General features: G+C 46.9%; 1 long non-coding RNA gene across 1 annotated transcript; it reads right to left on the reverse strand.

Annotated features, from left to right (window-relative positions):
- Positions 1-42,137: 42,137 nt before the first annotated feature.
- Positions 42,138-46,766, reverse strand: LOC116095552. The gene is made up of 2 exons (XR_004120629.1): positions 45,592-46,766; positions 42,138-42,872 (listed from the first exon to the last, which is right to left on the reverse strand). It is a non-coding gene; the product is annotated as an uncharacterized LOC116095552 (long non-coding RNA).
- Between the last annotated feature and the right edge of the window lie 25,323 nt (positions 46,767-72,089).

Consider the following 72,089-nt stretch of genomic DNA (forward strand, 5'->3'; position numbering starts at 1 on the left):
CCCAAATGAAAGGTCTGGGAGGCTGCATAATAAGGCTTGGTGCACACAGAGCCTCAGAGCTGTGCAGGAATTTATTCAGGCGCTGAGCCAGAGGTGGCCAGCATAGGATCCAGGGCACTCTGGAGGTCTCTGGGGTGTTTTGCCAGCTTGCTCTGCTGGCCCTTCCTGTGCCGAAAGATGTCAGCCATCAGATGCTGTTAAATGCTACCTGGACAAAACCTTGCTGGACAGGGGAGCAGGGTACGACTTGACCGGAAGCAAAGGTGTTCAAAAGGGTTCAGCTTTTTTTTTTTCCCTCTTGACACCAGCTTGGCAGAGCATGTGCCTTCAGGGAGCTGTCCTGCTATCCTAGAACTATCTCCCCCAACCCCCAGGGCTTCCTGGCCACAAATACTCCCCCCTCCCCATAAAATAGCTTCCTTGTTTTCTACAGATCTCTAAAACCTCTCCTGGTGAGGAATAGGTGTGCAGAAGTTTAAAGAAAGTGGCCCAAGGGAAGCAGGTATTCAAATGCAGTATTGTGAGTCACACTCAGGACTGGACAGAGTGGCCAGGATCGGCCTCACACTGGAAGAGCAAAGATTTTTATCCTTTTTCTCCCCACAAGGGAATGAAGACAAAGAGACATTTCAATGTCAGGTCAAGGTCACCTCATATTAAGGGACCCAGGATCCCAACCTGCGACTGTCTGGTGTAGCAGTGGAGGCAAGGCTCCGACTAGGTTTTATTGTTGGGAGGGTTTGACTTTGCTGGGTGAATATGGAAAGAGTTTAGGGTATTGAGGACTGTGATGAACAAGCCACATAGAAAAATCAGTTCCACGGGGGTGGGGAGATCACTCATTCATAAAGTGCTTGCCCCAAAAACATGAGGACCTGGGTCAGAGCCCCAGCACCCCGTGGTCCTGTGGGAGATTAGGCTCAGTGTCTAAGAAAGAGCATTACCTGCTCCTGCAGAGAACCTGGGTTGTTTCCGTTCCCTGCACCCACTCAGCAGCTCAGGACTGTCAGAAACTCCAGTTCCAGAGGAACCAGTCCTTGTTTTGGGCCTTTGTGGGCTCCTGCATACACCTCCTGCATATAAACCAACAGCCAAACATATTAATTTTAAAAAAGAAAGAAAGAAAGAAAGAAGGAAGGAAGGAAGGAAGGAAGGAAGGAAGGAAGGAAGGAAGGAAGGAAGGAAGAAAGAAGGAGAAGAAAAATATGTTGGATTTAGAACTATCTAATAATCCCAGGGCTGGAAAGGCAGATACGGGATTCCTGAGACTTGCCGGTCAGCTGATCTAGACACATTAGGAAATTCCTGAGTCCGTGAGAGGCTGTGTCTCAGACAATAAATGTGACTGAAGAAAACACCATCGACCCCTGTCCCTCCCCATGCACGTGCATACACACCTACACACTTTTGCCTGCAAACCAAGTTTCCACGGCGATTCTACTGAGGCAGGCGAGAAGTAAGTGAGGTACCCAAGGTCACGCACCTAACCAACGTACAGGCTAGGTATCACGACTGCCCGTAACATCTAGACCAGATGAAGGCTGGTACCATTTCCTAGAGGCAGGCACCTTCCAAGAGGTGAAGGGACGTGTCTGGAGTCCCCTCTGCCTTCCATCTTGGAAGTTATTTCCTAGGAACTCCCACTTCATTGATAAAAGCCCAGAGCTTCCCACAATTCCACACTCCTAGATCAATCGCTCCCCGTCTTGCCACAGAGGCCCCTGTCGCCACTAGATTACTTTTAGGGTTTTCAATAATTCTGTGCAGAGACAGAGCAGCATAAAGCAAAGCTAAAAATATCATTTTTCTGTAGCTGTCATAACAACATTTGGGCTAATTGATTCTCAATAGAATAATGACATCCAGTATGTAGTGAGAAATATTCATGAAGAGATCTGTGAAATCCTCGAGGTGCCGGGCCGCGCAGCCCAGGACAGCGGGAGAAGACGGCTGCCTAGACGGCGCGTGCGCAGTAGTGCCGCACTGCACGTGGTGGGCGAGGCCTGACTGCCAGCCAGCCTGCAGGACTGTCTTTGGACATCAAAGAGCTTTAGTCACCGAGGACCCGGCTCCCAACCCCCGAGGCTGCTTTAATCAGAGCAAGGTGATGAAAAGATTAGAGGGTATGATTTATGGAGCTAGATTAGCATCTGAGGAGTCGAGGGGGAGAAAAGAGAAGTCTCTCCAAGAAGTTGAGATAACAAAGGCTGCGGGAGGAGCCAGAGAGATGGGGGAAGGAGAGGAGGCAGCTACAAGGCTGGGCCTGAGACTTGAGTGGACTAGGGGAAATAGGGGTAGGCGGGAGGGAAGAGAAAAGCTGCCAGCTCCACCCTAGTCAATCTGTGGAGGCGCCTTGACTTTGTGGCACTTTGTGGCAGCTAAGACTTCCAGAACATTCTTGCAAAACTGCCTCAGGAAGCTCGCTGATGGGTTCAGCAAGAAGGGAAGCCAGTCTGGGGATCCTTGGGAGCAGTGGGCGCATTGAGGGGGACTGTGGCCATGGTCCTCATGCTATGTGACTTAAGTCCGACCTGGCTCTGCAGAAGTGCACTATGTGCAGCTTGAAGGTTTGCATATGTCTGAGGGGCGGTGTGCCCACACGACACTCCCGTGTTTCAAGCAGAAGATACACGTGGGGCACATTTCATTCTCATGGCAGCCTGGGGAGGCAGGGATTCCTGTTATTGCATTTCTGCAGAAAAAGCAAAGCTGAGATGCAGAGAGAGCTTATGATTATAACAAGTCACACAGCTTTTAAGGAGCTGAGCTGAAATTGGGGCTCAGGTTTGTTCAACCAAAACCCACAGAGAGAAGAGGAGCAGGGGGTGTGTGAAGAGGTGGGACCCGTGAGGTTTGTGTCTACTGGGTGCGCCCTGAGGTATGTCCCTGTGTGCACCCTCCAGGAAGCTAAGGATGCATCGTGGGAGGTGGAGGAGATGGATGTGTCTGCAAGACAGGACAAAAATCTTATTGATCCAGTACTGAACCCCACAAGAGACACCCCACAAGAGATACCCCACACTGAGACCCTTCATTTCCCCCCAAGGTTTATTGGCCTCTGTGTTTAAGTGTGAGCCCTCCATTACAGTCACCCCTTGTCACTCTCTTGCGCCCCCACATGTACTACTTGTGTCCCTGCATATCCTCACCTGTTACTTCTGGAAGATCCTGGTGTGGCTTCTGTGAAGTCATTCTGTTCAATTCTCCAGATTCCCTTGTATCGCAGAAGTGATCAAGAACGTTGCATCACCTCGCCTATATTGAGGAGCCAGCAGCCACTGCCTGTGTTGATGAGTCATGCCGAGAATGTTAAGATTGGTCCCGTGGAAGGTGCCCGGAGTGTGCAAATCTTTGAGTGTCACGGGACAGTTCTGTAGAAGGGCAGGTCTCTGTCTCCTCCTGTTCACCGCTTGGTGCCAGGAAGTTAACAGCTGCTCAGCACATAGGCATCATATGTTTTCTGAACACGCCACTGCTCTGAACCATCCGGGCCACCCACACTTTATAATCTAGTACCTGAAATGGCTCCTTTACCTTCCTTCTGCCTACTGTTCATTCTCTCGTCAGCACGTTTAGAGGCCAGAAAGCCCCAGGGGTCCACATCCAAGGCAGATATCCTGGTTACCACCCATCCCTGTAGATAAAACTCCATGTACCTCTCAGTTCCTCCTACACATCCCTCTGCATCCATGGACAGGACTAATAATGGATAATAAATAGTCTATGGATCCTAAGTATTGACCCCTTGTTAAGGGACAGAACCAGCGCTAAATTGCTAATGGCACTACCCTTATCCCAGGTTTCCTGGTGAGGAATCTGAAACTGAGGTGCACATTTCTCACAGCCATCCAACCAGCGCTCCACCTGTACCTGAAGTGCAGATCCAGAGCTGACCTCTGACACGACACCACTGCTGGACTGACTCAGTCTCCTCTGTGTTGATCTGAATTCCTGCAGGATGGGTTCTGAGCTGAGGTTTCTGCTGTGCACAAGCCATTAACCTCAAGAGTGGGCAGATGAGCCAGGTGGTGGTGGCGCACGCCTTTGATCCCAGCACTTGGGAGGCAGAGGCAGGCGGATTTCTGAGTTCGAGGCCAGCCTGGTCTACACAGTGAGTTCCAGGACAGCCAGGGCTATACAGAGAAGCCCTGTCTCAAAAACAAACAAACAAACAAACAAACAACAACAACAAAAAAGAGTGGGCAGATGAGCTATCATCCCAACTCCAGAGGAACAAAATAAACCGAGAACAGTCAAGCAACTTGGGAAGGGTCAGACAAGTACTGAGAGAGCTGACCTGGAGTTTAAATCCATATCTGTCAATATAGCTCTTAGCCACTGGGAAGAAGAGAGAAAGAGAGGGAGGAAGAAAGGGAGGGAAGGGAGGGAAGAAGGGAAAGAGGAACACCGCTAATGGTGTGTATTCCAGAGTTGGGTGCCAGGGTCCCGGAGGAGATTAAATCCCAGTACCCTGAGTTACCCAAGAGAAGGTCCCTAGCACAGGAATAGGCATGCTTAGGGTTAGCCGTTCTTCAGGAGGCTGGCTGAACAGTATCCATACTGTAGATTCACAAGAGACAAGAGTCTCCAGGACACTGTCCACAGACGAGGGAGATGGTGGTCCCCATAAAGCAAGATAGGCTTCCATTATGAACAGTGTGTGTCTCTATCCAGAGGTCACCCGTGATTAAAAAGGAGGGAGGCAGAGGGGTTGATGGTACATATCCAGACCCTGCCATCCGCCAGTCAGATGACTGTGGGCTAGCACACACTTCCTTGAACGGCAGTTTCCTCGTGCCTACAATGGCACATTGCTGCTTACCCCTCCTCTCTGAAGCCTCTTTGGTAAAGCTTCACATCTGTGGACCCATGGATGTAGCAAGCTGGGAAAGGTGACAGAGACACCCCTCCCCGGGGTGTAGACTGGGGGGGGGGGGGTCAGGTCAAGAAGTCTTGGCTTGTCCTGAATCCTGGAGCAGAGCAGCACTTCTGTATCAGCACCAGAAGGCTGTTCTACTTGAAATGAGTCGTTCTGTCATCCGTTCTTTGTGTTCTTCTTTTCGTAGACTTACTTTTGATCATTGATCATGGAGAAGGGGCCCAGGGGGAGACACTGAGCCAAGTACTCTGTGGAGTCCAAGAGGTCAAACAGACAAGGACCCTGACACATTTTCGGAGATGAGGTACATGCATAATTACTAGGCTGTGAGGCAAAGAATGGTTGGCGTCCTTAGTGGACTGGAGTTTCTGACTAGAGACAACCTGGAGAATGCTTCCAGCAGAGGCAGCCAGGAAATGCATCCTGGAGGATGGAGCATTTAGAGCTGGGGAGGAGCCTTGAAGGCTGTAAACAAATTGTCAGGCAGGAAGTGGCTCTTCCAAGGGAGCTGGTAGTTCGTGAATTTGAATTTAGCACACATATGCACACAATGTAATAATGATTTTAAAAAATAAGGATAAAGAGCAGCTATGGGGAAAGCGAGGAATTCTGCCCTCCGCTGCACTTAAGAGACAAGGTGAGAGACAGATCTGGCAATTTCCCCAATGGCTTTTAGGTCCTCCGGGCCTTCCCTGTGAGCATCACCCTGAGAATAATTCTACTGTTCAAGATACGAATTCTTTATGTAACATAGAACTCACATCCAGCCAACAGCTACATCTGGTGCTTAACCCAAAGAAAAGTGATTTGTTCCAACGATCTGCTGCCTCGGACTTATAGAGTGATGATGTCTTGGTCCCCCTCCTAAGGGATTTGTAAGAGTAATTTTGACCATGCCTGGTTTCCCGTCTATACACTGACTTTAAATGCCATCTCTACATCACACAGACGACTGCCATGGGAGCAGCCGGCACAGGCATGACGTTGGGTACAGCTGGGATGTGCGGGAACGTAATTAGAGGGCTCCGTGACTGTTAAGGGCCCGTTGGATTCCAAGAGCTAGTGAGTCGGCTGTGATCTTTGGAATCCTCATTAGAAATTCTCTCCAGAGCCTGGGGCATATGCTTTTGCTCGTCTTTAATAATGGCAAATCTTCATGCTTTGAGGTTGGATTTGATTTCGGGAAACAACCACAAGAGGCATTTGGAGCCCAGCCTGGTGGAAGAACAAGCTGGAAAATGTGCTTCTGGTTTAATGGGAGGTGTGACTGTAATTGGCACATGGGGATTGCCAAGTTCAGGTAGAAGCCAGAGCAGGCAGCCCCAGGGGGAGCACCGAGTGACTTCGGGGAATGCCAGCTGGGTGCAGAAAGAGATTCTTCTGTCCTCCAGCTTGGCATACAGGCTTCCCCCATAGCCTGACCTGATTGTCTCTTCCCCATAGCTCCATTTCCAGAATATTCTCATGTACTTGGAAGCTGGCAAGTGCAGGTTCTAATTAGAAGTAGGATCAGAGTAGGGAGGGACTCAATCTCCGTGTGAGCTCTCTAGTACATGGAGAACCAAAGCCACTCAACAAGAATGCCCTCCACAGCCCAACTGCTATATGTGGACAAGAAGGAGAAAGAGAGATGGCCTTGCTTTCAGAATGCCAGAATCACGGACTTCACCCAGGGCCCAATGCCTGAGAACCTGGACATCCCTTGAGCAGTAGGCACAATGACAAAGGTGGGACCCCATGGGAATCCACACACATCTTCCTTCACCTTCTGTTCCTACCACCTGGGAGTGTTGCCTTATGCTGAACTGACTGCCTGCATCCAAGTCTCACATCTACACAACACTGGGCTCATTTTCTGGGTGGCTCCCTCACTGACTCCTAAGATACTTCCCCTTTGGAGAGACAAGATCCCCAAACAAGGGCTGTTGTAAGCTGCAGTCAGAGTTTCCCAGGGTTGTGGTCATGTTTATTGGAGTGTTTGCTTCACAGGTTTTTGTTTGTTTGTTTGTTTTGAGACAATTTCTCTGTGCAACAATCCTGGTTGTCCTAGAACTCATTCTGTAGACCTCAAACTCACAAAAATCCACCTGCTTCTGCCTCCCAAGTGCTGGAACTAAAAGCATGCGCTGACACTGCCCGGCAGTCTTTTTTTTTTTTTTTTTTTTTTTTTTTTTTTTTTCGAGACAGGGTTTCTCTGTGTAGCCCTGGCTGTCCTGGAACTCACTCTGTAGACCAGGCTGGCCTCCAACTCAGAAATCCACCTGCCTCTGCCTCTCAAGTGCTGGGATTAAAGGCGTGCGCCACCACCACCTGGCACCTGGCAGTCATTTTTAACAGCATGTACGCAAAGTATGGTCCACCTGCTCATCTCATTCTGAGAGCAGGGAACTCACGGGCTTTGGGCTCTGAAGAGTCTGCAGTGTGAGAAAGCTGACCAAGAGCTCACACCCATGACAGCTCACAATCCACAGACAACCCTCTGCACGCTGAGATGATGTGTGCTTATCCACGCCTCACAGTCACACACACTCAGCCTACAAGGATGCATGTGTACAACTTCCCACCCATCCCAAGTAGCCTGCACGTGATTGTCTTCCTGAGCAAATGCCCCAAGTCACATGCTCTTTCCTCTAGGCTCCCGGGGAACACCGAGACTTCGAGGACAGATTGAGACCATTGAATAAATGCCTCTCTCCTGTCTTCTGCAGAATAGTGGAGGAGAAAAAGAAGAGCCATGGGGATGGCTTGGAAGGCAAGGCAAACCTGGAAACCAGAGTTTGGTCCCTGAAACCCACATAAAGGTAGAAGGAGAGGACTGACTGCAGAATGGGTCCCTTGACCTCCACATAAGCCATGGCCCATGTGCCCACAAGTATATGCAGATTAAAGTAATAATAAATAACTTTAAAATGCCACTCTTACAGTCCAGTGTGAGCCGTGCAGTCTTGAGCAAGTCCCTTCTCCATGCCACACTTCCTATTTCTAGAAGGTGGACACCATAACGACCTCTCCTACACAGGTTCATAGAGAGGACAGGATAACAAAGGAGTGTACTTTGCTCTGTGTATAAAGCCTGAAAAAGGATCCATCACCACAACCATTATAATTTCCACTTGAGGAGCAGACACCTCAGCAACCCATCCAGACTAGAATGGGCCATGCAATCCCACCTGAACAAGTCAGGGTATTTGTCCCTTGATGCATCTGGACCACATCTGGACCAGTACCTCAGTCTCCAGCCTCAGGTGGCTCAGCAATTCTGATCCAGGAGATCTGAGATTTGTGTTAGAGGTGGAGCTGGTCAGTGAGGACCCAGAAATGGCCAGGCGATTCCCAAAAGAACTTTACATAATCAATGCCGCATCTATTACAAAACATCTATATGCAAAGATGACTCTTGCCCCAGCTGATGAAAAAGTGACTATTGGCAAATCCCTGACAAATGTTTCTGGGATGTGAGGACTTTGGGGAAGGTGAAGAAGACAACAGGAAAGTGGTGATCCCTTCCACTTGCGAGAGAAGGTGTGTTGGTGGTCCAGGGATGAGAGGAAATAGGTAGGGAGGATGAGGAGCAGCGCGGCAGAGTGCTCACTTCAAAAAGCCTCCCTGGAAGGTGACAGGGGGTCACGAGTGGCTGAAGGGACAGGCACTTGAAGGATGTGTAGATTATACTGCAGAGGAGCCAGTGGGCCTCCACACGCTATGGGCTTCCTGTAACTGCTTGAGAAACAAACAGTTCCAATAATACAGTCAGGATACAGAGAAGGGGTGGAGTGGGGTGACTGATGCACAGACAGTGGCTGGAAAAATCCATCGTGGCTTCCTGTGATGAGAACTTTCCCAACTTTAGTGAGTTGGTGGGATTGGGAAGCAGGACTGGGCTTGGGGTGCACCTCATACACGGTAGAGTAGTAGTGGGCTCGGGGTGCCCCTCATACACGGTAGAGTAGTACTGGGCTCTCTACTGTGGGCGGGGAACCCAGATTCTCTCCTTGTAGGAGAGAGTGGAGGGTGGATGTAGAAATCAGTGAGGGGGAGACCAGGCTTCTGTCTCATGAAGTCAGAGCAGGGGTTCTCAAGAATGGGTGGATGCACCTGTGCATGCAAGAGTTCTCTGACAATAGATGTAGGCATGCACATATTCGTCTAAGGAGAGGAACCATTGCATTCCTCGTATTTCTAGGGTAGTAAGACGTCAAGCTTGTGTAATTAAAGGCCAGGGCACTAAGGTTCCCTGCTCCTCTCTAACCGTGTGGCTTTGGATAAGTTACCAGTGTCCTTATATCAACGGGGGAGCAGTAATAAAGGATTGTAGATGATACAGGATTGCAAAGTGTCTTGTGTGTATAGTAGACCCACACACTGGCTATTCTTAAACACACTGGTATAAAGGTCATATTATTCTCTTGAAGATAAGGGAGCAGAGGGAAGCTTGTCTTTAGCTTTAGCTTGGGCACAGCGCATAAGGGTGGGGGGGGGTCCGTGGAGGTGGAACTGGAGCTGGGGTGCAGAGTCAAAGGCTGCTGGCTGGAAAGCAGGCCTGCGAGCCGCTTGCCCTGCACCCTCCACTTGGCAGTTTGTATGCAGCGGGTGTTGTGAGAGTGTGTCCCCAAGAGGGGAGGGCTGCTCCATAAGACTGATTTGTTGCTGCTGAACCTCATTAATCAAATCTTACCGGAGAGAGCCTCCTGCAGCTGCTGGCAGGTCAGCATCGGGGAGATAAGTGATGTAGCCAGACCCAGCGAGGGGGAGAGATGAGGCGGTCATAAGTCTTGACGGTGGCAGGCTCTGAGGCAGGAGCTCTCTCAGCCTGGCGTCCTCGTCCTCGGAGCCTGGGGCAAATCTCCATCGGCAGGGCAACATTCTTCCTCCCTAGGGATGCTCTGGAGAAATGGGAGCTGGGATAGGATGCAACTAAGAGGGGCACCCCGGATGAACAGGGGTGCTCCACAGATTAGCAAATGAGTAAAGATAACTTGATATTTATGAGGTCTCTGGCCCCAGTGTCTCCCCAGCAGGCACCCACAGGGTTTCTCAGCCACACCCTTGACACCCTTGATTGGTCCTGTGAACCCCATTGCCCAAGCAGTGGTTCCACTGACCACGAGCATTGATCCTCTCTGCTTCTGCTCAATGGAATGAATTACCTTGATGCTTTGAACCAGAGGACTTTTCTGTGGTAAATGCAGCATTAAGCACCCTGTGATGGCTTATTCCATCCTCATGAGCAATTCTGTGATATAGTTACCCTACCATGTTACAGACCCAGAAACTGGGCTCAGCATCTAGGGGTGTGGAAGTCCAGGAATGGGCTCTTCATGGTTTTTCTGGCTTGGTATATTGGGGTGTTGGGGCAAGAGGCTATGGCAGGAGTCATGAATGCAACGTAGGGGCCTCTGTCTTGCCTGAAATATTCCCCTCAGTTTAGTGATAACCTGGTTGTTTCCTTGGGCCAAAGGGCCTGTTTCTGCTCTTTACCCAGGGCCAATTCTTCCTGTTCTACCGCAGGAGGTCCTCTGTGGTCAAGACCTGAACTGATAGAAGCAGGAAACTGAGCAAGGGCTTGGGACCTGACTCCCTGGCTCCAACTGTCTAGCTAGATGGCTTTGAGTCTTTATTTCTCTGAACTCCCATTTGCTATAAAAGAGAAAGAAAGAAAGATAGAAAGAAAGAGAGAAAGACAGAGACAGAGACAGAGGGAGGGAGGGAGGAAAAGAAGGAGGGAAGGAGAGAGGAAGGAAGGAAGGAAGGAAGGAAGGAAGGAAGGAAGGAAGGGAGAAACTTGTAAAACTTTTTGGATAGTGCTAGGCACATATGTTTGCTCTTAATGTTTGCTCTTCTCCATAGGGATCCAGAGAAGAATCTATCTACCTGGTCACTCCCCATAGGAGCCTTGTGGTTCCACCTCTGCCTTTGGTGACCTGGCTCTCCTGCCTGCAGGCACTCTCTCCTCAGCAGACCTTGTTTTTGTAGTACTCATGCTCTGCCCATCCTGGGATTCTCTTCTCTGCTCATTGTGTTCCTGAGATCACAGGTCTTGATCAAGTCTTGCAAAGCGATGGACAGGACACCTCATTTCATTTAAGGACGGCATGCTCTGTAACCTACAAAGCTGAAATGAAAGCAGCAGAGGAAATGGGAGGTTGGAGAGTCAGCTCCATGGTCAAGAGTACTGTTACGGAAGATCAAGAGACTCACAGCCATCTGCAGCTCCAGTTCCAGATCTGACAGCCTTTGGCCTCTACAGGCACCCTTACACACAGTATACATCGACTCATGCACTTAAAACGAAAATAAATACATAAAAATGCAAAACAAGAGGAGGAAAGGCTCCTTAGTGAAGTCAGATAATATAGGCAGACAATACCTAGTGTACCCCAGGCCCCGTGCCTCATCCCCCACCCCCCATGCATGCACTCCCCGTGCTTAGCCACATGTTGCTTGTCTTATAAACCTTAGCTCATGCCCTCTCCACAGCCCCATTATATTCTAGGTCCTTATTACAGGCCTGCTTTACAGTGGAGGAAGCTCAGAGAGGTCATGTGACTTTTCCAAGGACACCCAGATATTGAGTGGCAAAACTGGACTTCCCACCTAGTGACTGACTCTGCCCTTAGCCCCAGGGGAGACACCCCAGCACAGACTAGGAGACCTTCTTTAGGAATTCAGAAAACATCACCTTCTTTCCTCCCACACAACATCGAAAAGGCCCCACTTTGTAGGGCTGGCTGGGCCCAAGTTCAGGAGTTATCAACTACTTCTTCGTACTTCTCTCTTTGCCTCGTTCTGGGGTAAAACTGCATTTGGTTTTTAAAATTCCCTTTTTATTTAGTCGCTGTGAATGTTAAGAACTGCCAGTACTGGGAGCTGAGATCCCATCCATATGCCAGGTTTTAAATAGCAGACGAGAAACAAGTTGACACAGGGAGACCAAACTCATCCCAAACATGCAGCTACTGCACTGTTCAGACACGAACCCGGTGCCCCCGCCCCGCCCTGCCTGCTCGCCCTGTCTTCCCACTTCAAATGCTTGCCGAAGTCATCTTTCTTGTTTCAGAAACAGCACAGTCTCCATCTGCTGCTTTGCATGTGTGAAGACGTGAGCAGTGGCCCAGGCTCTAGAAGGTGTTTGTTTGGATTGTTGGTTTGCCTCAGGCCGTAGGAGTGACCATCCACGACCGTCCCTCCCGAGTCCCTTCCACCTCATGAAGTCACAGGTCCTCCATGGCTGCAGCGACCGAGCTTCATGCACTGAAAACACACTGGGGTGAACATTGTGTTTGCCAAAAGAGGTTCCTTAACCTTGGGTAGGAACTAAAGATGTTGCTCTCACCCTGCATCTCTGTTTTTCCCTCTGCAAAGTCCCTGTAGCCGATGGAGAAAAGCATGATGGTCAGGGCCTTGGACCTAGTCTGATGGACAAGCCCTATCTGAACTTCAGTTTCTTTCCCTTTAAAGTGGGTTTTTCTCAGTAATGCCTGCCTCTTAGAGCACATTGTCTTGAGGGTTAAGAACCGGATATTATACTAAGCAATGGGGCTAGCATGAGGTAAGTGGCAATGAATACCAGTTGGGGTCACCACAGCCTAGGACTGCCTGCCTCTAGAAATCCCAGGGCAGAGTCCTGTATCCATGCATGTAGGTCACCAGCCCCGGCTTTGGTACTTGCTCGGAGCCCTCATTCCTGGAGTAGACTATTCCATGGGGAACTCAACACACCTTTCAATCTTCAACCACCCCGTTTGTTTGTTTGTTTTTCTCCAGCCTGAGCCCACAGGGCCTGTCTGGGCTACAGGGAGGGGGCAGGGTTGATCTATGGGTTGGATAACCTGCCTGGGGAAAGGGAGGGGGCCTCTGACCCAGGGGTAAATCATGGACTTCCCCCAGGGCCCGTCAGTTTCCCAGGAAAGGAGCCGGGGGCATTTGTTATCTCAATGTTTCCCCTGAGGGGCTGACCACATGATTCATTTCACTCACACTAATTGGATGTAAATTAGATGAGAAATCAGTAATTTGTCCATAGATTTGTCATTCCAGTGGTGGCTTTCCAGCTTTCCAGGCAGAGTGAGGCCCTGGCTGTACAGGGTCTCCCCCTACCCCCCAGCTGTATGGAAGGAAGAAGAAGCCTTCCTTGGGGTGAGGGGTGAGGAATGGGGGAAGGATGCACAGGGGTAGCTTTCCTGTGGTGATCTCTGGCTTTGCACTGCTTTAAAAGGATAGAGAGGAGGAGCAGGGAGAGGAAGAAGCCTGGAGGGGTGATGTGGAGGGGAGAGGGAGAGAGAATCTGCTGGGGGGTGGGGGTGAGGGACCTTTCAGGTGAGGTTGTTTAGTGTCAATAGGAGAAAGGATTACTGCCGACCTCCTCCAGCAACAATATGCTAATCAACCCCCTGGGCCCACTCCGGGCTGGGAAGCTGGGCAGCTGCCTCTGTCTGTCTCTGGAGCCTGATGGCTTCTGATTTAATGAGGGGGAGGGCATGGAACAGGCCCTTGCTCTCGGGAGTGGAATCAGACCATGCCACACAGGTCAGGGAAGCGTACAAGGGGTGGGTCTGTCTGGGGCACGGGCGTGCAGAAGAATAGCAGTATCCTGGGCCCCCCAACACCCCCCTCAGCATTGCTCTAGGGTGGGCAAGAGCAGCAGAGCATGCTCCATTTATTAGAGAGACAGGCAGAGTCCCCTGAGAAAGGGCAGAAATGCAAATATTTTTAAAGGGAATTTGAGGGCCGCAACCAGGGTATAAAGGAAACAGTGAGAGCGGAGGGTAGAAATGGGAAAGGGGTCATTGTCCAAAGATGCCTTTGAAGTACTTGATAATAAGTTTCACACACACACACACACACACACACACACACACACCAGGGGGTATGTGCTAGGGTTCTCTAGCATGGTTGCAGAGAAAGGACTCCTAAGGGTGAGCTTTACTTGGCCAGAGAGCTGAAAAACAGGTTGAGAGGGCCAGAGAGGTTAGGCTTTTGAGTTTGAAAAGATTCCAAGGGGGTCGATGAGATGGTTCAGCATGTAAAGGTGCTTGCCACCAAGCCAGAAAACCTGAATATACCCAGGTCTCACTTAGTGGAAGGAGAGAACCATTTCAGGTGCTGCCCTCTGACTTCCACATGAGCTCCCTGACATCAGTGCATGCATGCTCTCTCCTTCACCCCCCACCCCCAGGGCCTCTGTGTGTGTTTATCTCTCTCTCACACACACACACACACAGAGACAGAGATAGACACAAAGACAGAGACAAAGACACACACACACAGAAGATAAATAAATTTAATCATATTTTTTAAAGAAAAGACTCGGAGTCATGTGCTCATTCATTCATTTAAATCTATCCATGTTTATTAGGCTTTACTTTTTGCCAAGCTTGGTAGAGGGTGAGTCAAAAGACTCCTTAAGCTCTGGAGCAGCCAAAAGTCCAGGAAAGGGAGCAGCCACAAATCAAATCATTGTCCACATCACATCCGAGTGTGATGATAAACTATGCTGAGGGCCAGTCGTGATTGGAGCATGGGGCTTTGACAGCCGGTGAGAGAGGGACTGGGTGCTGGCTGGCCTGGGAGGTCCTGGGAAATAATGCTAAGAACTGATTCAATGACAAAAGAGTCAAGTCACCTCACACAGAGACCACTGTGCACGTGTGCACGTGTGCACGTGTGCATGACGCATGCAACTGAGTATCTGAAAATGCTTTGTGAGTGTCTGTGCCTGAGGGTTTGTCTTCCTGCAAGTCAATGGGGGAGGTGCGGGGAGGTTGGGGGGGGGGCTGGGAGAACAGGCAGGGAGAAACTGTATTCTTCGCACAGTGTGTGCAGTTATTGTGAGGTACATTCCAAAGGACCTGAGATTTAGGTTTACTTCTATGCTTCATGTCCCCAGTCTGAAAAACAGAAAGGAATTCTTTGGTTTCATGAGCAACTTTTCTTCTTTCATGAGGTTCTGTGGATGAGAGCACTTGGCTCAATGAGCTTCCATCAGGACTTCTCTTTCCTGAGCCTACCTTCCAATCTTCCATCTTTGCTCACTGCCTTATATTGTACTGAGTGGTGTGTGTGTGTGTGTGTGTGTGTGTTGTGTGTGTTGAGCTGAGATCATCATCAGGCATTGCCAGCATGGGCCTTTACTCACTGACTGGCTATCTCACCAGACTTACTGAGTACTTTTTAAGTGCATCTATTCCAGTTTCCTTTCTTTTTGCTATGATAAAACACTGTGACCAAAAGCAAGTTCGGAGTTAAGAGTTTGCCTGGTTTATACTTCCAGGTCACAGTTCATGATGAGAAGTCAGGACAGAAGCTTAAAACCGAAACCATAGAGAAGCGTTGTTTGTTGAGTCATTCTCTGCCTGGCTCCCAGGCTCGTACTCAACTAGCTTTCTAATATAGCTCAGGACCACCTGCCTAGGGAAGTACCGCCCACTGTGGACTGGCCCTTCCTAACTTAGTTAGCAACCAAATCAATGCCCCACAGGCCTACCTGAAGTAGGTAATTCTTCAACTAAGTTTCCCTCCTTCAAGGTGATTGAAGTTGACAATAAAATCTAACCAGCACATCTTCTAATCTGTTATGCCATTTGGTGGGTATTTGTAATTCCGTTTTACAGATGGGAGGACAGAAGCTCAAGGGTCAAGTGATGTGTCGAAGATCATGTCAGCAGGAACAGAGAAGCTTGCTCCGGACTCAGAACTTGACTCTCCCACACCTGCTTTTAACCACCCCACACACTCCCTACCCCCAATCCTGTTTCCTGCCTCCCTTCTTTCTCTTTCTCTTTCTCACTCTCCCTGGCTTCTATAAACATTGACAAGTTCACAATGAACGAGAGGCCTAGTAATTCACATAACACCGTGCCTTCCTGCTTTGCACAAATGTGGTTTCATAACAAGGATCTGATTCATGCTCAACTTTTGAGGACACCTATATCCGCATTCCATTGCCAGTTCCTCGCAAATGTTAAGGTGTTGAGGGAGAATCATCGACATTTTAAAGTTGGAAGCGCATGCCTCAATCCATACAAGCAAACTGAGGCCCTACAGGGAAAGAAAGCTTGGGAAGGGCAGACTGAATCACCAGTGGAGACAAAAAAGACAGGGCCCTTTTGATTGTCTTGTGTTCCTGCCAGTATACCTGGCTTACCACCGAGAAATCAGGGTGTCCTTCTAAAAGACACCCAGGAGAACATGGCAAGAGAGTGCCCCACATTGATGAGGAATCCCTAGGAGCAAAGGAACCGCCAACCATTCTAGAAGTTCTAGTTTAATCACCAGGTTTTAGGCTGCATGGTAAATTCTCTTTCTTGATATGAAGAAACCTCTTTCCTATTATGGAAGATACACCTATATTCAAGGGCACTGCTTCTCTAACTCATTGGCCAGAGAACAGGGAAGAGGGAACTCGGGAGAGGCAGATATTGACTGGCAGCAAGATATGCCTGTGACCAGGATGCTGGTAGCCAAGGCTAGAAGAGCAGCTGCTGTCATTTCTGCTGATGCTCCTCAGGATCCCTGCTCAGATCTGAGTCTGGTGGCTGGTGTCCCAAGATCAGGTTGGATGCTCAAGAATCTTGTTTCTTGATTCCACTGGAGGAATTCTGCAATAACATGGAACTGACTTTGAACTTTAGCTCTTTGAACTTTAGCCCTTTCCCAGTCTGTGCTCCTGGGCTGGCAACGAACCCAAGGTGTTCCCTCATTTGTAGAATGTCTCCCAGGGTCATTGGGAGACTTCCTCAGAGATGAATGTAGTACCATGTAGTACCACTAGGGAGTGTTCAAGAAATGCACAATCCCCCTCTTCCGATCTTTGTTCTCTCTGCCAACCATCTTTTTTTCCCTCCTGTCTTTCCTTATTGAGGACTTACAGAGTTAGTGGGCATCCTGGCACAAACTAGAGTCATCTGAGCAGAGGGAACCTCAACTGGGAAAATGTCTCCCGTCTCTGTAAGATTAGCCTTTAGGCAAGTTGGGGCATTTTCCTGATTAATGATTGATGTGGGAGGGTCCACTCTGTTGTGCTACCCCAAGTAGGTAGTCCTGGGTTATGTAAGAAAACAAACTGAGCAGACCAGGAGAAACTAGCTGGTAAGCAGCATTCTTCCATGGCTTCTGCTTCAGTTCCTGCTTCCAGGTTCCTGCTTTGAGTTCTGCTGTGACTTCCTTCCATGGACTGTGATGTAGATCTGTAAGCTGAAATCAACCCTTCCTTCCACAAGTTGCTTTTGGCCATAGGGCTTTGTCATAGCAGTAGAGAGCAAGCTAGGACAGTGGGGCTGGGTTAGGAGGAGCAACAGACTCAGGGTTGTCTTGCCCAGGAATTGGAAGGTAGTATTAGACTCAGCACAGGATGCCAGACACAGGAAGAGGCACCTTAAGCTCTAAGGCCCACTGAGTAACCAGCCGTGGACTCAGGAGAGCAAGCGCTTGTTGGAAACCAAGTGTGGCCCTTCCGATGTCTAACTCTGAGTTGATGGTTCACTGGGCAAGGGATGCCAAATCCCAGACAGACTTTCAAGATCAGCTGCTGGATTGAGCTGGGTTGAACTAGGCATTTGTTGGTACAAAGTGAATCCTCTGTGGCAAAGTTACCATTTTTTCTTCTGTTGTTATCCTTAGCTCTGTGGGTCAAATCAAATGGGACTGATAACTTTAAAAAACAAACAAACTGGGGCTGGAGAGAGAGAGAGAGAGAGAGAGAGAGAGAGATGGCTCAGCAGTTAAGAGCACTGGCTGTTCTTCCAGGGGACCCAGGTTTAATTCTCAGCACCCACATGGTAGCTAATACCACCTGTAACTCCACTCCCAGGACATCCAATGCCCTCTTCTGGCCTCCACACTCACATGGTACCTAGACATACACTCAGGCAAAACACCCATACACATAAAAACAAATACATCTTAAAAACAGTCAAAGCAGTTAACTGCTACCAACTAACACTCGCCCCATAGCAAGTTATGTTACATGCATTAATTCCATTAGAGTGACTGTGTATTGTGTCTCCTCATAGGTCGAAGCTCTGACCCCTCCCAGTCCATGTAACAGGAAAGCAACCAGTGACCATAAGGAGGCAATTCCTGCTAATTAATTATGTTAATTACATGACCCAAATACAGGAAAGAAACGACTTGAAGGAAAAAAAGGTTAATTTTGGCTCACGTTCCAGGGGGATTTCAGTTCATTGTAGTGGGGGAACGCAGCAGTGGGTATTAGCTTCATCCTTGGCCACTGAAGGCTGGGCATGTTCATATGGTGCAGACCAAGAAGCAGAGAGCTTGGGGCAGGATCAAGAGGTAAGCATCCTATTCAAAGACTGGCCCCTAGTGGCCTTCCCTTACTTCCACTCGACAAGTCCCACATTCTGAGGGCTCCGCAGCTATCAAACTAGTGCTAAATCCTAAGGACAGGAGCCCTTGGGCTGCGTTTCAGATTAAAGTCTAAATAAATAAATAAATAGATTTTGATTTGATACAACTGACATCTTATAAGAAAGGGACACTGGTGTATGAGTTTTCTCCCCCCACCGCTCCCCCCCACTGTGTGTGTGTGTGTGTGTGTGTGTGTGTGTGTGAGAGAGAGAGAGAGAGAGAGAGAGAGAGAGAGAGAGAGAGAGAGAGAGAGAAAGAGAGAGAGAGAGAGAGAAAAGGTAGCTATTTGCTTGCCAGAAAAAGGCCCAACGGCCACTATCCTATACCACCATCAATAGCTTTGGCCCCTACCTAGTATATGTCCAGGGCAGTGGAGGAAACTGAGAAGTTACTCCCAACATGGCTAGAAAGCTGACTGGCTAGAAGAAGTAGTCATGTTCTCTTTCCTCCCACTGCCATCTTCAGTGACACCATGCTAGAATTGTGATCCACCATAGCAGTAGCATTTACACTGCAGAGATTGGTAGATACTACAAACTAGAGCTTTTGCATGGAAGGAGCAATTATTAAACCTTCAGAGCATGCTATTATAGACTACATCAAACATACAGAAGAAGTATGTAGGGGCCAGGATCCTAGACAGTAAGGGTCTTGGTCCTTCAGGAAGTTGCCTGGGAACATGCTCTGGGTTTCATCGGGTAGAATCCCTTAAAGATAATCAGGTCCATGCTTCATTTCACAGACGGAAGGCTGGGGTCTAGAGAGGGGAAATGACTTGCCTAGGGTCTCGCAACACATGCAACAGCAATTCAAGTTAATCTACTTCTAATCAGTTCACAAACCTATAAATCGTGTAGGGGTAGTAGTGAGGGTGACAAGACAGAGGTTTTCTGCCGTAAATCAAGCATCCATGCTGTTATTTGGGAAAAGATTTCATGAGGATGAGGTTGTGTTTTCCTGGTTTCCTGGCTGTTTCTTCCTCTTGCGTTTGCACACCCCACAGGGTGTAGTAGAGAGATAAGCGAGATGCACACTCTATAATCAATAATGCAGCCCCTCTGTCTCTGAGTGGAGTCTGTGGAAGTCGATGGGAATAGCACAGCTTGGAAATGTGCAGATTGGACCAGAGCCCTAAAGTGCACCCTAGAAAACACGGCTGCGTGTTCTTCATCTACAGCTAATTATAACTTTATTCATTACAGTCTGGCTCATAAGATTATAGACCTAAATCAGGAATAGAATATGTGTTACATATATATTTTTATAATACTTTTCCTCCGTCAGAAGTGAGTCTCTGCCTCGATCGGAGGCGTGAAGTCAGAGTCCCGTCCCTGAGTCAGGCATCTGCAATGTGGCATTTTCTGTCGCCGCCCCACACTTTGCTTAAAGCAACGTGAAGGTGTTAAACAACTCAGAACGCGCCCGCCCCGCCCGCCCCACCCGGCAAATCACAGCGCCTGTCAAAGGAAGATGTAGAAGGAGTTATTAATCTTTGGGGCCAACTGTTTTTAATTATGTACATACAGTATTCAAATTAGTTTCAAAATGGTCTTGGAGGTTCAGTTCTTCCCCGCAGTTTATCCTGCCGGGCATGGGGCCTGCAAGTGCCAAGGGAGCAGGCAAGACTGAAGACTACCCTTGATCCGTAGGACTTGTCAGAACCCCTTGAGGATCAGCTCTTGGGCCTCTTTCACTGTGGTTCTTTCCTTAGGTAACCTCAATGCAGTCCTTGCTTTGGAATAGCATCGATATGCTAACGATGTCAAAATGTGGCTCTCTAGCCCTTTTCTGTGCTCTTGACTCAGAGAATCACATACCCGCTCCACTTCAGTTTCTTCTTGAGGGTTTTGTAGACATCTGAAGGCTTTGACGCTCAAAGTAAAACTTGATCGACTCCATCAAAAATGAGCCCTGCCCTGTGCTGCCCCAAGTATTCACATGTACACGGCCATTATTTCTCAGTAAGTAACCCCATCCATGTGCTCACCCTGCAAAGCCATGTGTTATTCGGGCTTCTTTTGCTTTCCATTTGCACACCAATGAGTGTATTTAATAATGGCTGTCACTTACACATTATACCCAGACATCCTCCTCTCCTCGACTGTGTCATAGCTGCTTCCCGGTTGTCACCATCTTGTCCCAGGCCACGGTAAAAGCCCCTTAGATCGTATCACTGCTTCCAGCCTTCTACTTCCAAAGCCTATTCTCTACCCAGCAGCTGGAGGAAGTCTTTAAAATACACAATCCTGTCCACTTCTTGGCTCTCAGCCCTCCCATGGCACAAGCACAAACTCTAGATCTCTTGCAAGAGCCTTGAGGGACTCTCCCTGAACCCACTCCCAGCCCGTCCCTCCGTCCCCATCTTCATGCTTCACGCTATAAGACAAGTCACTGGAACTCTTGAAATTCGTTAAGCCTTAGGTATGGGACACACTCATTCTTCACCCCTAAGATTCATCTTCTTGTCTTTAACCTGGTTGGAATCCATCAACTGTTAGCTCCTCCTGAGTCCTTCCCAGAGGCACTGAGCCTGGGTAGGGAGATGGATGACCAACGCTTTCCACACCCCCTCAGAGTTCTGTCTTTATGGCTAACTCTTCTCGATGATATAACAGAATACTTGACCAAAGCAACTTAAGGGTGGGAGAACTTATCTTGTCCCGGGGTTTCCATCACCATGGGAAAGATCTGGAGGCAGAGGCAGTTTGGGGCTGTAATTCAGGAAGCAGAGATGCACAGGGAGCAGGGCTGGACTCTACACCCCAAGGCCTGACTTACAGTGACCTCTTTTCTCTGACTAGATTCTACCTCCCAACGATTCCACAACCTTCCCAAAATGGAACTATCAGCTGTAGACCAAGTGTTCACACAAGTGTTCCTATATAAGTCTGTGGGGACATTTCACGTGCAAACCATAACAGAAAATAAGGAACAAGGGGAGAGAAGGCTGACTGTTGACAGACCCGGGTATCCACAGTAGCTGTGGCTAAGTGGTTACAAATCTACCCAGCAGTGTATGGTTCACTGGTGGAAGCTGGGTTGTGATTCTGCCTCCTTGTCCTCACACTGCCCTGTATTTCCTTAAGCCAGACTGGCCATTCACTTCAAACTAAATCCCTGTCGCCCAGAAGTGGACTTTTATTTCCATGCCTCCCAAATAAACCTGGCATTTCCAAAAACCTTGTGTGCATGGAATATTGTATGTAAACATTCATGTTTATATATCTAATACATGTATGTTTATGTGCACATGTGTGCACTTGCATATGAAAGCCAGAGGGCAACATTGGGTATCCTTCCTTCCTTCTTCCTTCCTTTCTTCCTTCCTTCCTTCCTTCTTCCTTCCTTCCTTCTTCCTTCCTTCTTTCCTTCCTTCCTTCCTCCTTTCTTTCTCTCTCTCTCTCTTTCTTTCTTAAAAGATTTATTTATTTATGTATATGACTACACTGTAACTCTCTTCAGACACACCAGAAGAGGGCATCAGATCTCATTACAGATGGTTATGAGCCACCATGTGGTTGCTGGGAATTGAACTCAAGACCTCTGGAAGAGCAGCCAGTGCTCTTAACCTCTGAGCCATCTCTCCAACTCCAAGTAATTTTCTTAATCTTTGTTAAACTTGTTTTGTGAGGTAGGACCTTTCACTGAACCTGGAGCTCACTGATTCTGCTGCCAGCAAATCCCAGGGATCCTCCTGCTTCCAGCTCCCCAGTGCTGGGATCACAGGTGTACAGTATCACACGACTGCTGGGGACCTGAGCGTAGGTCCTTATGTCTGTGTAGTCAGACCCATAAGGACTGAGCCACTTCCTCCTAAACTCTTCTGCTCCCAATTAGATGCTCTCTTTCATTCCACTGAGCTCTCAGAGGTCTGATTCCCTGGCTTTCCTGAGGGCAGGACATGTACCTGCCTGCTTCTCCCTCTTCCATGTCTAGCATTGGGTCTGACACACAGTAGGCATACTGTACAAGGGTGGTGAAAGCCAGTTGTCTCCTTAGCTGTCTTGTAACAGCAGAGTTGCTTTGCCTCCACAGGCCTGCCTTTTCCTCAAAGTGTTAGATGGTAAGACCATCAGGAGCAAGTCTGAGCCCCGCCCACTCACACATGAACTCTTCCTGATGCTATAACAGTGCAGAGTCCTTAGCAAGCACCCAGTACATTTCTGTAGCACAGAACTCACCACTGAGGGAAATCTTGGATCATCTTAATCCAGTGAGAAGGATCAGTGTTGACTGCTGTTCAGGTCTTCTCTGCTGTGTCCTGGTTGGAGTCCTACCCAATAAAATGGTGCATGGAGCTCTCTGACATTTTGTTAAAAACAAAGGGACAGTAACTATGATGTTAAAGTCTCTTTGGGAGTTTCTTCTGGAGGCAAGAGAGTTTTCCCCCTTTTCCCGAAGATGGCAAATGAGGCCTGGCATGAAACATAGATTCATAAGATTTTTTTGTGTGCAAACAATATATCCATTATAGAAGAGTTTTATATTCCCTCATCTGACACGCAAGGGTGGCGCTTTGTATAAACCACATTGTTTGAGCAGAAAATTGTATTCTACAGATTTCATTTTGATAAGAGAATCCTGGCTTTGTCACCCAGCAACATTTTAAGAAGTCACATAAAGAAGCAATGCCTTGAAATTGTATTTTCCTAGTGAGCTAATTCTGGTAGGAATCATCATTTCTCACAGTTCCCTGTTGCATCCTGAATACTCTTGGTTTGATTGGAAATGTGTACCGGCCAAGGCCAAGGTCTTTCATGGAAGCTACCCTGGGTGTGTCATTCATGCCAATGGCACCAAGACCATCATCATCATTGTCATCGTCATCATCATCACCCCCATCATCGTCACCACCATCATCATCGTCGTCGTCATTGTCATCATCATCATCACCATCACCATTCACCTTTGTTGAGGGTGATCTGTGCCTTTTGGGTAGTATCTTTGGAAATTCCATTTGTTTTGTTCTAGAGACCCAGAATCACCTAGCCCAGCCTGGCCTCAAACTCCTTATAAAGCCAGGCTGATCCTCGTGCCTCCACATCCTGACTGTAGGATACACAAGCATGCACAAGCATGCCTAAGATTTGCAGTGGTGGAGATTGAACCCAGGGCCTTCTACACGCCGCATCTTCAATGCCCTGCCAACTGAGCTACATCTTCAGAATTGTTAGCTCTGGCTCATCAAAAAAAAGTGGTACGGTGGACAGAAACTTGTCTTTCCGCTTCCACAGGCTTCTCCTGACAGCAAGGGGAAATTCTAGACAGTCCCTCTTTGATATGGAAGGAGTCATAAAGCCTGGAAGTTCATGTGCCAGAGGAGACATGATTCACAGTCACCGTACTGTGTGGGAAGGACGAACTGGGACGCAAACTGCCAGCATGCTCCAGGGTTTGCCTCTCGGTAATGCGAGCTTTGCAGTCTGGCCAGGAGTGAGCTTTTTACCATAAACATTCAGGGCATGCTGCTTATGTTTTAAAAGTGACGTGTTTTAATTTCCAGCCAAAAATACTATATGTTTGGATTGCAGTTTCTCAAGTTGCTAAAAAATTATTCAGAGGAGATGAAAACCTGCCATGCGGTAGAGGAAGCAGCCTGATGTTTAATGCAAAGGCGAGACCGAATCTCTCTGAACGAAGCATGGTCTCCTCTTTAAACCCGCCTGTGAACAGGAATGCGGCAGAGCTGAGACATTTGGGGTCTGCCATGAACTGGTGTCATCTATGGTCAACTTAAATACCCTTGGAAACATCAGGGAAAATTCATTTAAATGCATACTTTTTTAAAAAATTTATTTATTATGGATAGAGCAGACAAAATAAGCCCGAGAAGCTGCAGGAGCAAGGAGCTTTCCAATTTTAATGTCTTGTGATGGTAAAGGTTGCTTCTTGCCTAACTATCTATGAGGAGTCAACGGGAGGCTGTGCTCTGTGCCTCTGTGTGCTCTGATGTCCTGAGTGGGGGGAGCACCCACCACCTTGAACACTGTCAGTCACCACACAACAGGGTGCCTGGGAGTACTTCAGTGGTGGCTAAACAGTTAAATGTTCTGGCCCAGCAATACTTGTCACCTCTGTTGACATGTCATTGACCAGAGCTGGTCCCCTGGCTGCCTTGAGACACACCAGCTCTGTGCAATGCAGTCTGTGCCTGGAAGGAGAAGCAGAAAGTAGCAAGCCAGCAACCAGGACTCCACATTGGGCATTGAGTACTGAATGCACATGAACTGGCAGAAAGGAAAGAATGAGCCCATAATCATATCTCAGGAGGAAAGAAAGCTTGACTTAATTTTAATCCATTCTGAACAGGATGCAAGATCTTTCATTTTATTTTTCTCTCTTCTCTCTCTGTCCTTTAATGTCTAAGAAATTGTTTGTAAATTTTCTCTGTACTTGAAAAGCAACTAAACCATTAAGGTTGAGATGGGTTCTTCTGTCTGGGTAGGTGTAGGGGTGTGTGTGTGTGTGTGTGTGTGTGTATGTGTGTGTGTGTGTGTGTGTACACCTGGGCGAGTATGTATGTGCATCTCATGCACATAGATGTCCACAGAAGTCAATAAGGAGAGGGTATACAGACCCTTAGAGTGGGAGTTACAGGAAGTTGTGAGTTACCAAATGGGTGCTTTTAACAGCTGAGCTGTCTCTCCAGGTTCTGCCCCACGTTTTAAGTACACAGATGCCAACTGAAGCAGAGCATTGGTCTTCATACATCTATCTTCACTAACAAGCCCCTAGAGAAGTGATTTATCTAGTGGGTAAATTTTAGAGAAGGAACTGAATGTGCTTAGTTCTGCCTTCCCTGTATTTTCTTCACTCTAACCCTGAGGTTGGATGAAGTCAGGACCTTAAGTCAAGTTTCTCAGGACATGATTTGTCCTAGAAAAGGGGGTTATACTGTGGCCAACCCATTTCCTGGATGGAGAAATCGGAACCTAAAGTAAAGTGGCGAGAAACCACGAGTCTAAAGGGTGTTCTGCAGATCACCTTCAAGGCTGTTGTTCTGATGGGCATCTGGGTTCTCTATCTACTTTCTTGGTTCGTTCCAAACTTATTCATGGGAGGGAAGGAAACAAGTGGAATTAATGATACAAAAATCCAGCTTTGGGAAATGACAGATGAATGAGGAAAGAATGAGCCCCAGGTCTCAGTCCTCTGCCCTCTCCCTTTTCTGTGATGAAAACAAAGCTAGCTGGTTTCCAGGGCTTGGTGTAAATTCCCTTGTCTTGTTGATGTCTGGATTCCTCCTGTCGGCCACAATTCCTGGTCTACGATAGGTGCTGAAGTCAGTGTTTACAGGATAGGTAGAGCCTATATAGCTGGTCTAGGAAGCTGGGCTAGGACAGTAGGCAGGGGACATGAGAAATGTTGGCCACAGAACTTCAGAGGTTTGGGTGTCTGGAACCAGGTCACTTGCCTTCCCAGCAGGCCCTGGGGCTAATCTGTTCATGCTGGTTTGGTCGGGAGCTCTGATCTACAGGATGAGAACCACTAAAACAACATGTCCAGAGGTGCACTGAGTTGGGAGCACAGCTTCCTCCCAAATGGGCTCTGTCTGATTGAGCCACCTCCAGGTCAAGATTCATCAAGCCTAGAACTCAGGACTGCTCTGAGCAAGACCTGATTTCCAAAGAAACCTAAGAAGGTTGAGGGTGTCTGTGTTTGGATAACTGTACCTAATACATGGTTTGAGCCCAGATGACATACATGTACAAATGTTGCATGCCAACATGATTTTCTACTCTCAGTGAAAAACTAAGCCTTTGTCCTCATTTTCCTTGAGAATAGTGTAAAGTGGTAGAATTTATTACAAAGGATCTGGCATTTGATTGCCTTGGATTAGTTCTAATCTGTAGACACATATATACACACATGAATACATATATACATACATGTGTATAAGTGTACACACATACACACACACACACACACACACACACACAATTTCTCTAGCCTATAGTCCCATGGAGTTTTAAATGCAATGTCATTAGGCTTAATTAACTTATTCTTTACTACCTCTGGCATTTGCCTTTTCTTTTAGAACCCCCACTCTCTTGATTACCCCCATACCTCAAGTTATCTCTGGAAACCTCATACATTCAACAGCATCTGTGATGAGCATAAGCATCCTCTTATCTCTTTCTTCTCTGCTCTCAGCTGCCAAGGGATTACTGCAGACGCTATTTTAGCACAGGATAGCCTGGCACAGAGCTGGTGCATTGTCAGGGATCCCCAGAGATTAGTGAGATACACTCAACAGTGGGTACCAAAAGACTCATTGTAAAGCCGAGCCTCATGTTGCATGCTTGTAATCCCAGTGCTTAAAAAGCTGAAGCAGGAGGAGCATAAGTTCAAGGCCAGCCTGGTTTTACATAGTGAGTTCCCAGCCAGCTGGGGCTAGCCAAACCCATGCTCGAAACAAAACAAAAACAGAGGCTGAGAGAAAGAGAGAAGGGTGTTGATTTATTTTTGTTACTTACAATTATGCATGTGTGTGTATCTGTGGATGTGAGTGCAGGTACCTGTGGAGACCAGAGGTATTGATTCCCCTTGGAGTTGGAGTTGCAGGTACTTGGGAACTGCCTGGTGTAGGTACTGGGATTCAAACTCAGGTCCTTAGGAAGAGCAGTGTGTCCTCTTAACTGCTGAGTCATCTCTCCACCCAGGGGTGGGGATGGACAGAAAGACAGAAAAACAGAGGCTGAGAGATACTAATTATAATCACATGTACCCAGAAGAGCCAGGATTAGCACTGGTGAGCAGAAGACCTGGTAGTGTTCGGTGATGTCCCTCTAGTCCAAGGACAAAGGCCAGATACGAGAAGCTGGTATGAGAGCCAGTCTGAGGGCAGGAGAAGAACTCAAGCCAGTTTTGTCCGCAGTTTCTTTGTAACCACAGCTTCTAGTAACAGTCCTGCCTACATTAGGGGGGCCAACTCAGTCAGCTGACATATTAAATCTCACCCTCACAGGCGCACCCTGAATATCTGACCAACGTCTAGACACTCTGTGGCCCAGACTGGTTGAGACATAAAATTAATCATCAAGCCAGGTAATCAGTAGAATATCACTTAATTAATTAGCTAGTTAATTTATTAATGAGCAAAGTGTGAGTGCTGCTAGTTTGCTTATCACCGTAGGTGCAGGTTCCTGTCGCTGACTTTGAATTGTCCCCAGCTCCGCTCACACCTGTGCAGAAGGTATCCTGAGAAAATGAAGGGAATATTCACACATGCACAGTCCCATATCCCCTACCATAGTGCTGCCATCTGGACCTGACTTGTCCTAAGCCCTAGGAAAGCTACCGTGGCTCTCAATATCGCTCTGTGGTCCTCTCAGTACATTACACTAAGGTTCCTTTCTGTGGCCACCTTCCTAGGGTCTGCACGGATGCAGAGCATGCTGGGCCACCATAATTCCAAACTTGATCCAGAGCACATGGGGGCTCAGGATCCTTGTGCTGTACCCCTGACTCCCACCCCTGTCCCTTGCAAACCTACCCTTCTTGGAATCTACAAAGAATTGCTTCCACATTGGCCTTCTGCTTTCCACACACTGAATGGAGCAGGCAGAGCCCATGCCAGAAAGCCCTCCGAAGCCAGCCCAGCAAGCCCTCCACAGCCAGACCAATTTGCTTGACACTAGCTGTTTGCATTTGCTCCCGAGCACTCCTCAAGTGTGGATTGGCTCATTGTCATACTTCACAAGCAGATCGGTGGCTCTCATGAGCCATCTCATCACCTTTGCTGGTGGCTAGCAGGAGTAGAGCTCTTTCCTTGCTCCTCTGTGCTGGACCAAGGCCAGGTTCTTTCTGGAACTAGCATGGTCCCTCTCTGGATATAAGAATGTCAGACATTGAGGTTGCTCCCTTGAGCCCCAAGATAGAGATGGGATGTGTGTTTGTTCTTCTGATGTGTCTGGTTTGTAATAGAAAGAAGCTGAACCCAAGGCTCTTGGAGAAGTGACCCTTCCTGAACCCAGAGCCTCACATTTACAGTGCCTTATCAGGTGGCAAATCGTTGAACTCCTGCTTACTCATATAGGGTGGGGGCGCTCAGCAGCATCAAACAGCTCCAGCAATAAAAAACAACACCAAGCTGGGCACGGTGGTGCACGCCTGTAATTTCAGCACTTGGGAAGCTGAGGCCAGAAGAAGGTAAGTTTGAGGACAGCCTGGGCTACATAGTGAGTTCTAGGTCAGCCTGTTCTGCACGGTGAGACTCTGTCTCGATGAACAAATATGCACATGCATAGAATAAAGCAGCAGTAAGTTTACAGTAATAGTTGTTATGAACAGGGAGTACACGACACTTCCTACAGCAAGTGCTAAGTGCTTCACATGGATTATCTTGTTCAGCTTCAGAACTCCCTGAGGGAGGAGCTCCTCCATCTCTCCATGGAGACTGGGTAAGCTCGTGCTTCCTGAGGGCTGGCGATTGAGGTCCAAGTAGGCTTCTTCCATCTTCTCCCTCTCCCCACTCTACCTGCTGGCTTTGATTTGTGCTCCCCGCCCCATTTTATTCATTTGCTTGTTTTGTTTTTCTCACTCTGTAGCTCAGGCTAGCCTGGACCTCACTTTGTAGTGATCCTCCTGCCTCAGACTCAGCCACCACTTCCAGAGGAGCTCTTTTCACTCTCTCCCATGACAGAGTGGAGACCACGCCCCCTGAGCTGTCACCTTTTCTCTTGCTAAGAGCCTCTATCCAGATCTTTCCTTCCAGTGCTTCCTCTGACATGCCCTCTCACTCATTCTGTCTCCAGCCAAGTTCGTAGTCCCTAGTTGAGGGATTCTTGCTAGTGGCATCCAGCACAAAGTGCAGAGTCCAGGCAGGAGCTGACGTAGGGTGCTAGGTGAGGACCTTACATTCAAGAAGCTCTTAGTGTCAACATTGGGGAAACTCAAATCAGTACAATCCTACAGTATGAGAAGAGGGGAGGCTTGCACACACACCTACACACACACACACACACACACACACACAAAGAGAGAGAGAGAGAGAGAAAGAGAGAGAGAGAGAGAGAGAGAGAGAGAATGAATAAAATCTCAGATGATTCAGACTCTGACTTATTTTACATTAGCAATGTTTCTAAAATTTATATCTAAACTTCAGAGGAGAAACAGGGATAGGAAAACAGATCAGGGTGGAAGCTAAGGTTATGGTGTGTGGTGAGGAATAATGAAACATAAAAAACTTTATTAAATATAATATGTCCTGCGAGTCTACTGGAGTGTAGATTTCAAATGCTATCATATTGGACTTGTCAAAAGTGTCCCTTTTACCTGGAAATGGAAAAGAAAGACCTTACATAAAATATATATTTAGTGATATAAGCATGATACTACAGTTTCTTTCAATTCACATATAAGTCAGAATCAGCAAAATATTAAAAATAGTGTAATAGTCAGGCCTGGCAGTACACAGCTGTAATCCAACACTTGGGAGATGGAGCCAGGAGAATCACCAGTTCAAGGCTAGCCTAGACTGTATAGAGATCTTACCTCAACCAAAACAAAAACCAGCAACAATAATGGCCAGACATGGTTGTGCACACCTTTAATCCCAGTACTTCGGAGGCAGAGGCAGGCAGATCTCTGTGAGTTCGAGGCCAGCCTGGGCTATGTAGTGAGATCCAGGACAGCCAGGGATACATAGAGAGACCCTGTCTCAAAAACAAACAACAACAAAAACCCAGCAACAACAACAAAAAAAACTAACAACAAATGATTATTACTTTCATTATTAAATAATTACACAGTATATTTGTATTAACAGAATATTATAGATGGAGTTTATAAAAGTCATTTCTTACCAGAACTTGTATTTTTCTTTTTTCCTATTTTTCACACAGGCCCTCACTACATTGCCCAGGCTGGCTTTAAAGTCCTGGGCTCAAGTGATCCTCCTGCTTTAGCCCCTCTGGCATTGGCCACTGTATAGGCCTGGGTGCTGTGGGGCTGCCTCTGGCCTGTGAAGTGCTACTCAATGGTTTTCTTTTCCTTGACCTCCCTTTCCATCTGGCTATCGGTAGCACTCCCTGCCAATGGTAAACCACCATCTTCCCATGGGGCAGGATGCTTACAATGGAAAACATCCTCTACAGGATCACTCACACCTTCTAAGCCAGGCTGTTCCTGTGTGGCTTCTGGTCACACTGTCACTGGGCCTGGACACACAGTGGCTTACTCATCCCTGTCATGGAAGGAGCTTCTCCACCAGCAATTGTAATCCCTCTGTAGAGGACCATTTCTGTTCTTCAGGTGTAGGCTCACAGGCAAAATTTCTTTGACCATTTCTGCATATATGCACAGTGTGTTTTTACTAAACTGCCTTTGTGACAGTATAAGCCACAGATTGTTCATTTTTACATGTCCACATATTCTGTTCTTTTAAGTAGCTGTGTGGAATAGGGCTACCACCTATTATTTTACATACACAGAGAGACGGAAGAATGTCCATGAAATGGTGCCTGGCTATCGTGCAGAAAGACTTGCTTCATGTTCTTAAAACTTCTCGTTGCTACTGATATCATTTCTGTGAATAGAGCAGTCTTCCAAGTGTCCAGGAATTAGCAGGCCTCTGATAATTGAAGACAAGAAGGTCTTGTAGGTCAGGCTCAGGAGCAAGAGGGCTGGGTGCCCCTGCTTGCTTGGGGTTCCCAAGGCAGGGTATGAATTGTAAGAGGTGAATCCCTACGCGACATTCTAGCACTCAGACAATCTCTCTAAGCATGCTTTTGGCCCAGTCCTAAAAGAGCTTGTCACAGTTGGGGTTGCTTTCAGACGACCAGCCTGCGAGACTATAGCAGGACTTCCTGTTTTCCTCCAGGGAAGCAGGCTGGGAGCCAGCCAAGTCCTAATGCGGTGTCCTTTGAAGGCGTGCCCAGCTTCCCCGGTTTAAATGCAATATGCTTATTGCTGGTCTGATTTTTATTGGGAAAAAGCAGCGGTGTACTTTCTAGGTCCCTGGGGTCTGAATTAAAATAAAGGAAGTACTTTAAAAAATCAAATCCAAATAGCAGGGCCTTGGAAGCAGGCTGCTAAGTGAGGGTATCAGAGACCTCGGAAGCTGCTTCCATCCCAACTCCTGAGACAAAGCCTCATGGTAATTGCATTTGGAGGTCCCAGAGGCATTGGTAATGGAGGCAAGATTGTCTCCAAGGCCTGTTTGCATAAGAAAGCAGATAAATTGCAAAAGCTCCAACTTACTGAGAACCTACGAAGTAGTACCGGGTCTTGGGTCCCACGATAAACCAACCGGTGGGATGGGTGTGACCATCCTTTACAGGGGAGGAAACCACACCTGGGGCTGCACAGGGAACAAGGAGCAGAACTGAGCTTTGCTCCCGAGGCGTTCTTACGTCCAAGTCTGTATGCTGACCTTTCTGCCGGTAGTTTTCAGACTGCTGACTGAGATCCAGGAGTGAGACTCAAAACTAGGGTAGTGAATGGCAGCTGGTGTTTCCAAAAAGGAAACAAAGTGGGAAGAATGGATTTCTCACTTGGATGTAAATACCAGTGTTTTCATGTACTGCAGCGTGTGTGTGTGTGTGTGTGTGTGTGTGTGTGTGTGTGTGTTTGATGTGCACGTAGGCCTGTATGTGCGGGAGAGTATTTGTGTTCAGTATGTGTGCTGGAGTGTGTGTATGTGCCTACCTGTGTTTGTGTGCGCATGTGCACGTATGCACACTCATGTGGGTATCTGTGGACATACATATACATTGACATACACCCATAGCATGTATACTCATATGCAGGACATGGCTTGAATTTTAAACGTATGTCTTACTGAGTCACAGTCAAAATATACAGAAGGGCTTGGGAGATGGCTCAGTCTGTAAAGTGTTTGCTCATGAACTTGTGAGGACCCGAGTTCGATCCTCAGAACCCATGAAGAGCTGGGCTTGGTAGCGTGTGCTTCCATTCCAGTCATGGATGGATCCCTGGGGCTCATTGGCCAGTTCACCAAAATACTTGGTGAGTTCCTGTCCAAGGAGAGGCCTTGTCTAAGAAAAAAATGAGGAGGACAGTACCAGAGGAATGACACCTGAGGCTGTCCTCTGGCCTCCACACACATGTATGACACACACAAACCCACACCCTCACATGCACTGGTATACACACACACACACAGGCACTCACAGGTATATACACATATGTACACACACACACACACACACACACACACAGACACACACACACACACAAAATAAGGGAAAGCCATTGTTCAAGGAGACATGACCTCCCAGCTAGCAAGACCTAACATTTACTGAGACTTTACCATGTATCTAAAACAATTCAAATACATGGATTGAATCAGTTATTATAATATCATTATGATACAGTAGTAACATCATCGCTGTTTACAGTGAGATTGAATAATTTGCCTACAGTCTAAGAAGTAAGCAGCAAGGCTTGAATTTGAACCTGGACTGCATGCTGAAGCACTTGAATACTTAATTAAGTGTTTCATCAGTGTTTTTGCTTAAGCAATCAGGAGGCCTTTGGATCACAAGAACCATACACTGAAACTGACTGGTCTGGATGGCCTGGTACCTATCAAGTGAGGCCCTCTGGGACCAGCTGGCTCTAGCCATCATCTGGGCCCCTCTATCCCTCAGCTTCCTTTAGCAAGGATAGCTTACAGACTTCTGTAGCTTCATACCTCTCTCATCTTCCACTATTTTAAATTAATTACCTCCTAATTATTTAGACATTCATTCACCAACTTGTGTGCAATTCAAATCTATTACACTTCGGGGGATGTGTCTATATCGTGTGTATTCTGCTGTGAATCTCACGTGGTCAGAAGAGAAGTGTGTGCATGGGGTGGGGGAGATTTGTAGAATCAATTTTTTAAAATTCCAATGCCTTTCTGAGGCATCTGAAGTGTTGATGAGATAGCTGGGGTTCTTGGGTGCTTGACTTTTAAATTCACATTTCTGAAAGGCAAGATACAAAATTGATTATACAGTATGATCTCAACTGTGCTAAAAATGTATATGGAAAGGGCTGGGAGGAAGTGAACAGCGGCTGCCTCTGGGTGATGGAGTGATGGGTGATTTTTATTTTCTCCAATTGGCTTTCTTTTCTCCCCAAATTTCTTGCGATTGATAAAAGGCATACTCTAAAAATTCACTAAGTAAAATTTAATTCCCAAGCTAGAGAGTATATGATTGTCTATAACTTAAGGATGTGTGTAGCTTATGAACCCAAAGCATCACAGTTTTGATACCCATTCTGAAGTATCCTAGCAACTCACCTGTCAGGCAAGAGTCACCTGTTACATCAGGAGAAACACACACACTGTTGCTGTGAACTACTCTTCAGCCACCTCTCTCTGAGTTGGGGAGCAGCCAAGCTGGAGCCCGGATTCTGGCATTGGAGGGGCAGTCAGCAGCTCTAAAGGAACCCACCACAGAGTTCAACAACACGCTAAAAGACAGCACTTCTGTGGCCTGGGCTTCACTTCCACTCCCCTGTACACATCACAGGGTCAAGCATGGGTCCTGGTGTGGAGTGGGATGACCCGTGTTGTCGAAGCAAGTCTTTAGAGCAACCATTTATCTGCTACATGTAGAAAACCTTGGAGGAAAGTGTTGTTCTTGCCCCTATCGTATGTAGGAGGAAACTGAGGCAAAGACTATTCAAGTGGTTTACTAAGGAACGAACAGTCACAGTCAATAAGCAGCAGGTCTAGGATTTGAACCCACACAGGCTGTGCTGCTGCTGTGACTTTAAAACACTTTGTGATTCAAGGCCAGCCACCTGCAGGCTGTCTGTCTCCTAGACCTTTAAGCATACAGGGTAACAAATTGAATTGTGTGTGTGTGTGTGTGTGTGTGTGTGTGTGTGTGTGTATGTATGTGTATGTGTGTGTATCATTGTGGGGATTGAATTCTGGACCTTGTATATACTAGGTAAGCACACTACCAGTTCATCTTGTTTGTTTTGTTTTGTTTGACACAAGTCTGTGTAGCCCAATCTGGCCTTGAACTTGTGAACTTGTGAGGGATGCGAAGCACTCAATGGAGTGCTAAGGTTACAGGTATGTCCCTTCACACCTGGCTGCAAGGTGGAAATTTCTAAATTAGCATTTCATGTGTCATGTGGTCTTGATCATCTAGATGCCTGGCCTGTGGCATCCCAGGAACTTAAAGCAAAAACTACTTGGTATCAAACCCGACGACTGCCAGTTACCAGCTACGGCCACCTGGAGCATCAGCTGAATCTTTATGGTCCTCAGGTTCCATATTGGCAAAATGAAGCTGGTTGTATTTATATGCATTTTTTGTGACTGAGTTTTCACCCATGAGTGCTGCAGTGAGGTCTGCCTCACGGAAGAGCACAGAGTGCTGGCTATCGCTAGGAGGAGCACAGAGATGCGCTTGTTCCCTCCACCAGAGTTGGCACCGTTTGTAAAGAGGGGCTGTGTTTCATTCAATCTCTCTGTCCCCAAGTTTCCTGAGGCTGTTCCCACAGGAGAAGGCACTCCCTGATGCCTGTTAAGTTAATGAATGCTTATCTCTACAAAGAGGACGGACTATGTGTACCTCTTAGGGTGCTGAATGTGGAGAGGAAGGAGGGTGATAAAGTGCCCTGTAAATGGTATAATGTGGGAGGGGTGCTCTTTTTCTCTCAGAATCCACCCTATTTCCACTCCAGGTCCCCTTGACATGTGTGCTTAACTTAATTGCCAGATCAGCTCACAGCAGCTCTGACTCATCAATCAGGTCAAGCAGACAGGTGCTGGAGCACCAAGCAGGGGCTCTGCCAACACCACCAATCAGACAGTGCTGAGTACCTAGTAGATAGAACCTAGCCAAGAACGTACGTAGGTCTTGCCTAGTCAGTGCTGGGTTGACAAATGCTGACCAGTTGCCATCAAACATGTGATGCCATCAATTACCAAGCAAGAGGGGATGACCAAACACCAGCCTGAGAGAGTTCTCTCTCCCAGCCAGTGCAGGTAAATGCTGATGGACATCTTCGAGATCAGAGAACCTGAAGTCATAAGGTCCTAACCAGGACTTCCTGTTGGCCTTCCTCACTTGGTGCCTTCAAGTCAGGCTCTGTCTCCATGTCTAAAAACTAGGAGCCTAGTCTTCCCTTCGCCTGGGGTTTGGCCAAGTATGAATTATGATGCCCTGAGGGAGGATGGGTTGCCAAGGTAACAGGCATTTTCTCACCTAGTCTGAATTCTCTGAAGTTATCGCTCCACTTGTCTTCATTAATAGCCTTAACATTGTTGAGTCTCATTGTTGACACCAGCACACACACACACACACACACACACACACACACCCCTCTACTTACAACATCTTTGGCTGTCCCTGCCCTGTTTGCGAAATAAGGAAGCAGGGAGAACCACAGATCCCCAAAACCTTTTGTTCTTTTGTATCTTGGATCCTGATTAAAAGAATGTTGAAGCCAGGGAGGGGGGTTCAGAGACACACATCAGGTCATTAACTGACTCTAGAATGAATTCCAGAAGCTCTTGTCTTGTTGGCTGAACTTATTCTGAGTCTATCAGTGCATAGCCATTTCCCTCGCCTGGTCTTCCTTCCATTGCCGGAACATTTCCTTGTCTGCCAGCAGGGATCCCCAGCATGGCTGGGAGAGAAAGCAGTGAGATCCTACTAGCTCCTCTGAGCTCTCCCAATCCTCTGCTCATGCTGCGTCTAGTCACACCTCAGAGGACTGGTTGGAATAGTTTATTCCTCCTATCACTGGCTCTTGAAACCCAGGAGGCTGGGTACCAGGGCTGGCCAGGGCGGGTCAGACAGATTGCAATGTGTTTCTGGAGGTTTCTGTGCAAGGGGGAGAGGTGACTCCACACACCCATTCTGTTCAAACGCTCAGAAGTGAGTGCTTGTTTGAGGAGAAGATATAAATAATCCCCAAAGGACAACTTAAGACAGGAGGAAGGCCCAGGGAGGGACACCTAGGGACAGACACCACTTTGAAAGATGGAGGATTTCTCTAGGCAAAGCGCTGGGAGAAAAAATTCAGTGCATAACTTTTGTTTTAGTGGGAGAAAGGGCAGTTATCATCACCATCGCTTGCTGCATTTGACACAGGGATGGAGTTAGGATCTGAAGGTAGAGCAAGCCCTTGACATTGAGGATAGGACCAGGGACCAGGGGACAGCCACACGAGCAGCCATACCATGGCTGTAATCATTACACATGTGAAATATTTGGGGACTAGATGTTTACATATCACGCAAAATAGTTGGCGTTTGACTCTGTTTCTCTGAAAGAGAAATAGCTTCGGCTTAGTTTGTGACTTTCTAGAAAATTCCATCTCCTTTCAGCCTCCTTCTTCACTCTGGCTGCAGATAAACAGCAAGGCCAAGACCATCTGTCCCTGCCAAAGCAATGGTAACAGCTTCTGCTTGGGGACTGGCTACTGTACGTGGTGCCTGACACTACGGTGTTAGTTATCTATTGTTGCATTACAAATCAACACCAAACTCAGTGGTGAGTACAATAGCCATTTACTACTACCCTGTCACTCCTATGACCCATCAGTCTGCATGTGAGTCAGCTGGGTCCTTAACTCTGGCTTTGGCAGAAACCTCTCTCAGGCTGCTGATGCAGATTCCACTCGGGGAGTGGGAGTGGGGGTGTGGGGTCTCTGCTCCTCAGCTCCTTCAAATGGTCAGTGGCAGGTCTCAGCTCCTTGTGGGCCACTGCAGGGAGGGCCTGGGCCCATCAGTGGGTTTTGGCTGCAGGCTGTGCCTTAGCTGCTTGCTTCATGGGCCTTCGTCAGGGCAGCACCCAGCAAAGCAGCTTTTGCATCAGAGCAAGGGAAGAGGACAGACAGGGAGAGCAAGGTTGATGGAAGTCAGTCTTCTGTTGCTTTGAGATGAGAACTCACTATGAAGCCCAGGCTAGCGCTATGTAGCTCAGGCTAGCCTCAAACTCACAAGTCACCTTCATGCTAAGACTACAAGCACATACCTCTATGCTCAGCAGTCACATCCCAACTCCCTCTTCTATAAGCCACAGCCTCCCATCACATTGGGTGTACCTTTCCTAAGAGGGAAATCACCAGCCAAACACACAGAGGTTCACGGATGGCGTTCCCTCCTGAGGAGAGCTGGCTGGCAGCCACTGTAGATGCGCCCCACCACCACGCCCAGTCTAGGGAACAAGGCTTCTCTCCCTTCTTATAAAAAGAGATTGAAACTTGCAGGCTTGGCCTAGGTTCACACACCAAGTGGCACAATCAGAAAGTGAGCTGGTTTTTCTTCCAAGTCTGATTCCTGCCAGTCACTCTGTCATGGCACTGCACTAGGAGCTGCTTTGAGCAACATCAGAGACTGGTCCCTGTCCAGGTGGCTCAGCTGCCAGCCTCCCACCCAAGCTCTCCAGCCTGCAGGACTTTGCTATTCTGCCCGCTCCAGAAAGCATGCAGGTGGTGGAGAGGTTCCGAAAAGGCCAAGTGTCTGTTGCCCTCACAGCAGCTGGTTCCTGAAAGCCTGCCTTGGCTTCCCAGGGTCTCGCTGAAAGCACTTGGGTGAGAATATGCACCTTGCAGTAATGTACTTTTTCCACAGATGATTAATCAGAAGCAGCCCTGGACGGTTTGGCACAGATGGAAGTGAGGGAGAGAGCCAGGTCGTAAATCCAAATAAATTTATAGCTTCTTCATCCATCCCATTATTACACCAGGAAGGCTGTGTTTCCCTTTAGTGCCTGAAGACTGGGGAGTGGTTTTGCATGCCGAGGACTCGATCCAGAGAGTCTAAAGACACTGGTTTTGGTTGGGAACAGCCAAGAGGTCATGGTGTTGGAGGAACATGAGAATCTGGCCTTGATTGACAGGAGCCACGTAATAGAAGTTTCACAAGAAATTGGTTAGGAACTTACTCAGCCTCATTCTCACTCAGAGTCCTTGCCAGGTCCCATGCTGCGGGACTCCAGTCTCAGCTACTTTGGGAGGCCAAGGGAGGAGAATTACATTTAAGCATACCCTGGCTGTAGAGTGAGTTCAATACCAGCCTGAGTCATTTAGTAAGAACCTGCCTCAAAATAAAAAGCAAGCAAGCTAGGGATGGAGCTCAGTGACAGAGGCATGTGGGAGACATTAGGCGTAAGTCCCCTCTGCCTCTCTCTGTCTCTCTCAAACACACTCAGTCACAAACACATGTCATATATACAGATACCATACCCACAATATGCCATTGATATGCCATGTATACACACACGCACACACAAATGTATACACACACACACACACACACACACACCATGGACATACCATACATACACATACTATGCCCACACATACATCACAGATATAACACACACACATTAATGCATGCATACAAACACACACACACACAAACACACACGCACACACACCATTTCTCATTTCCAGCTCCTCAGTGTTGGGCTTTTTGTCTTCAATCTGCACAGTTGTATCACGTCTTACCAGTCTCCTGTCTCTGAGACTGTGTAAGCATCAACTTAAAGAATGTAAGCAGCCGTCTCTCCAAGTCTCTGCTCTTCCTTTCAGTCTCCTGAAGCCAGGATTTAGAGGCTTCTCTAGCCCACTGAAGAGACTAAGAGGAGACTTGGCTATCTCACTGGAGGAAGTGAGAGGAGGCTAGTCCAATGGAGGCAGCCAGTACCTACTTCCCTTGGCCTTGTAACCTTAGGAGAGGGTGTTGCATGAGTGAACTCACTGTTGCACCTGGAAGCCATCTGTAATAACTAAAGATGGCCATTCTGATTCTGTGCGATTTGGTTCTGAATGGGGCATCAGGCATCTGGCATCTGTCCCTGGTCTTGCCTTGACTTATGGGTCCCTGACATGACCTAAGCTTCTCTGCACACCGGTCAAGTTTACCAGCATGAGGGTGGAGGGAATGGTAACGCACAGCTATTTTAGGATAGATAATCACAAACATTTCTCAGAGAAGGAAGGCTGCATCGAGAGCCAGGTCTCCATAAAGCACCGTCCCTTTTATGGATGGTAGAAATGCAAGTGCCTTATTCTGCTTTGTCATGTGATCCCAGTCCAGCAAAATACCTTCCAAGCCTGACATTATCCCTGTAATGAGACTGCGATTATCACCTCGCTTACCTCACGGGGTTAATGTGGGAATCACAGACATAATGAGATCTAAGCCACTCCATAATATGATCTTAATAATGGTGTAATGGGTGCTGTCACTATTATGCACCACAGTTACTGGGCGCTGAGTGCTGTGTGGGAATCTCCTCACCTAGGCCTCGTGACACATCTAGGAAGTCAACAGTACGGTTTCCACTTTACAGGTGAGGAAGTTGAAGCCTGCGAAGGTTAGGGGACTTGAGACATGTTACAGATCCTGTGAATTACAGAGCCAAGCACATCCCAGCTCCGGTGTGGATTGTCTCATTTACCTCAAGTGAAGTCCTGCATAAACACGGGCTCACCACTTTTGATCCGCCATAGACACACAAGCATGGCGATTTATTGTTCACATGTGGCTGCAGAGTGCGTTGCTATCTGTTGCCATTCTCTCAAAGTCTGTGAGAGTTTCATCGGCGCCAAGACCGTTGACATGGGAGAGGACGGTCTTTCCAACACATGGCTTGGCTATTTTGGCTTACATGGTCGCAAGGAAAAGGACAAAAGTGTGGGCCGGTGAGATGGCTCACTGAGTGAAGGCGCTTGCAGCCAGGCCTTAGGACCTTTGTTTGATTCTCAGGATTCAGTAGAAGGAAAGAACCAGTTCTTGAAAGTTGTCCTCTGATATCCATATATGTACCATGACATAATCTACCTCCCCAACAATAAATACATGTAATTTTAAATAAAATAAGATAAAAATCCTTTTAAAAAGATGTCTCCTAACTTTATGTCGCATATAAAAATTAATTTTAAATAAGTCAGAATAAAACAAACAAACCCTAAACTTAAAAATTAAAATTGTAAGACAGTAGAAGGAAGAGCAATCTTCGTGACATCAGATTTGGGTCTCACTCCAGAAGCAAGACATCCAAGGACAGATTAGACTAACTGGAATCCGCCAGAATTCAAAACTTCTGTGCAGCAAAGAACAGTAGAGAGTGACTCAGGACCTATGATGCAGCACTCAGGGCTCTGAGGCAGGCGGATCCCAGGTTCCAGGCCTGCCTCAAAATTTAAACAAAACAAAACAGATCTAGGGATATGGTTAGGTGGTAGATTATGGATTATAATTTAGAATAACTCAATAACAATAAAACAGTCTACTATAAACAGACAAAGACATTTCCCCACAGGAGATAGAGGTGTGGTCAAAAAGTCGGAGACATGATGCTCAGTTGTTGTCAAGGAGACAGGAATTAAAACTACACAGAAATGTTACATCACACCTGTTAGGGAGGCAAGTATTTAAAAAAAATTAAAATTTGGGGGCCTGCAAGATGGCTCAGCAGGTAAGAGCACTTGCCATCAAGCCTGAAAACCTAAGTTTGATTCCTGGAACTCGCTCCCTGGATAAAGAGAGCTAACTGTTGAACGGCCTTCTGCCCTCCACACACAACACGCCCTGAATGCACTGTAACCTCCTTCCACACACACAATTAAATGGTAATTTTTTTTTTTAATTTTTAAAAAGGAAACTAGCAAGTGTTGACGAAGATGTGGAGAAATTGGAGGCCCAGTGCAGGGCAGCGTGAAATGGTACAGCCGCTGCGGAAAGTGGTATGGCAATGAAACAAAGAATTACTGGAAGTTCAGCAGGTTCTTGGCTAGGTACACACCGAGAAGATCTGACAGCAGGGCACACATAGACACCTCCACACCTGTGGTGACAGTGATGGTATGCATAACACAGAGTGTCCATCAACAAGTGGATGACGGAAAAGCGGGAGAAATTAGCACAAGATGCAACATCCTTCAGCCTTGAAAAGAAACAGCATTCTTATGCACGCAGATGACTCTCGAGAGCATTTCTCTGAGTCAAGGGGACTCAGAGAAATACATACAGGGACCAATGTACTAAGAGTCTACTTACAGGGGGTGCTTAGAATGGGAGACTTCAAGCAGACAGGAAGTAGAAGGCAGCTCGCCAAGGGCTGAGATGAGATGGTGGTAGTGGTGATGATGGTGGTGGTGATGGTGGTGATGGTGGTTGTGATCTTTGAGCAGCTTTGGGATATGCACTTAATGCACTGAATTACACACACACAAAAATTCACCTAAAATGATTAGAATGGTAAAATGTATGTGTCTTTTATCACAACTGAGAAAACATTTTTTCACATGTAAGAAATCTTACCTTAGGTCTCATTAATTTAAAGTATTTTATTAAAATAGCTTCATTATATTTTCTCCCTCTTAAAATAAACATTTAATTGGATGCTATAATTAATAATTATGTGATAACTACCTATGTGTCTCTATTAATGCCACATTAATGTATCGATATAACATGGTTTCCCAATGAAGGAAAAATTAAAAATGTGGATCAACCAAAAACAAAGTTAGAATATTCATTTTCATAGAGATACCCACATCGACTGACCTCCATGCATATCTTTCTAGGTCATTTCCCACGTTCCGTCTACCCAACCCCCACCCCACCCCCAGTTTGGTTCATTTTTATACTCTTCTTTTTCACAGGAGCCTGAGTGGTCACTTTCTTCCTGGTAGGTTCTCATCGACGACGTCAGACTTTAGTCTTCTCCATCTAGTGGGGGAGGGGGACCCTTTCTAAAACCAACTGAAGTGACAAAACACTGCGAAGAAGCCAAGAAATGTGTGAGCGGAATGCTCAGATTCACGCTGAGACCATTTGGAAGTCGGGCTGGAACGAACAACTTTAAATAATACACTGTGCCCAGAAGTCTCTGAAGACGTGTGGCCAAAGCAGTGATGGCTCAGTCCACACGCAGCACAGAAGAACATGACATTTTTTTAGCTTCTATTAATCTTTTATTCTAGCCTCTTAGTTGGATTGTAGGGCAGGGGCAAGGGGTGGGGAGTAGGATTCCCGGTGAGCAAATTGCTCATCTGTGGAAACCAGAGTCTTGTGCCTTCCCAAACTCCTCCTTTAGCTTCGCCTTTACCTTTTGGGTCGCACAGAGGGGCTCTACCTGCGACTGATCAGGGAATTTCTGTTCTAGGGTGTCCTTTTTCATGAATAAACACCATAAGCGCGGCAGGGGGCGCTCTGCGTGTACTTGAGCGGGCTAAGTCAAGGTAGGCGTAGGTGGTTCCTCTTCAGGGAGCTTCGCCCTCTGAGCTCCGACTCTGCTACTCGTCTGGTTGTGCAGGAGGAGACCAATGTTGCTGGAGCTTTCAGATCTCGCTTGTAGGGTCAGAAGAAGGGCCGAAGTGAGCCGCTTTCTAGGGCCAGGGCTGCTAAGTTGCTGATTTGGCATCACCCAATATTCTCCCGAGGGCCGTCTGTCTCACTTCTCAAATATAGCTTCAATAATGCAGACCTTCTATTTTGATGACTTGAGGTTTTCTTAAGTACATCCAATAATTTCCATTTCCTCTTGGCTCTTTGGCTCTATTCCACGAAGCTTCATCTACCTGTGACCTGGAGCCACGGTGCTTACTCTAACTGGCTTCCTTTTGTATCCGATGCTTCTCCTTAAAATATCACCCCGCGTGGACTATGCCAAGGCTGCTCTGCGCTCTGGGAGACAACGTTTTGTTTTGTATAATTTCGTCCCCCCCGGGAACATTCCAGATGGCCCTCAAGCTCACCCTGACCCTCTCAATAGTTCCACTTCGTATTTAAAGCTATTATAATGCTTTCTCCAAATAGTTCTTAAAGATCCATTAATCAATTCACTCATTCAACAAATATTTATAAAGCACTTATATTCCAGGGCTCTGTTAAGCATGGGGCGTATTTATGAATGAAAAAAGAAAATACTCATCCCTGAGTTCAACTAAAGTGAAGATTCAAATAGGCAGGTTCTCTGCTTTCTACATGATCTTACTAGTAATGGTTTCTAAACCACTGACCATAGAGCAACAGGGCCTGGAACCAAGGGGACCAGGTGATGGGAACCCTTCTCTATTCTCATGACGCTGCGGTCTTCCTGCCTCCAGGCATGGCTTTTCCCCTCTTGTCAAATGTGCTTTGTTTCTTTCTGTACTCCCCCACCCCCACCTCAATTCCTCTGACTTCGGTTACCACCAATTTCTGTAAGCCCTCAGTCTGTTTCTCAAGATGGAATTTTCCCCAAGCTCCAGTGCCCCCCACACCTGTTGGATGCACGCCCACCTGACATCATCCACTAGAGTATGGAAACATTATTCTTCATAAGCTGCTACCTCTGTCAATATGCTGTCCCAACCAAATACCTGCAGCTCTAGCAACCATCCCAGTAACTTTCCATTACTGCAGGTGCTCGCCACGCCCCTGACTCAGAATTTGACTTTTGTGACAGGGTCTTCCTCTAACCCAGACGGAAACCCAAATTCACCACGCAACCAAGGATGATGTTGATCCTATCCTGGGGGCTACGATTATGGGCGTGTACCATTTTTTGAAATGTCTGACTGATAGACGTTGATTCGTTTTCTGAGGGTTTTGACTCCTTTCTGGGTGTTCATTACTATCTGTCCACCCTTAGTCTGGCTGGTGGCTTTCCAGCTGTGTTTCCTTTCAGGGGCTTCCAAAGTTGGCATGGAAAATAAGTGTTGAACAGGTTGGGCTGTGGACTGGCTTCCTGTCCCTCATCCGATCAGAGCCACTGTCTGTCTGTTTTTCTCATGATCTGAAGAGTGCTCAGTGTCTAACTATTTTATCTTAAATCCTTAGCATGGCGCTGCACACATGGGTGTGCTTCCTGATAAATAGAAACAGTGCAGTAAAGTGATTTGAATACAAGCCTGTGGGTGTGGTGCGTTGAGCATGTAACCTTGAAAACACTCTGATGCTTAAAATCCAGGGCAACTTTTTTTTTTTTTTTTTTTTTTTTTTTTTTTTTTTTTTTTTTTTTGGTCTTTGAGCATTACCCATGACCATCAACCAAGGCACATAGCACAAAACATCCCCACTCTTACCCACCGCTGAACCTTTGCTGCCCTCTGCAAGTAGGAACTCAACACATTCCGCTTGGGACTCTTTTGAGAGCCGCCTCCTGGGATGGCTGACTAGATCTTGTAGTGACCATGTCTCCACTGACCTTTCCAGCAGCAGCAGCAGCAGCAGCAGCAGCAGCAGCAGCAGCAGCAGCAGCAGCAGCAGCAGCAGCTCTAGTTTTCTATGCCCAGGTCACACCCACCCAACACCCACCCAGCACACAGTTAGCATACTTAGCCAGCACACCTACCTAGTACACCAATCCAGAGCATCCACCTAGTCCATAGCCAACTAACCCAGCTTCTGGTGTTCACAGCTGTGTCCCCCAACCCCATCCGCCACTGTCTTGCCTTTCTGCATCTTGAGCTCCAGATAATTTTTTTCTTATACGAAAGAATTCCCTTTTACTTAATTACTGTTGCTTATATGCTCACTCAGTCTTTTCTTGTTGGATACTGGGGACATTTAGTTACATATTCATGCAACAATTTTTCAGACTTATTGATTTTTTGTTTTGTTTCCTCTCTCTCTCTCTCTCTCTCTCTTTTTCTCTCTCTCTCCCCTCTCTCTCTGTGTATGTGTTTTACACATGTAGAAGTCAAAGGACAACCTTTTTTAGGAATCAATTCCTGTCTTCCACCTTGTTGATTCAGGGTCTCCCTTGCTTCTGCCCTGCTGTGTACTCCAGCTGGCTGGCCAAAGAGCTGGGGTTCTGACAGATGCACACTAACCTATCAGGCATTGGTTTGGGTGTTTTGACCACATGTTTGTCTGTGTACTTTGTGCCTGCAGTGTCCAAGGGGACCAGAAGAAGGTGATGAATCCCTTAAAACTAGAGTTACAGATAGTTATGAGTCACCACGTAGATGGGAATTGAACTCTGGCCCTCTGGAAGACCAGTTAGTGCTTTTAACCATAGAGCCACTCTGATCTTAATCCTAGTCCCGTTTCTAGCCAGCAAGATGACCTGGGACCAATTATTTAACCTCTGCAAGGCTCAGTTTCATCCGTAGTTTGGACCTCACTTCACTTCCTCTTCCTGCTTCATGGGGGTGTCATGAAGACCAAATGAGAGGATGACTGTCAGAAATAATGATGTTATTCCAGAGGCTATATAGTTATCTACCTGACAAAGAACCTAGAGTGCTCTTAATCCAGACCTGCCAGTCTCCACATACCTAGCACACCCAATGGCTCTCACTCTGTGTTCTGAGAGGCTGAGCCGTGCTTGGTGCATGTAGCGCAGACACCAGCTGTTGCTATGGGATCCTCAAGCTGGGATAACTGTGGCAGATTGCATAACGTCATTGGTGCTTACCTTCAACCCCACAACGTGGTCCACAGAAGCAAGGTCTTTACAGATACAATACTAGGTCAAATTGAGGCCATCCTTGATTAGGGTATGCCCCAAATCCAATGTCTACACACTTGGGTGTGTGCTACATGATGATCACCTATGGTGGCTTCACTCCTCAAGGTGCCCCTGAGGATGGAAGGACCTCTCCTGTATCCTCAAGAGGTCTTTGTGGAGGTGGCAGGGGGAGTGGATGTGGGAAAAAGGAGGAGAGAGCTGCCCTGGAGACACTGAATAGAAAGACACAGTGGTAAGTTAAAGGACACCAAGGATTGCAGGACCCACCAGAAGCCAGGAGCCTAGTGAAGGACTCTTTCTGAGAGTCCTTAGGGCAACATGGCCCTGCGGACGACTTTGTGATTTTAGTCTTCGAGCTTCCAGAAAAGAGAGACTAGTTTTCTGTTGCTTGCAGTCTTTTGTCTGGACGTTCCTAGGAAATGAATACAGTGACTTTCCCCCTGACACCCTCATATACTTGTACCAGAAGGGTCTTCCTCAAGGAGTTGAGCCACAGAACAAGTAGAAGAGGTGGCAAGGGAGATGGTTGGTTGTGGAGGCACCTGGTGCCTACTTGGACCCAGTAAACAATCTGTAGTGCATAGCGCAGCCCCAGAGATCTGTGCTGTATCCACAAGGCTGAGCACAAAGGTTCCTGGTTGGTCTGGAGCCATAGCCATCTTTCCACTGAGACCTAAGTGGGACATGCTCAAAAGAAAGGGGGACAGGGCCAGGACTCGTCTCTCTGGGGCCCGGCATCCCCAGGATGGGCTTTCTGGGTTGTCTCATTGGCATCCCTGTCCCCTGAGCTCACTGAGTATGGGGAGTGTTTGCTGTGGCCTCAAGGGAGTTGGCTGGTGTTTTCAGTGAAGTCTAGAGTCTTGGGCCTGTGCCGGCCGGTACTGTTTGATGCTAGAAGAGATAGCGCATCTAACCATCAGAGTGCTTCTTCTCTGCCAAGGCATGTTCTCACCCAGCCACTCTTCTTCCCTGACGCAAGGAAGACATGCTTCACTCCTCAAGATGCCCCTGAGGACTGAAGGACCCTCTCCTGTATCCTCAGGAGAAAACAGTCTTTGGGAGTGGGGAGTGGGGCTAGGGGAGAGCTGCCCTGGTCTTTTTGCTTATGGGGTTAGAGAAGAAGGCAAGGAGGGGGAGAGAACAGGCAAATAGAAATGGTTCTAAGAGTCTTTTCTTCAAATTGGAATAATTGTCAGGGCCCACCCACTTCCATTGTTATGATGTCATAGTGAAGAGCAGCCCCCGGAGGGTGCAAGAGACTCATGAAGTCATCTGGCCCATTGCCTTTCCCAATCTTCCGTGCCACCGGAGTGGTAGAGATTGGAGCCTGACCCTGGCAGCTGAGCGCTTGAATACCCAAGGCCACACAGCAATAGGGACAAGCTCATTGGGCCAGGGGCCAGCTGCTCTCCTGGGAAGATCTCCCAGGTTCTTCCCTGAAGTCAGCAGAGCCAAACCTCACCTTGAAGACAGTCTCGGGCTCTCAGCATCAGACCACAGCCTCCTCGGCTTGGCTGGAGCTGATGGCAGATGGCTGATAAAGACTGCGAAATGATGACTCAAGCCATCCTGAAGCAAGACTCTGGGTGTGCGTGTGAATGGGCATTGCTCAAAACGGCGGGGTGCCGCTGATCATATCAAAGTCTTTGCGCTGGGGTATGGGGGATGAGTGGGGGTGGGGATTAGAGGTGGTGCTGTAATGTAACATGGATCCTGCAGAGGTGTGTGGTCAAAGCCACTGCCCAGAGGAGGCTGGTCAGAGGCAACTACTGATCTCTTCTCGTGTGTTAGACAACACTTGCCATGTTAGAAGCTCTTTAGGGAGAGAGAGTAAGAGAGACCTGCCTTGGCTTTTGTAATGGCTGATGTAGCGTTAGGAAGAGGCCAGTCAACATGGAACTGTCAGAGCCAAAGTGGCCATTAAGAGAGGGACACCAGCCTGTTGTGCTAATGTATGCCCGCCAGCCCAGCACTGGGTAGCCTGAGGCAGGGGGCTTGCTGAAAGTTCAAGGAGCATCTGAGCTACTTAGTAAGACCCAGGGGAAGGGGGAGGGTGACGAATGAATGAAGGAGGCAGGGCTAGTGGGAGAGAGGAAGGGGAAAGAAGGAGGGGAGAGAGAGAGAGAGAGAGAGAGGTGTTGTGCCTTATCCGCCTGTGGTAGGTCACTTGTCAAGCTCCTCTTTGATCATAGGCAGAAAATTCCAGAGCATAGTAATGTGGTTGACCTGCTTGAAGAGCTTTGAGAAGCAACCAGCATGGTCTCCAAGTGATAGTCACTGGCTGATGACCTTTCTCTCTCTCTCTCTCTCTCTCTCTCTCTCTCTCTGTCTCTCTCTCTCTCTCTCTGTCTCTCTCTCTCTCTCTTTCTTTCTCTCTTTCTCTCTATCTCATCCACACCACATGCTATGAAAGCAGAAGCCAAGCGAGTCAGCTGAGGCAGTCTAAAGCATTGTACTTTTGTGCTTCTGGAGAAAGCAGTCAAGTTGGGGAGGTAGACTGAAAGACTCCTTGCTTCTGTCAGAGGAGATGAATTTTGCTTTAACTACACTTTGGAGAGAAGAGCCTCCCAAAAGAAGAACCTTCCTGTGTGTGTGTGTGTGTGTGTGTGTGTGTGTGTGTGTGTGTGTGTGACTAGAGTTCAGTCTGAGGGGCATAGTATGGTATGCAAGCCAAACCAGAGTTTGTCATGCCGCCCCCACCTCCCATTTCCAACCAACACTGCAGAAAGCCTCACACAAGCCAGCCCTTTAGAACAGTGTTGGGACACTCTGACAGTCATGTCTTTGGGATTGCATGAGAGTCAAGGTCAGAGCTCCCTAAAGTCACCTGTGTCTAGAAGCATCGGACCAGAGAGGTGCTAGAATCATTTCCACAGAACAGAGCCAGGACAGGCGCTTTGGCAAAGAGCACAGATGTTGGGCTTGTCATCAAAAGCCCTGGGTTTGAGGCCCAACTCCACTGTTAGTTGTAAGGCCTTAGATAAGTCATGTCATCAAAGTTTCCTGCTAGGTAAAATAGGAACAAGAATGCAATTAAACAGTTGGAAGGATCTGATTGTGTATTTGAAAGGGTTTTGTATTGTCAAGGGCTATATAAAGGTAGGGTATGGAAATTCTACTGGGGCCCAGAGTAAGGGATAAGAAGGGCAGAGGCTGTGTACATATCACATACAGCCAGGAAATCTGGGTGGTGAGAGCATTGAGCTTAATCTCAAGATCTGATCTTTTCTGAAAACAAAAGACCTAGGTGCCTAGAAGGTCCTTGACTTAAGACGAGATAGCGTTCCTAAGCCCATAGTAGACTGTAAAGAAAAAAAAAAAATCTAATCAGTTGAGAAGGTTTTTAATATGCCAGAGACACGGACCAGCCTCACTTTAGAGCAGAGCATGCTAAAGCATCCACTGTTTCCCATCATGACCATGGCTGGACCTGTGACTAACTGCTTCCCACTGCGAGTCACATACTAGCCACAGACAGCCTACCACTGCCCCTTACTGCAAGTTCCTACTCTAAGTTCTACCCATACCAACCTCAGTTTCTTTAGCCCTGGGGTTAAAGGTCAAAGAGATCTCAGTATCCTGGAAGAAATCATCTGACTTGAGTTAAAATCTGTTTACTAAATTCACATTTCTTGTGAGGAAGTGTCCTGAGTTGGGGAGATGAACATCAAAGGCTTTGGTCACTTTTGAGCCTACAAACTCTTAAGAGCACCCATATCCTGCAAGAACCACCACTCAGAGAAAGGTGGGCAGGACACCCACCTCTTGGAGAAGGCTCAGGCTTACCCCGAAAGTGGTCATGGGCTTGCATGGAAAGGCAAGGCCAAAGAAGGGACCCCCTCCCCCCAAGAACCCCTGGCAGCTCACAGCTTATATGCTCAGGGGCTGGAAATAGGAGACTTCGAATCTGTTCTTACTCATTTAACAAGAAGGACATTTAAACAGATGCTAGGTTGGGAGGAGTTGATCCTGTGTTCAGGGATAGTGTGAGACAGTAGTCATTGGTGCCCATGTCTGAGTAAGGTGGTCCAAGTTCTCACTGTGGTTTCCTTACTGACAAGAGTGCTTGGGTACCAAACTTAACCCCAGTAGGACTAGATAGATCTCCCCACCCTGTGTGCCTGGCACTCTGGGCGGCGGAGGCAGCTTTCCTGTCTGGGCATTGCCACTTTCCATTCCCTTCACACAACGCAGTGTGTTGACATGTTGGTGCCTGGCCTGCTCACAGGGAGTAACCAGGGAAGGGACCCAAAGGCGGCACCTAGCTCCCGAGCTGGCAGCAGGCCAGGGTGGCTTTGTTTAGCTCCTTCCCCTGAGGTGGCAGCCAGGCAGCGACTTCCACTTCATAGCTGCAGTTTTTCTGAATGCTTCCGAGGCAGAATCTCTCCAAATGTCAGGGAGAAGCATTTACAACTCCGTCCTTTTATGATGTGCCTTTAAGGCCAATTTATCTAGAGCTAATAATCCTGATGTGCTGTTGAATTAGGCATCGGTGAGAGGAGGTGTACATTTTTTTTTAAACTCATGAAATCACAAGCAGATTGCTTTGACTCAGTACTCCTGTGAATGCTCAATCCTCTCGTGGCTGTTATTATTAATATTAAGAAGCATATATATTCACAAACACATATCCACATACACCCACGGGGCACTGGGCAAAGCTCAGGAAGGACATGGCCTCTGTCCTTGGGGATCTGTTGGGAGCGGTCTCTACGGCGATGTAGGAAATCACGGGAGTATTGTAACTGTCAAGGTTTCAAGCACCTAAAAATCAGTCCTATCATTAGCAATCAGTAATCACTGTTATAGAAGAATAAATCTTGTAATCTCCAAATTACCTGTTTGCACCAATTAGAGTCCAACTGATGAACATACCAATCAAAGGGGAATTTACTTGAAGCACCCAAGCTTATCTGGTTAAAAAAAAAAATACTTAAGAACCGACTGCGCTTACAAACGGACGTCTCCTCAGTCGCTACCTGTTAGGGTGGATATTCTGCAAACAGAGCTGACAAAACCCTGCACAGGTACCCCCAGGCAGGAGGAAACCCAGGATGCATTTATTTGTTTATTTATTCATTTATTCCCCGCCTGCCTACAGAAAGGATTTGAGGCACCCGACAAGAAGAGCATGCACTATACAAAGATGGACTCTTTCAGGTATCAAAATCAGGAGATTTTGAAAATCAGGGAGTGGAAATGGGGACACTGGGCTGGCACTCCCGATGTCCACTTCTCTTTGTTGAGTCCTCATGCTGAGCACACTCACAGGTACTGGAGGGGTTAACAGCAGAGACACAGCTCTTTGCCATCTGTAGGAGGCTTATCAGGAAGAATGAGATGCAAGCCCTGGGCTTCTCTCTGAGCCTCTCACAAGGCAGTGAGCAGGGGCATCAAATGGGCCACCTAGTTCTCAGTGTGCACTGGAGAATGAGTTCGTGAAAAGGCGGGCTTTCTCCCACGCTGTAAATCCAAGCAGCAATTCCACAGTAGTGACCCGGTGGAAAGCGCATCATCGTGTGTTTACCAGTCTCTTAGACATGATATCTATCTAGTCATCTCTTGGCTGGAGTTTGGGTCCTAAATCAAGAGTAAAGAGCTAGGGCGTAGCGGCTCATGTCTGTAACCCCAGTGTTCAGAAGGCTAAGGCAGGAGGATTGCTGAGACTGTGGGGTCAGCCTGGGCCACGCCATATGAGTTCAAAACCTGGAAGGGCTGCACACCCTTGTTTTTGTTTTTTTGGATTGTGTATTTGTTTTGTTTTAGCAAAAACAAAACCAGAAGGCTGGGTTTCCTACTGAACCATCCCTCCTTTGCTCCTCCTGAGCTTATGAAAACCTGGGTCTGGTGTTTTGAGGCTGAGACAAGAGGTGAGAGCTGGGTGGAGGAGAGGCATGAGAACTGGTCTCTGAGAAGCAGCACTCTTCATTGGGAGTCCCCAAGTCATCTTTACCAAGAAAAGTAGCTTTAGCGGCACCCCATCCCCATGCTGTGTGAGCCTCCTCCCCGACTGGCCCCCGCCCCAAGGGTGTCTTAAACCTCCATGCTGATACAGGGCTCGGCATCACTCCACCTTATTCATCCCCTGATGTCAATCACCTTGCCATGTTCCCAGCTCCACATGGCCTTATCACTTATTCTGTATATCTCTGCTTGGTCTGATAATCTCTGAGAAATTATGTTGCCATCTTACTGGGGCTTACTCAGCTTGCTTGTTTTATTTTTAAGTGTATCGGGTGCTCATTCTGACCTCTGCCCTTGAACATTACTGGGTTACCCTAAAAGCAAGAGTTCTTTACGCAGAACCGGAGTATATGTCTGCATCTTTAGCTCTGGGGTAGGAAGTTCATCCAGGTGATGTGAGATGTGACTGTGGAGGCTTCCTTGGTCCCTGCACCCAGTGTCCATGCCACCGTATAGCTCTCATTCATGCCAACTCAGGGTGGCTCTGTGTGACACCTGCAGCACCAGACACTGTGCTGGGTGCTGTAGACTCAGTGGTGGGCAGACACAGTCCTTGATCTCAAGAAGCTTGCAGAGCTCATGGCACATAACAGCAAGAGGATAACTTGGAACTGCAGAGAACTGGCTGAACTTCTGTGTCTCCTCTTGGCTTAGGGACTGTAACCTCTCTGAACCTGTTTCTTCGTCTTTATTTTCTCTTATTTTTTAGATATTTGTTTTCTTTTTTTTTTTTTTTTTTTTTTTTTTTTTTTTAGAGAATTATTTTATTTCATTTTTATGTGTATGAGTACACTGTAGCTGTACAGATGACTGTGTTCGATCATGTGTGTGGCTGCTGTTGATCTCAGGACCTCTGCTCAGGCTCGCTCCAGCCCCGCTCGCTCCGGCCCGCTCGCTCTAGAGTAATTTTCTGCAGCTGTCTTCAGACGCACCAGAAGAGGGCGTCCGATCTCATTGTGGGTGGTTGTGAGCCACCATGTGGTTGCTGGGATCCGAACTCAGGACCTTCGGAAGAGCAGTCAGTGCTCTTACCCGCTGAGCCATCTCGCCAGCCCAGATATTTGTTTTCTTAAGCCGGGGTCTTCTGTAGCCCTCGTGTAACTGAGGGTGACCATAAACTCCTGATCCTCCCGCTTCTGCCTCCTGGATGCTGAGATTACAGACACACCTGGTTTTATGTGGTGCTAGGGACGGAACCCAAAACCTAGTGCACGTTAGCTAGGCAAGTACCAGCTGAGCTACATCCCTGGCCCTGTTTACCCATCTCCAAAGATGGCAAAGTAGGATCCACCATAAGCCATTTATTGGGTAGAGATTCAATGAGATCACTCATACAGCATTTAGCACAATGTCCAGGTTTTGGTGGCTACTCCACATTTGGTTGTTTCCACAGCTGCACTATCCTGAGAACACAGTGATAAATGAAGCGTCATCTCTACCCTCAAGGTGCCGAGAATTGAGTGGAGAGGACAGATGAGCCCTCAGCAAACCTTAAGGCACAGCCACAGGCGTATGGAAGGCTATGGAACCCCATCGGAGGGCATAGAAAAGTATCGTGGAGACTAAGAGATATCTTAGCAAGCTTTTAGAGGCGAGTGTGATTATCGAGAGTGGAGCACAGCAAGGGCATTGAGAACCCTGGGAAGTCTCCGGACCTAAAGCATCACACGATAGGATGCTCTAGGTCACGTGGTTTCTCTTTCGTGCCCTGTGATCTCCTGAGCCATTTAAAATGTAGCTGTTAAATCAGATAGCAAAAGATCTACTTTCCAGCTTGCAGTCTTCAAGAGAGGAGAGTATGTCTTTGTTCATTACTGATTTCCACCTCCCAGCACATGGTAGGTACTCGATAAATATTTATTAAATGAGTAGGATAATCACATCTAAGCGGCTTGTCTCCAATGAGAAAATCGAGGAAGCATTTTTCCATTTGCTTGATATAAGTCATTTCTCTCAGATATTAGTGTGGTGGCAATTAAGGAGGCTACATTATGTCACCGGGTTTGTAAGAGGCCTCAGGTTTCTCAGTGTCTCCGTGATCTGCCCACACTTCCATGAGTATTCTTCGACGCTTGGCACACACCGCCCTTCCCACATCATGGGCACGGCAGGCCCAGGCGACTTCCAAGGGGTGCCTGTATTTTCCTTTGTTGAACTCCCATTTTGCTTTCAGTGTTTCTGTGAACGGACAGAGAATCTTTGAAACCTGAGCTCAACAGGATCATTTCTTGTGTCACTGAACTAAAACAAAGGCTGGAGGCTGGGAAACTGTCCAGTGAGGCCCATCCCTGTACTGGCTGGTTTTATGTCAACTTGACATAGCTACAGTTATCAGAGAGAAGGGAACCTCGATTAAGAGAATGCCTCCATATGATGGGGTGGTAGGTGGGTTCGTAGGGCCTTTTAAAAAGTAGTGATGGATGGAGGAGGGGCCAGCCGTTTGTAGGCGGGATCGCTTGTGGGCTGTGGAACCTGGGCTTTATAAGGAAACAGAGTGAGCAAGCTAGGAAGAATGAAGAGAAAGTTAGTAAGCAACACTCCTCCGTGGCATCTGCATAGCTCCTGTCCTCAGGTTCCTGCCCTGTGAGCCCTGTGAGAGTTCTTGCCCTGACTTCCTTCAGTGACTTTAGTGATGAGCAACTATGTAGAAAAGTATAAGCCAAATGAACCCTTTCCTCCCCAGGTTGCTTTTGGTCGCAGTGTTTCATCATAGCAATAGCAACCCCAAGGTGGTCCCTCCCCCCACCCCACCTGCCGCTTCATTTTCTCACATAGTCAGGCTGGTATTCAGAATCGCTTGCTTTGTTCTCTGCCATGATTCCCATAGGACATCATCGTCAGGGGTTGCCTGGTTCCAAGCCTTGGCAAAGCAAACTGTTCGTTCAAAAACTTGCCTGGCACTGCTTTCTCAGATCTGCTGCCTCCTCTCCTGTGCCTAGTTCAGTGCTATGGTCATGGATGCTCTCACTTTCTACAATAACATCAATCAAAGTGACAGGTCAACTGTATAACTGTGGGCAGACACCTTCTTTTAAGCTAGAGGTTCACATCTTACCAGCAGTCTTTTAAAGACTGCAAGCTACCTTCAAAACAATTTTTAAAAGCAAAACAAAACATAGAGTCTTTTTTTTTTGGTGGCATTTAATCTGAAGAGCAGGAAGACCATCTATATTAATTGTTAGAAAGCTTGGGCGGTAAAGAGAAATATAGCGTAAGGACCACATTTCTTAAGATCTTGTCACTAGTTGGACTGCCTTAGTGTATTTCCCAGCATTTCAGACACTATGTTTGTAACATTTCTCATGCCCTCTTTGTTACTGTGTATCCCAACTCTTCCTCTGTGTTATAAAACACAGCACAGTGCCGCATTGGCAAGAAGGATGCATTTATTTGGTGTAGACTTGGGGTACCTCTCTAAGACACCCTTTATTGTTTGTTCCTAACTCCAGCCCTGTATCCCTGCAGGGTTCTCCATCACCTATGTAAAACTTAGCAGATCTGAGTCTTCCTCTGAGGAAACAGCATCCTGTGCTGTTATTCTGTATTTTCCATCTTTAGATTCTCTACCTCATCCCTTCCCCCGCCCCAATTTCCCTGTCTCCAGCGAGCAATAATATCTTTCATCTGAGCCTCTCTCCCTGCCTCCAGTGACTGCCTCCCCTGATGAATTCTCTCTGGGTGACTTTGGCATTTGCATATTTCCTTGCTTGGATATTCTGAGATGTTGGAACCGGAGAGCAGGTTGACACGATCAGGTACTTAGCTGCACGAGGCTTTCTCAGGAACTGCACAAATATTTGGAGTCGGTCGTGTGCCAATAGGCAATTAATTGAAATGTGGACACAGCACGCTTCCGGAGGAGGGAAGCTGAAGTTGAGAAATTAGCTGTGGGTAGTGATTCTCTGTAAGATACAAAACAGTAATTTGGGGATTCCTTTACCTCAAACTGAAAGTGATTTGATAGGGAAAAAGAAAGGAAAAGAAATTAAAAAGTGAGCTAGTAAGGTTGACTTTTGCAGAACTGGAGTAGGGATTGGTTCTCAGAGAACACAGCTAGGACCCTTACGCAGAGGTGACGGAGCCCAGGGTCAGGGATGAGGCCAGGAAAATGCAGGACCAGAAGCAAGGCACTGGGCACTTTGCACTTTCCAAGCAGACTGTCTACCTGGAGACCTGATTACCATATCAGGAGCCAAAGGGTGAGGACTTCGATTTAAGCTTTTTCCTGTCGCTGTCGACTGTGTGAATACATTTAGCAAAATCCAGCTTCTATTGACTGACCTTAGCAGAAGAGTGAATGGACCAGGTCCACCTTGACCACGATTCCCCATCTGTGTCTTGCTCAACACAGGCAATGTACAGGCTGAAAAGTACGGTCCCTCTGGCTGGGGACCGGCTACCTGACAGAGCATAACCCTGGCAAACAGGGAGGCCTGTGGCTTCTACCAACAGGACCGCAACCATGATGCTGGCCTGTGACTGGGCCCGACTCCTTGTTTATCCTCCAGGAAGCAGAGTCGCTCACTCCTTCCCTTTCTTCAGTACAATAGGTCCTCTGTTTAACGTGTTTTATAAGGTTTAGAAGCTTTGTAAGAAGTGAAGAGAGAGAATCACTTTGTCTTTGCTCGGGCACATGAGGCCAGACTTACCCTTCTGAGGGTGCCCCAAGAACATGACTTTCAAAGTGCAGTCTTCAGAGCCAAGTGAAAATGTGAGTTCCCCAGTTCCAAGCCATCATTCAGAATCCAGATGTCAGAGTGATGGGGTCCAATATCACAGGCTTTAACAAGCCCTTGGGGGATGTTGATGCTCAGTCAAGTTTGAAAGCCATCGCCCTAAAAAATTATGATGGGGAAGTCTGGGCTGCTAGACTCAGGCACTAGGAGAATAATATAGTTTTGATTATCGGACCCTTAAGAATAAATTCTCTTCATTTCAGGATGCCCAGGTGAGCTGTTCCCACACATTGCTGAGTGTTCAACAGGAGACCATTTTCAAGTGATTCTTTAAAATCGAACTGACCAGCATGGTCAGACGAGAGTCTAGCGTTGCAACCTATTTATGGCAAGTATAGAATTTTCATACTTTAATCTTCCATGGAATGACTGGATACATTAATTGATTGCTGACTCTGTTATTTTTAGATTTGCACTTCCTTACCTCATATGAAGATGTATTCAGAATTCAAATGGGGGCTGGTGAGATGGCTCGGTGGTAAAAGTGCTTGCTGCCAAGCCTGATGACCTGAGTTCAATGCCCAGGACCTATACAGTGGAAGAAGAGAATGCCTGCAAGTTGACCTTTGACCTCTACACAAGTACCATGGCATAGGTGCCCACACACACATACAAATACAGTACACACACACACATACACACACACACACTAAAATGAGTAAATAAAAAATAAATGGAAAAATTAAAATTAAAAACATAGGCTGAAGTAGGAGGAACATAAATTGGAAGTCCCTCTGTACTATAGAGTGAGTTCAAGACCAGTCTGGGCAATTGAGTGAGTTAAACATTTTTGTATATGAAAAACATGGGGATACAGCTCCATGCAAGGTGACTAATCTTTCATGAGCAAAGTCCTGGGTTCAATCCCCGGTATTATAAGATAAAATATTTAAAATATTCAAATGGGAACATTTTATTACCCACAAAAATATTTTCTTATATACTTTAACGTGTTACTAAGGAAACCAGTTAGAACACTACAGTGACATTATTGCCGTAATGAATTATTAGGCAGTATATATGTCAGAGTATAATCTCTCTCCCAAACTTCACACAGACTGAATTATACACACTTCTAGCACAGGCATAAGAACTGTGGGAGTGAGGCAGGAGCGGGGAGGGGAGGTTCCTGACCCAGAGTGACAGGCATTTTCAGAGAATGCATTCTGTACCTTTCATGCGTTTGCAGAGTGAGGTGATTCTCCATGTGTGCGTGCGTGCGGCACCAGGAGCCCCTGTGGGAAGCCAAGTGAGCTTGAGCAGCCACAAGGACAAGTTGGTGGCAGAGCATGGAGGGCTTCTGACTGGTGAGAACTAGGGGGGACGGAAAGTGTGTGCGCAGTGCAAAGTGTGTGCTAATCACACGCCTGTGGGATCCGAGGACAGCAAAGCACGGATCGACCGCAGGAGTGACTGGTGGAGATGACACCCAGGAATGGGGGGAGGGTACAGCCCAGCGGGAAGCTCCTGCTTTCCCTCTCTGGCTAGGGGGAGGTGCTGTTATTAATGATGGGATGCATTAGAACAGATGGGTACTTTTGACACATTTTCCCATGTTGTTATTTTCCGATTTCCCATCTTCCCACCACCTAGTCATGTGCCTTTCTCTTGGTTAGGAGCGAAAGCACATGACTTTGAAGAGAAGCCTCTGGAAAGAGAGCGGAGTTGATGACACTGTCATTGAGCTCAGAGACACATGTTCAACTGGTCCTGAGAGTCCTCTGAAAGCCTCCCTGGATGTTGCAGAGAAGCCCGGTGATTTCTGGGCTTTCTGGGAAAGGGTTCAAGCTCATGCCTGGTTCACACTGGTTCTGTCACAGCCTCCTCCATCCTGGCAGCCATCACACTTGCCCTGATTACAGTACCTTCCTGGAGCCCTGAGGAGATTTGCATTGTAAATGGTGTTTGTTAAGGCCCAGAAATAATATTAATCATTGTAAAACAATTATGTTGCATAATTTGTACATAAAAAAGAAAAGCATGAAGCTTTGGCTTGAATTAATATTTCTAGAATTATGTATCTTTCTCATCTGTACAAAATAATGAGACCCTCATCTGCCCTTCTGGGTGAGAAAGGCTCTGGAAGAAATAAAGATACTTACCTTCTTGTGGCTTCTGGAAACGTTTAGAATGTGTTTAGAGCCATGTGGCTTATATAGTTTGGTGTGGAATAGCCAGGGACCTTGTGGCTACGAGGGGGAAACTCAGCTTTCTATAATTAAATCTTTCTTCTTGTAAAAGGCTGGACACAAAGGGACAAAGGGAAGCCCCCAGAATGCAGAGCAGCAAAGCAGGGTGGTTTTGCCTGTGTCTCTGTGGCTATCAGTCCTGGAATGACTTTGGAGTAAGCAGCCATGAGTGAACAGAAATCTCAGAGAGTGGGGACTTGCCCGCCAAACTTCTGGAATGGGTTAAATGGTACTTCTTCCCCAAATACATCAATATCCCAATCTGAATGTCACCTTAATGGTGGTGGTGGTGGGGAGGAAAGGACAGGATGATCTCTGAAGTTGTAATTAAGAATCTTAAGATGAGATCATCTTTTTCCCCCCTTAGTAGACTCTAAGCCAATGACAAGAACACAAGGAGGATGCCAGCTAGTGTTTACAATGCTGGAAGATGCTTATGGGCTGCTGGGGAAGAAAAGCCCACCAATGATTTTATTCATCTGAAGACCCTGTGTCCTACAATACACCTGCCAAGCAAGTTATGCCCACCTGTGCAATAGTGGCTGAATGTTGGGGGTGCAGGTGGGGTAACCAACCATTTTCTGATTGATTACAGGCCTGTTCTACAGAGAGGAACAGGAACACATGCTTAATGTAACAGGCAGGTTCTACCCATGGCCATTCTGCCTGACCTCTTACGTGGCTGGTGGTTCTTTCTCTCTCTGAAGCATGGCAAATCTTTTCTCCTCTCCTGTTCTGCTAGCCTGCCTGTGGGGAATCTGGAAGTCCTGCCTCTTCTGCTGAGCCATTAGCTGCTAGCATCTTTATTGATCAATCAAGAACCAATTGGGGAACAGGACCTTGAATGTTCATTCCCAATCAGAACATCAAAACCACTCCCTACAGCCTAGTATTGTAAAACTGGTCAGAAGGCCAGTTTTCTTCCCCAGCAGCTGGGGAGGTCACAGACCCAAATGAATAACTACTATTGATGTTTTTCTAAATAGATATAGAATAGTCAAGCTAGCTTCTAAATATTTGTGTCTTTACCAATTAGCACTGTGTTCAATCTTGCTCAGAGAAACTTCTCTTTGCAGCAGGTGATAGTTAATATTAGCTCCCCCTCCTCAAATGGCCAAAATGCTAAGACTACATGGCTATTGAGTTCTTAGTCCTAAACAAGATATTTATGCCACCTCCAGGGAGCATAGTGGAAGAAGGGCAGAAAGAGCCAGAGGACGGAGGGCTATGCAATGCTGTGTTCTGGATATGATATTCCTATTGCACTAATGAACACACGCAGCAGCTGCACTTTAGCACCAGATAAGAAGAGAAAAGAGACACGGATGTAAGAGAGGGACCAGTGGGAAAGAAGAGGGTCAGGAGTGGAAAAGTGTGGGAGAACAATGGGGCAGGACTGCAAACAAGACATTACATATTTGTATGAAATTGTCAAGAATAAAAGTCAAAGGAGCACAAGAAGGAAATGCACACAAGAAGAGAAGCAGAGGCCACAAGAGGTGAAGAACTGAATGTCACAACCTCAAGCTCAGGTCTTCCTACAACTGGAAGAGATGAGCAAGAATCCTCTTCTAGAGCCTTGGAGGCCATGCAGTCCCAGTCACACCATTATTTCAGACTTCAGGTTTCCAAAGCAGTAAAGAAAGTGCTTGCTTGCTTATTTACTTATTTTGCCACTGCTCTCAGAAATTAGCAGATGTCTCATATTCTACCGCATTCACAAGCTTCCAGGGACCCTTGGTATTCTCATATTGAGCTTACAACAACATTCTTTGCCTCTCTCCTGGCTGAGATCCGTGGTCCACACCCAAGCTTGTCAGGTGGCTATGCTTGTTGCACTGGCTCCCAGATGATCTTTCCCAGGAAATCTCTTCCCAGGAACTGAAATCCCACTTTAAATACTGGGAATTTTGATGTCAGGTCAGTGTGACACACCATTTAGAGTTTGGAATCAGGGCTTGCGAATGAGTAAGACTGAAGAGGTTTCCGTAGCGACCAATTTAGATTCTCTGTCTACCAAATCTCATTGACTTATTACTTGATTTAACACCTACACTCTGGGGCATATATGTTACCATGTAATGAACACATACATTCCAGGCACTGCACTAAGAATTTTATATTCACAATATTATTTACCCATAAACCTAGAGGTATATATGTTTGTTTATCTGGATGGTATAGAAAGGGGGGACTTAAGTCCAGAAGTGTTTCTCTACTATTCAGAATAGTCAAGAATCTGTTCCTTGGCCTAGCCAGCTTAGGGACACTAGGCTGTTGACTCCACAGTTAGACTGAAGCACCTCACTCTTAGAATATGGTTGTTTTTGCATTTTTTGACTTTCTAGCTTGGGAATCTCATTCTAAATGTACTCTTGGGGTCTTGCAGGGCTTCTAGAGGGCACTTAAGGACACTGTATTCCCAGTACCCAGCCTAATACCTGGCATGTATCAGGTGTTCAGTAAAGTGCTAGTGAGATGAAGGAGTTAAGAATATATGAGATGCTTTCCTGGGTCATCAGACTCAGGGTTAGGAGAATGAAGAACAGTATACTAAAGGGCATAGCTATCTGACCAGTTGTCAACCTCAAAGGTTAAGGACATTCTCAGAATATTCCGGATTGTTTTACAAGTTATTATCCCACAACTTCATCTCAACCACATGGACGCATATCGGCACTGAAGAAGATGACATGATTTAATATCTTGTTTGTCTTTCTTAGTGATTCTATTTTTTATTTTGGCTAATTATAGTAATGAATTACAAAGCTCTATCTCCTCACTACACAAAATAGTGAGTTCCAAGTTGTTTCTAAAGGCATTCTTCCAGGTGTCAAGGGCAACTGTAACTTAAATATTTAAGACTGGTTGTGTGTGGCCACTTACTCAGGCCCTGGACTAACTGTGGGCTTAGATCTTAAATCTGCCTGCCTCCAGCTCTTCTTTCCTCAGTGCAAAGTCACTGCTATCACCCTGTAAATTATTTCTAATTTTCTTATATGAATTTGATTTGGTGATTCAATGATCAAACGCTTGTGCCTGACACAAGAGAAAGAGCATTGGCCAGGAGTCAGATGACCTGGGGTCCTATGTGGTCCCTACTGATGGTCTTTCTGGAGTCTCATCCCCTCACGAGTATAGATGATTATATATGCCTCACAGAGAGTTGGAAGAATAAGAAGAAATAAGACACGAGAGATCTCCATGAGCTGGGAAGATGTGCAGGTACCTGGAACATGAGAGATCAATGTGTATTGACCAGATGTGTCTCACATCTGTGGACACTTTTCTATCCATATCTAATGCAGCAAAGGGGGTCTCTCCCTTGACTTTGAGAGCATGCCAGTGACACCAGAACACTCTTTCCCTTACCTTGTCTTTTAATTATTTCTCTTTCCAGGCAAGTCACCCCCTCAGACCATAAATGCATGTAGCTGAGGCTAGCTGAAAATGTGGCCCAACAGTTTCATAACATGAAGTCATAAATGTACTGAAGACATTATGGATTTTTGTGTGTCTGTGTATGTGTGTGGTTTTTCTGTCTTGTAATTCAATTGTGTGGTTCTTGAGGGTGAACTCTGTAGAGGACAACCTAATGTCACATTGTCAAAAGGTTGGACAGATTCCAAACAAAGAGCAAGCTGAACTACACTGTGCGCAGAATGAGAAGACCTCGTGCAGCTTTAGGCTCCATCTCTGGAACTCTTTCTTCAGATGATAGGTCCTGCCTTAGTTATTTTTCTATTGCTGTGACAAGACACCATAACCAGGGCAATTTACTTAAAAAGTGTTTGCTTTGGGGTTTATGGTTTTGGAGAATTAGAGACCATGACAGTGGATCAAAGGCATGGTGGTAGGAACAGCTGAGACCTTACATCTTGATCTGAAAATAGGAGGTGGAGACAAAAAGAGAAAGAGAGAGGGAAAGATGCAGAAAATGAGGAAGGAAGAAGAAAGGGAAGGAGGGAGGGAAGGAGGATAAGAAGGAAGGAGGGAAGGAGGAAGGAGGAAGAGGGAGGGAAAAAAGAAGAAACTGGATATGGTGCCAATCTTATGAAATCTCAAAGCCCACCAACCCCTCCCAAAAGTCCACAATTTTTAATCCTTTCCAAATAGTTCCACCAATTGGGGACCAAGTATTCAAACATAGGAGCCTATGGGGGCCATCCTCATTCAAACCACCACAGATCCCAAAAATCTTTGTAGACAGAGAAATTATGGAGTCTATGCCTGAAGCTAAAAGCAATAGAATGTAAAGATAATTGAATTTGAGAAAAAGAGGAGAGGAGGGAGGAAAAAAGGAGAGACGAAGGGAATTCCCAGAGGGGCTGAAGGGCTGACTGCTTCACTTCCTGGTACTGCTCTTCCTAGTATGTGGTACACTGTGGAGCAGCAGTTCCCACCCTTCCTGAGGCTGCCTGAGACCCTTTACCACAGTTCCTCATGTTGTGGTGACTCCCAAACATAAAATTATTTTCATTGCTACTTCATATGTATAATTTTGCCTCTGTTTTGAATTGTAATGTAAACATCTATGTTTTCTGATGGTCTTAAGCAATGCCTGTGGAAGGGTCATTTGGTCCCCAGAGGGATATGACCTACAGGTTGAGAACCATTGCTGTAGCAGCATGGTTGTGTCCCTATGCGGAGAGTACAGATGAAAATGATGATCCCACTCTCTCAAATAGCCTTTGGAAGACTGTAGTCTTCTTATATTGTATACACAGCTAGCACTGGAGGGGAGGGAAGATTGAGAGGCACCAGAGAGGAAGAGCGTGGGGTCCCTTATTCCAGACTGCTCACCTGGTTGTAGACTACTCCCTGAAGTTCAACAGGAGCTGTGGTCACCACAGGCCTCCCACTTCAGCCTCTACACGTCCATCACATTCCAGATGCAACACAGCTGGTTCCCTCTTTTGAAGGTTGAGTTCAACGTGAGTTCTATATGGTCTGAGTTTTGTTTCTGTTTTTGAGACAGGATCTCATGTACCCCAAGCTGTCCTCAAACTCACTATACAGCTGAAGATGACCTTGAACATCTGATCCTCCTGCCTTTATTTCCCAAAGGTTGGGGTTACAAGTGTGAGCCACCAAAGCTGCTTTAAGTAGTGCTAGAGATCCAAACTAAGGCCTAGTACATGTACCAATGAAGACACATGCCTAGCTGTCTTAGTTAGGGTTTTACTGCTGTGAACAGACACCATGATCAAGGCAACTCTTTTTTGTTTGTTTGTTTTATTTTGTTTGTTTGTTTTTTTTTTTTTTTTTGAAACAGGGTTTCTCTGTGTAGTTCTGGCTGTCCTGGAACTCACTCTGTAGACCAGGCTGGTTCGGAATTCAGAAATCCATCTGCCTCTGCCTCCCAAGTACTAGGATTAAAGGTGTGTGCCACCGCTGCCCAGCTCCAAGGCAACTCTTATAAGAACAACATTTAATTGGGGATGGCTTACAGGTTTAGAGGTTCAGTATATTATCATCAAGGCAGAAACATGGCAGCATCCAGGCAGGCATAGTGCAGAAAGAACTGAGAGTTCTACATCTTCATCTGAAGGCTGCTAGCAGAAGACTGACTTCCAGGCAGCTAGGATGAGGGTCTTAAGCCCATGCCCACAGTGACACACCTACTCCAACAAGGCCACACCTCCTTATAGTGCCACTCCCTAGGCCAAGCATATACAAACCATTACACCAGCCCATGGTATTTCATTCAGCCAAAGTTGTAAATGGATGGGTCAGCCCAAGGTCTTAGAGATGGTGAGAGAAGAAGGAAGATTCCCTTGTGGGACTCTGCTCTGCCGTGAGTCTCATTGAATGAGAAAAGGCTTGCTTTCTGAGAAGCCCCTGGGCTTCTGGTCTCAAAGAGGTAATTATTGAAAACAAGAAACGAAAACTGAACCAAAACAAATCAAAACAACAACAACAAAAAAAAACCTGACTATAGCTCGTGACTGTCTCTTTAAATATAATTGCAATGATTCAGCTGGGTTTTTCTTGTTGTTGCTATGTTGGGGGTGGAATCTAGATCATGACAGATGCTAAGCCAGGAAGCATACCTCTTTAAAATAATTTCAGTGGGGAACCTAATGACTTAGTTCATGAACAGTGGGGACCATGCTCACTGTATGTGAAGCAGGATTCTTCTTAGGCTCTACAAAGAAACGTTAAGGGGTGTCTTTGGCTGGCAAGAGAGCTCCTCAGCAAACATGCAGAGCATTATGCCTTTCCCCAGGAATGCCACTTCCAGACCCCAGTGTTTCCCCACCAGCACTCCAGGCTGAAGGATGCAGCTACCTTCCCAGGATTGGGGCAGGCAAGATCAAGCCTTGTCAACTGTGGCATTATAAAAGGATGTTCAGGGATAAGGAGTAAAATTATGAAGTATGAAGCTGTCTTTCCAGACTCAGAGAGTCTGACTTCTCTCTTTATCCCTTGTGTCTTCATATGAGTACTTTAAGCCTTATCTCCTACAGGTACCCATGTAGGAATCACCTACATGGGTCTCCCTGGTCTCCTCCCATCTCCTTCCATCCTTAGAGCACATGGCCAGTGTCATTCCTGCCTATCAGCTATGTGTTAGCCCTGCATTGGTCCCTAGTGGTAGAGATAGGAACTATCCCAGCCCAGAACCCCAGGAGTCCATGGTCTGGTAGAGGACACAGACTGTGACAGATCGTGACAGTCCTTTGTTGTGACAGAGCTGCTTCACCAGCCTCAATGAACCAAACTGGTGACACCAAGCTGATCTCTGACAGCCAGGCAAGAAGGGAACTGGACAAGCAGTTGCCCAGAGAATATAGCCTGCTGCGCTTTCTGTCTCCAGGGTCATGGACAGAGCTGACTTTCATGCTGGATTGGAAATGCCCTGAACATTTTCCTGAGCTGGCTGAGGCATTTTTTTTTCTAGACTCCAAATCTAATCACTTTACTCCCCAATGAAGAGCCTGAGCTTGTCAGAAGAGAGAGAGCAAATTCTATGTTGTATGACTCACTTCTATTGCTCCCTTCTCTGGGGCCATCTATTCCTTCTACATCCATCTGCAGAACTCTGGGCCACAATTTAACAATAGCCTTTGAAGTGTTTCCAGGTTCCTTGTCCTGATCCCAGCATCTGAAATGCCTTTAAGGGTGCCTGCCTTCCAAGCATTGTGGTTTTGTCTGGTTCACTGCGAGCATGTGTCTGGTTTCACCTGTGCAAAGCCTAGCACTCAGTGGTAGCCAAAGTTGTGCTAAACTGGGTTAGCTATCAGTGTTTGTTTCTAGTTGAATTGTGTCCCTAAGAAAAGGGCCATGCTCTTTCAAGAATTAACTTGTCAGCCCACTTATTCCCTTATTGACATCCAACCATAATTTGAAGTAGCATCTTTGTATCCGGCACTGGCTATGGCTCTCTGTATTCCCTCATGTCACTCCCAAGAAAGAACACAGAACACACAGCCAGTCAAGAAGGCAGTCTTCTGGAGGAGCAGTTATAATCTGTCAAGAGAATGACGTGGAATAGAGCTAGGTGCCTCGCGATTGCCTCTGTGAGAATGGGATCCTGCAGAAGGGAGACTCACTCATGACCTTGAAACCAACTGTCCTGAAGAGAAATGGACTGAGTCACTGTAAGGAATAGGAAGGACATACGCAAGGTGTGGCCACATGCTCAGGTGCCACAAGGGTTCTGGGGAGTCCCTGAGGCTGGGATGAGGGCTGTGAGGTTCCTGCATGCTGGAAAACAAGGATGAAGAAGATGAGGTTTCTACTTTGCTTATTAATCACTTTTCCTAGGCTAGCATTTTCCATTATTGTGTTCCAAGCAGTTTTTAGGGATATAAAAATCTTTTTAGTTAAATGTCATTATTCCAAAAAACACATTTATTTACTTATTAAGTGTGCGTATGCATGTGAGTGTGTGCATGTGAGTGTGTGTGTGTGTGTGCAAGCATGCTCCCATGCCATGGCACTCAAGGAGGTCAGAGGTTGATGTGCAGGGATCAGTTCTCTCCTGGGGATTAAACCCATGTCACCAGTCTTGGAAGTGAGTACTTTAGCCACTGAGCCATCTCTAAGGTCTTGAATGCCATTCTTTCCTTTAAATAAGGCCTCTCAGGGTGGCACCTCAGGATGGAAGTGCCACCAGTCTCTCTCTTTTGTCCTATGTCCTAAGACACTGATTTTAAAAAACCTTAGACCTTTAACAAAGCCAGGAGCCTGCCTCTGCCTTTCACCAGTTCTCGACTATGGACATGTCATTTACCTTCTCCAAACCTTGGTTTTCTCCTCTGTATGATGGAGATAAATGTTCCCACTTTGTAGGGCCCACAGAAGTGTCAGCAACCCTGGGTGGTGGTGGTGCATGCCTTTAGTCCCAGCACTTGGGAGGCAGAAGCAAGTGGATTTCTTTGAGTTCAAGGTCAACCTGATCTACAGAGTGAGTTCTAGGGCAGCCAGGGTAACACAAAGACACCCTGTCTCAAACAAACAAACAAAAAACCCCTAGAAACTAAAGAAATAAAGAAGCACTTGGATGCTTCTGCTTAAACTCTAGGAAATGGAGAGGTCTGCCAGGTACAGGCTAAGAAGAGACTGGGGGTGGGGTGATGATATGGGAGGTGGACATGCCACACAGCCAAAAAGGTATGGACAGATGGGAAATATTTTCTTATTATATACACACACAGGCTACTGTATGCCTTCCTACCATGGTTGCTGCTGCCTGGTCTCTAATTTCCTTTGCAGCCTGGTGAGTGAGTCCACCCAGAATACAGGGTTCAGCTAACTTCCCTACCCTGCTGCTTCCTGGGCTGAGTTGGGGGTTTGAGGTTGGCCTACCATCTTGTCAAGGTCGCACAGAATTCAAACGAGGGAAGGTGAATGCTAACCTAGGAGGCAGAATTCAGAATCTCTGGAAGCTTGATGATCCCTCCCCTAGTCTTCTCTTTGGTTCTGGTTAAACCTGTAAGGAGAGGAGAAATGGAGTATCCAAGTTCACTTCCTCCATGATGGAAAACATTCTAGAGCCCTGGCCACTCTAGAAATCTCAGAACAAAGTCCGGATTATCCAGTGGATCACCAATGTTTTTTTTCTTTAATTGTCTTTGGAATGAGCAAAGTCTCCTTCCTGTGGCTCCCTGATCACTGGGCCCCAGCAAACCAAGAGAGCAGTTTTGCTCTCCAGAGCAGAAAGGCCTCTCCCCTGAGGGCGCTGCCACCCAGCTGGTACATTCAGGACCTTCCACAGAGCATTTGGTTGCCTTTCATTAGCACCAAGGCCTCATTTCTTCACTTTTGACTGGCCCCTCCCCTTTAACATTTGAGTGAGCTCTCAAGATGTTCTTTGTTTCTGTTACAAAATGTGTGTGTGTGTGTGTGTGTGTGTGTGTGTGTGTGTGTGTGTGTTGGCGGGAGGGAGCACAAAGAGGTGAAGTGTATTTTTAGAGCAATAGAGGAGCTGGCAGAAATTGAAAATAGGGTTTTCAAGTTCGCATGTTTATGCCGCCGAAGGAAGGCTCCACGTCGTTCTCTGCGTCCCGTTCAATATCTAAGAAGCTTTCTGCGACATGCCTTCAAGCATTCTGATTAAAAAGCATCCTGCCTGCTCCTTGCCTGTGCCCTCCCTGCCTCCTCCCCCAGCAGGACCCTGAATGTACCAAGGGGGTGGCAGCCCTGAGGGGAGATGCCTTTCTACTCTGGATGAGCAAGCTGCTCTCGTGGTTTGCAGGGCCCAATGATCAGGGCAGATTAATCCCCAGAGGTGGTCGGTACACAATTAACATTTTTGCCTCTTATTTTAATTAAGAGGGGCCAAGGGATAGGACGTTAGCTTGTCTAATGGGACCGTGTGGCATGTGCTGGCTGCCAGAGGAGTCCCAGTTATTCACACTTGTTGAAGACTTTCTAGATAATTAAATGCGGCATTAATCATTTGCTGAGTGGACACAGGTCTTTATTTCTCCTCTGGACTCTTTGCATGCAGGAGGCAAAGTGGCTCCCGATTTGGTGGTTCCCCAGCACACAGGCAGGAGCTCGCCCCACGCGAGCCCACTTTCAGTGATTTTTGTAGCAAAGCAAAGATTCTTGAAGACATCTGCCTGCGCGGTTCTGACAGCGGAAGCTCTCTTCGCAGGCGCATTAACATGACCTCATTAGTTCCTGCATCTACTCTTCTAACCGCATAAACCGGAGTGCGGTAGGAGCCAATCATGCTAATTACATCAGATCGGTTTGCATATTCATAAACCATTTTCTGTTTTATGGACAGCAAAAATAAACACAGTATCTCTTTAATAATTTTAAGTGGGTCACTTTCAGGACTGTATCTGTTTTAAATAAATTATCATATTGTTAAAGGCCACAGTCAAAAGCTATTTTTTGAGCAGCCCCAGAGGTTAGGGTTGGGGGCAGGGCACGTGGAGGGTGCTCTGAGTCGCAGGGATTAGCCAGTTGGTCAATTTCCAAGGTCTCCTCTGCTCAAGACCATCGGAACTCAAAACCCTGTCCTGATTTAGTGAACAGGTGCACTACAGCCTCCCCCTAATGACAAAATAGATTCTAGTCAGAACTCGGAGACTATCAAAATCACAGTCTTGTGCAGTGGGAGAGAAACAGTAAAAGTAGCAGTCCCTGGCTTTTCTGGGAAGAGTTTCATTTTAGGGACCAAATTTAATAATCTGTTTTGTTCTTTTTTTTTTTTTCCCTCAGAACTCTGGAAAATGGATATCAAAACAATCAGAAGACATGGGACAGGAGATGGGTTGTCTGGTCAAGAGCCTGCTGGTTAAACCGGAAGGTCTGACTTTGAACCCCACCCCCCCCAAAAGCCAGGCAAGGTGACTTTTAATCCCAACACTAGGGAGGTAAAGACAGGGAACTCCTGCGGCTCTCTAGCTAGCCAGCCAGCCTAGTTGGCAAGCCCTAGTGAGACTCTGTCTCAAAAACTAAAGTACACAGTGCCCGAGGAATAATACTGGAGGGTGTCCTTGGTTTCCACAAGCGCGCGCGCGCGCGCGTGCGTGCGTGCGTGCGTTGTGTACGTGCACCAGTACAGCCAAATAAAACGGCAAATCTGCAATGTAGGCTTCGCCACACTGTCCCGCTGTCGTGTCCTTCCTCTAGACAATTTGGGGACAGAACAAGACCACTCAAGGCCTGGACCTGGGGCAGGGGCACGGCCCAATCCATGGCCTGCAATCTTCACCCGTGAGGCTGATACAGATTTCTTTCACTGGGCCAGGGGACCACAAGGTTTAAGAAACAAAAATACACAAGATTTCCAGCACAGGTGCTTAACCTAGTTAGGAGAACTCACTGTTTTTAAGACTACCAGGAGACCCAGTTACACCGCCAGCTGACTGAATGGTTCCTGTTCACTCCCCCTGAATGGTGGGTAGTGTGCTAATCTGAGAATAGTGTATGTGCTTTAAGGTGATCTTTCTTTTAAACCATGTCTATTAGCCAAGCCATCACCATTTACTCCATTTACAAGCAAACCCAAACACTGTATTTATGTCTGGAGCTTGCTTTTCTATTTATTTGTTTATTTATTTCTCTTTGTGGTAAACATTCCTGGGTGAATTAATGTGGCATTCCCTGATGGTGGTGTGGACTATCTCATTTTGTTGTCTTTTTTTTCTTTTTCAATGCTCTGTCATAGAGTACTTTTGTTGCTGTTAATGCAAGAGGTCTTTGACTCCTGCCTTCTTGGGGACCCTCTGCTCAACCTTCAAAACCATTTGCATTTCTCCCCGCTCTTCACCTTGCCTCCTGACTAGGTTAGCAGAATCCGCACAGATGGCTGCCCCATGTTATTAGCTGAGCCACAGTTGAAGCTTTTGTGTGTCAGCTGCGCTGATTTTGAAACACCCTATTATTTGTGCAATATACCTTGGAATTACAGCTTATAATTTCATGAAAGCCTAACATATCTGGATGTTTACAAGTTCTATCCCCTGGGGAAATGTATAGTGTTCATTTCTTTTGTTTAGTCTATTTAAAACGGGACCAGATACAAAGCCGTGCTGATTGACAAATTAATGCTCTCAGCTTCTACTCAAAAGTACTTGAATTATTAGTACAAAAAGCATGTTACGAACTGTAATAATTTTAACTCCATTTCATTGCTAAAAGCCGATAATAATGAAAACAAATGAAAATAGTGATGCAATCTAACACCAGCCAGAATGGAAGTAGTCACAGAGTTGGGACACCACAGTCAGATAATTAGTTCCATTAGAACTCAGGAACGGGTGAGGCTGTTCATTTGTTTTGGACTCAGGTCTGTAGGAGGCAAGAAAGGAAAAAGAATGGGCTGCGTGCAACATAAATCAAAGCTCGATTTCCTGGGCTCCATCCTCTTCCCGCCACAGCCGAGGGACCGTATTCCCAGAGTGACAGCCGTGCTCCCACTACAGAGGAGAATGAGGAAGAATGCCAGTGGGTAGCATCAGTGCGTATGGTGGGGGTCACTGCTGCTTGCAATTAAAACAAATGAGTCTGCAAGGTGCAAAAGACCTCTGCCTTCTGACTGCCTCAGCCATTTTGGGGGAAGGGAAGAAAGCAATGTGTTGCTACAGAGGACCAGAGAGCCTGCCCTGAGCAAGGCATGTCAGTTAGGAGGGCTCCAGGATTCCCAAGAGAGCAAAGGCACCAATAAGATGTATGTGTGTATCAACTTAAATTTACTATTTAAAAAAAATCATACAGATAACAATATTTATGATAAGAAATTGATCATGCAATTATGGAGGCTAAGAATCTCGAAGGTCAGTAGTGATCGTGCAGGAGACCGAGCAAAGCTGTGTCATTCCAATGTCCAAAGAGACGGGAGTGAAGAAAGCTATACTCCAGTTAGGGATGTGATGAGAAGATGTCCCATCTCAAGCAGGCGGGTTCCAGTCCCTCGGACGGACTCTGTGTTCTGCTTCAAGCCTTCAGCTGATTGGAGAAGGCCTACCAGCACTAGGGTGACCATCTGCTTTATCTGCCTAACCGACTCAACCCAGATAAAGGCCAGTGTCTGAGTCCCAGGACCTCGTCCAGTTAATGTTCAGTATTAACTGTCGATCTTAGACGTCTCAGTCCGAGCTCACCCCAGCCAATGCATTTGTTCCTATTCACCACGACTGTGCTTGTGCCAGGGCTCTCTAGCAGATTCGCTGTACACATGCTCACTGCATGCAGCAGCAGACAGAGGGTGGGTTGTCCAGCTGACTTGGGACAGCACCATCCTTTAGCTGTTGGGATTCTGTCAGAATGTACTGTTCTTCCCCTAACCTTCTACCAGGAGCTCCACAGACTGCCACCTGTGGATACGGGACCATGAGCCACTCACCATCCATCAGGACAAAGCAGAGCATGTCAGGAGCCCCAAGCCTGAGTGCCAGGGAGCTAACTATCCAAGTATATAGCACAGGAAGCCATAAACAAAGTGTGCTGTGCTGTGGGCCACAGTCAGTTTCCTGGTGCCTTACAAGGCTCTTTCTAAGGCACAGATGTAGGGATAGGCACATTTCTGCTGTCCCTCCTCATCTCTTCTGGAGACTCCTCTTCTCCTCCCCCTCATTCAACTTGACTT

This window comes from Mastomys coucha, unplaced genomic scaffold, assembly GCF_008632895.1.
Source record: "Mastomys coucha isolate ucsf_1 unplaced genomic scaffold, UCSF_Mcou_1 pScaffold18, whole genome shotgun sequence".
Classification (NCBI taxonomy): Eukaryota; Metazoa; Chordata; class Mammalia; order Rodentia; family Muridae; genus Mastomys; species Mastomys coucha.